The following is a 58,141-nucleotide window of genomic DNA, read 5'->3' on the forward strand; positions in this document are numbered from 1 at the left end:
ATCCAATTGATGGAAATGGATCAACAGGAACCAAGGATTTAGTGCCTTCTCAACTCAATTTACTTGTCAAACTTAACATAATACGGAATGATATGGCATGCTTTCTCTCACACAGAGTAGAGATCAAATAAGCTTTGATGATGCAAATGAAAGGTGCATAAGAGAGACTCCATTAACAGCTCAAGTTTGTCCATGGAAATTCTTGGGATAATTGTTTGGGCCGGGCCAGAAAAAAATAAAATAAATAAACTTTCTTCTTTCACAACTGATAATAAAATCCAACATTATCTATCTTCTTTGGTATAAGGCTCACCATACTCATTATATTTGTAGGCATCCCAAAAATAATATCTTTAAAAATTTAAACAATGACTCGATGGCCACTCTATTAATTATTATATCACTCAACCCATTTTTATTTCTCTATATTTATCATATGTATTATCTCTTTGTTTAGGAAAACCTTACAAAAGTTGTGAAGACAACCTTCCCAACATAATAAACATGTGAGTTCTTCATTCATCATGAGTTTTAAATTACTTGCACTTATAAAAACCTTCGTTCTTTAGAAAACTTAAACAATTATTTAGGATGCTATATATTTTATTTTTTGGAAAAAGTAAATAATATGAGAAGTTGGAGTGAACTAAACTTCCCTTGTGTACTCGTGCATTTGTTTTTTAATGTATTGTGGTTCATCCACTTTTTCAAAAAAAAAATATATATCAATAATGGTAATGTTTCTTTTTGCCATATAATTAAAATTTTGGAAAGGTCTAAATAAATAAAAATAATTTATAGGAATATTTCAGTAAGTACAATTATACAGTATAAGACAAGGGACAACAAGTTGAATTGCAGGCATTGTGTAAGGCAAAAAGTAGAAAACGAAAGTTCAGGAGATGCATTAGTTCCGGTGACTCACATACCATTATCATGTAACCTGGACGAGAGAGAAAAAATGTTCTTCATACAAAAAACCTCGAGAATTGTTGATTTGAAAGGCTCGAACTTAAAATCTTTTAAACTCAATACTAGTGATATTGGTGAAGATGTTATAATTGATTCGATAAATTTGTTTTAATTAACATGAGTGAAAATTAATAATTTAATATAATTAATATTAGTCCTATTAATGTTTGATAAATTTAATAACATGATTATTTTTTAAAATATAAAATAATGCTTAATTTATATCATGCCATTGAAAATGAGGGCCAGAGAGATCCAAGCTGAGATTAGGATTGTCTTTTAAGGGATTTAAAAAATTTTAATTACTTGAAAATATCTATAATTAAAGAGTAAAATTTATTTAATTTATTTAAATTAAAGATAAGTATAATATAATTAAATGGCAAATATAATATAATATAATATAATATAATCACTCATCAGTTTATTTATGCACATCCAAATACAACCATTATATATTATTTTAGACAAACTCTGATGGAGGGGTTAGATGTAATTTTGGAAAGTTGGGGTGGTAAACCATAATTTCAAACTTTTGAAAGGAGTAACAGACAAAATAAACCTAGGTTGCAAAACCAAATAAAGCTCCAACCTTTGGCTTCTCACCGCCTCTCATCTACTCCGGCGCCGGCGAAGCTCTCTGGTCTCCATCCGGCCACCATGTCTTCCCTGAGGAACGCCATCAGTCGAAGGGCTCACAAGGAGCGAGCTCAGCCGTAAGTCCATCTACTAAAACCATGCTTTCTCTTCTAGGGTTAGGTGCTTTGCTCGATTGATGAGTAATATCTTGTTTTTCATGCTTTCCTTGAAACAATCTTTCCAGGCATAATCGCAAAAAGTTTGGTATTCTTGAAAAGCACAAGGACTATGTTGTGAGAGCTAAATCATTCCATCAGAAAGAGGGGACTTTGAAGGTACTTTCTTTTTTGCCTTCTTAGGGTTCAGGAAGAGTCTAATTATGCTCGGAGTATAGAAATTGAGGGAGAAGGCAGCGTTCAAAAACCCAGATGAGTTCTCTTTTGCCATGATCAACACTAGGATGGTTGATGGAGTTCATAGACCCAAGTATGCGTTTGTTTGATTTTGTGCTGTTAATGTGTGTATTTATGTGATAGATTTCTTTACTTTCATAATAGTGTTCTGTTATTGTGTGTATTTATGTGATTGAGTTCTTTTACTTTCATGGTGGTGCATTTGTTTTTAGGAGTGAGACTAAGTATACACAAGAGGAACTTCTGGTGATGAAAACACAAGATATTGGTTATGTTCTTCAAAAGCTTCAAAGTGAGAAGAAGGTCAACAAGTGTTTGTGTCATGATTGGTTTTTTGCGACTTAGATGATGTGTCTATGGTTCTTGATTGAGTATAATGTTAGTTTTAACTTCTTTTTTTTTTTGTTATAGAAAAATTGATCTACTGAGTTCTGCACTTCATCTTTTGGATAATCAACCCCCAAACAAACATGTTCACTTTGCTGAAGACAGGTCTGTTGTAGTCTTCATCTGACGATTAATATAGTTTTTCTTAAACAATTTGATAATGTTTTTTTTTTGTTTTTCTAGTTTAGTTTTATGATTTCATTAAAAAGACATCAACACTTGTTGATATTGACCATAGTTTTTTCCTTAATTACTCTTAAAAAAAAGGTTGGGAAGCAATCAGTTGATTTTCCTTGACAATGCAAATATGATAATGGATTTCTTTTATTTGATTAGGGCATTAATCAAATTACTGGTGATCCTATTTCACCATTATTCTATTCTATGCTGTTGGTTGCAAGTGAACATTTACTTTCCATTGAACATTTTGATATGTCTTCTTTTATTGTTAGCTCCTACATGATGCTATTATTCTGTGCTACATCAGGGAGGAAGCTAGAGAAATTAAGTCGAGGCCATCACAAAATAGCAAGCCTGTTTTTGAAGATGTTCCAAAACGGATTAAAAAGTGAGTTTATTTTTGCTTTGTGATCTTATCTTACATTAAATGGTGAAAAAAAATAAAGGGTGCTTTTAAGGATTACTTTCTATTATATGTGCGAACATTATGTCTTTGTTGATATGTTGTTTCTTCATTTATACTTTGAAGGTTAATAATCATCTATGCTGCTTTTTTTAATGGTTGGTTTAGTTTAACTTAGTGTCAACTAGTCATCTATGAAACCATTTTTCATTTCATCTTTTCCCAATAAAATTTCTGCAATGAGAACTTTTGATTGGTTATTCTCATCCTATTTAACTTACTAAATGAGTCGCACAAACAATTCTTTTATCTTAATAGCTGCTATTTATGGAGTTTGTTTTAGAATAGTGGGCTATTAGCTGGATGTTTGGGAATAGGAGATTACTTATCTGCGATTTGTGATGATGATGAGGTAGTGTGTTTGTTGATGTAAGTATGAGCAATTGTTATATTTTTGGATGTGATGGTTAGATATGGAATTAATCTACATGCACCATTTTTATGTAAGTTTCTTTCTTTTTGGTGGTGGTATTTTCCCTAGCTTCCTGGGAAATGGGAAGATAGTCTCAAATGCAGGAAATGGTGTAGCTATGGCCTGAAAAACCTGATTATGTGATTTGTAGAGAAGGAAATAAACTATATTTCACTTAATGTTGCTTCTTTCAAATTTTCTATTGGGAGTGTATGGTTGAATTATGGTTTTATGTGTTCAAATAGACCAGGTGTTGGAGTTGTATGTGTTCAAATATACCAGGTTTTGGGAATATGATTGATGACCTATACATGACCCCTGGAATATTTGGATACGCAATGTAGGTGAGATGAGGTAAATTTGGGGACCTCAGATAATGAGATTTCCCTCAATCCTGTTTTGAGGAGAGTCATACTCTTCCTACAATGATTGTTTGTTAGAGAATTGCAAGTGTGAGCAATGTTTTTTCCCGAATTATCATGGTACATAATGAAGAAAGATACAAAACCCATGGAGTTTAAAGCATCATTTGTTCGAGAATTAATTTGGTCTAATGTTTGTATTTCTTTATTGTCATCTATAAGGAGCATTTGACCGTGTGTAGAACTTTTATGTGGAACCAAGCCTTACATATTGATATTATGATGATGTGGAATGAACCCAAATGAAGATGTATTTGAAACCAGGCGGATGATTTTATTCCAAATTCAATTTTTCCTTCAAAATCACTAGGCATTCGTGAAGTTATGAAACTTTGGTGTTCATTGCCGCTTTGGGGCCATGCAAGTGTTAATAATGTAATTGCCTATTTGATTGATCCATTGGTGGTTTCGTGGATATTAACCAGTGGGCACTGGTTAATGAACTATTTTCTTTCTAATTTCACTTTAGCTCTTTAGGTTTATTCATGTTATAATGCGAACAAGCCAACCAAATTCCTCCTCAACAATTCCTTAGTGTGTGTGTGTATATATTTTTCATTCTAGGTTTTTGAAATAATTTTGTTGTCCTGAATATTGTAGAATATTTTTTTCTGACACTTTTTCTCTTTGTAGGAAAAATGGCTGCTTCTTACAAAGAGCTTGAAGAAAGGGAAGAAAAGGGTTCAAGAATTGGAAAAAAATTGTATAATGACATGTCTTTGCAGAAGGAATTGCAGGTAATTTATAGGATGGTTTATGCAAGTCAAATAAACTGGCCCACACCCTGTCTTTTGCTTTTATGCTTAAAAAGCTCATAATTTCTTTTGGATCAGAAGTATTGACACCTAGTTACTAATTTGCACGAGTCATGATTTCTTTTCTATCAGAAACCTGGACGGAAACGCAAACTCCGTGAAGATGAGGTACTTGATCCTTCTTCCAGGCCAGTATATAAATGGCGTGCTGAACGTAAACGATAAAAATTATGCAGAGACTTTCACTGCTTGATCTGGTGAGAAATTAACTCACCCCTTTGGAAACATGGACTGGGACCTTAAGTACATTTTTGAATCAAGATGCAATTGAAGATGGAGGAGATCAAGCTCCAATATTCTGCCTGCTTAAAGTAGATTATATTGTTGTGTTTTTTCCCTGGTTACAAATCAAAACATATGGTTGCCAAATCAAACATATGTTGTTATCGACTATCAAAGTATTTAACTCTGTACTAGTTCCATGATTTCACATGCGATATTTATAGACTTAAAAACAATAAACTAAAAAAATAGTCACCAATTTGGTTGCATGTTCATTCCAATCCTACCGGATGACTCTGAAGGGATCCCTCTATGCGACATCCAACAAAATATACTGTGCTTGATTTGCTTCATCATTAATGTGGTCGTTGCGTAATATCTTGTTCAGCAGGAATCAAAAATATAAATTCAAAGCATTATTAAGTAGGTGAAAGTGCAGTTGAAAGAGAAGCGAACCGAAGTTAAGTTGAAGTTAATGCTATTGCTGTATGCAATGTATTTTCCACCTAATTATTAAGAATGTATCATTGTCTGGTTCTCACCCTTTAATTGAAGGTGATGGTGGAGACTAATCTATATGATTAACAGTTATGCAATGTCATCTTCTCCATTTTAGGTGTCTGTGACATTCAAGATTTTTGAAGCACTGCCGTTGTCCCCACTTTCCATTTTAGATTCCCTACAATGCAAGGGAATCTGGATTCATTGAGTCAATAAAGATAAAGCAAGCACCTGATGAATGCTAATGGAGATAATGGATAATATATTATGGGTTGAAATGGAGAGGGGAACACTCTTAAAGACCACCAGTAAAGCTTCATCTTCTTTTATCTTAAGCTATGGCTCTTTGTATTAATGTGGATAAGTTGTCACACCAAAGGCTAATGAATGAAACAATAAGGCTAATGGAGGGGGCAAACAATTCTGATCAGGAATTGTTTTTTATTCAACAGCAGTTCATGCAACTGACATAAATCTAATGCAAGACATTGTTATTTATTCAAACAAATGAAATATCTATATTTTTACTGCGTTAAAAAAAAGGGGAAAAAAGTAAACTCAATCAGATTCAGCAATTTCACGACATGATGAATAGTTGGAGGATCTGAAGTTTTTCAATGAGGAGTTCCATTATAGTGACATAATAAGCCTACAATGGCCAGAACAATTCATTTTGGCAAAGTTACTAGTTTATCAATAACCATGAGAAGCAGCATTTTATGCACACATGGCTAATTGCCACACACATATCAAGGGATGCACATAACAACATTATCCCCGATATTTTAAGCAGAAACAAAACATTATCTCCAATATCACCAAAATGTATACCATACAATTAATTAATATGAAGCCAGTTTTTGATAAGGTCATGAATATGATCAAAACAATTAGAACAAAATATTTCGGAAGAGCACAATAGCTTCAAATTTGTAAAGCTTAGACTTCTCCAGAAAGCGCAAGCAACAATTTATTTCATAATGAATCATACAACATAATTTCAAAAATACACATCACCTCAAACATATCTAAAATAAACCTGAGTTGGAAAGAACATTGTTATATGTTATATGTACAGCATACACACATATATACACATGTACTTATATGAAATATATATATACTATATATATGTATATATATATATATATATATATGGTGTTTATACATATATATATCATATACATATATGTATATATACACACATATATATGCATGATTCTTCCAATTACAGACGGCAAACTTTCAAACAAACACATAAATTTATATAACATGCCAAAGAATTTCACATCTAACCAAACACAAGATCACCCAAGACCGATTAAAACCAAGATTTAATTACATCAGAATTAAATCCATCGCATTTTAATTCCTCACATCCAAACTTAAACTACTTAATCGAAACAAGAAATCAGGATCCAGAAGAAGAAAAAATCTTCTTAAATGCCCAATTTTTCTGATTTCCCAAGACCAAAAATACAAAGTTCTCTGTCAAGCCAGACCAAAGAAAAACATGGATAGAGTTTTTTTAAACAGTCTGATAAAAAAAGAAACGGTACACAAGGTCATGAAATGAAAAATTAAAGTAAAAACAGCAACATCAAACTGTGACTTTGAAGACTTATTTGTGATACTCAGCTTCATGTCAGAACCTTGCAAAGAACCAAGTTCTAGATGTGAAATTTTAGAGTTCCTTAAGAATACATGACCAGCTGAAATTTATAGAACCAGACATTATTCAGAATTTCCAATAACAACAACTACAATTTGACAATAAAAGACATCTTTACTACATATGTAAGGACACAGTTTCTCTCCATTAGTTCAAAGGAAAAATTATAGTACTTGGAATCAACATGTTCTGTGACATATCAATCCTGCCGTTTCATATTGATCTACATACAATACCATAGTCAGTGATCTCTTCATTTAGAAAGGGCCCAGCCTTCAAATCAACTAAACAGCTAAGAAAATGTGAAATTCTACCTCCATGGAACTTTCGCTTTAAAATATAAACCCCTTTATCATTTGATATACCAGGATGAAGTTACTTGGCATAGGCAGTATGCCAACTGCAGTAGATGAAGCAGAATATAAACCCAATATTAACCACATATTTCATGATATTTAATCAATACTCAAAATTAGTACAGTAAAGAGAACAGGGGCAAGCAAATGAAAAGAAGCACATTATCTCACACCACAGCCAACTCCAACAATTATATATATATATATATATAAAAAATCAAACTCCAATAAAAGTTTGAGATTTCTATACAGACAAAAGTGAAAATAAAAGATCAAACATTTTCCATAAATTTGGTGAGAGGTTGAGGGATGCTTTAGTAAATATATATGCATCCTTCCTCTATTCCGTTCTCCTAGTCTATGCGACAGTGCAATCTATATTGATTATCAGCAAACTAAGAAATGGAATCCTTACATGTTTTTCATGGAATAAAGGAACTAGGCAAGAAGAGATGATAACCTGCTATGCTGGTATCAGAAGCTTTGCTCCGACCAATAAGTGCATGCACAATGTAATGCATATGGTCACAATTGTCATAGACCTGGCACAAATATACTTCATCAATTGCAAGACCTCCTCATGAACAACATTGACACCTCTCTTCGCACCATCATACAACTTCCGCATCACAAAATCAAGGAAAGACTTCACCGTCTCGAATGTCACCCTCCCAGTAACATCCAGAACAAATTTCCTATTTCTTGGAACAGCCAGTGTTGATGAAACCTTATCCACCCAACCACCACCAGCCTCACCATTCTCAAACACTGAATTTCTCTTATATGGAACATCATCCTCTGCTTTAAATCCTTCAGGTTTACTGACAGAGGAGCTCGAATTTGAAGTGGTGATGACTTGATGCGAAGTTTTAACTAAGGTTTCCACAGCGCCATTGCAGACCGAGACCAAGAGGTCCTTCAACTTTGGTTCATGCCTGGAATTTGTGAGCCCGGAGAACAGCTCGTCGTAAGTATTTATCTCCATCGTCTTATCAAGATAAACCGTGACGGCAGTGCTCACAAACCTCTGGATGCAATCGGCGATGAGATTTCTAAACTTATCTCCACAAATCAAATGAACCCACTCCGGCACCGCCTCCAGCCTTGAATCTCCGGCTATCTTATTACCTGATTCACTCGAATAGAAACCCAGCACAAGATTCCTCGCAAAGCTCCCGACGACCACCGAAGCGAACCCCTTTCCGGAGTCGGAGAAGAGCTTATCCACCACCCGATCCGAAAAATTCGGCCCGTCTGCCGAACCCGGAGAGGCTTTTCGAGAATCCTCGAACCACCCCGACGGTCACCGCCTCGGAGATGCGGGAAACGGAGGTCGAGACCTCGTCAGAGCAGACTATCTTGGAGAGCTGAACCAACGAAGGGGGAAGGGGAGGTCACCGGAGTCGGAGCGAAGGAAGAGGTTGATCTCAGAGGAGACCAAAGCTAAGGTCTCGGCGGATGATCCAACCGCGTTGACAAGTGCAACGAGGGTGCGAACAAGGGCAATGAACTTGCGCCGGCGGCGAGCCACGGATGGGAGGTGGTAAGCGCGGTATACGGCGTATCCAGCCACGGCGGCGAGGATCCAACGGCGGCGACGGTGAGAGAAATCCATGGCCGCCTCAGCGAGTCGCATGGCCATGAGCGGGCGGCGATCAATCTCTAGGGTTTGGGATCGTGGACTTCGTGGTCGTCGGAAGGGAAGGGCTAGAAGAAGGGATTGGGTGGGGTCCAGGTATTTATAGGAAACGTCTGGGTCCCACCTGGCAACAGATCTGTTACGGAAGTTCCCGGGAAAAGATAGAATGCCTGATATGATGACCTTCGGTTCATTATAAGCGTTACTCGATTCACTATAGACGGAGGGGTGGTATCGATCAAGGTAACCAGTATCTTGGTTCGTTGGATTTGGATCTAAAGGTGTAGATGAGTTGGTATGGGTTAAGATTATTGGGTGTTGGGGAGTGTAGTGTACCGTTCTGGAGCTTTGAAATTCGGAAAATATCCTGATCTTTTTGCTTTTAATTCCGTGTGCGTGTAGGAGTAGGAGTAGGAGTATGGGCATGGGTGGTGATAACTTCGGCCCTTTGTACACGATGATTGGACCATTATAATGTTTTTATGTGAATCTTGAATCCTTTAATGGTACCTCAAATGAATCTAACCTGCCAATAATGTCTAATAAATTTTCTTATTGAAAATTGAAAAATATTACCTTTATTAATAATTTTCAAAAAGAAAATTATATTAAAAAAAAATTAAATGAAAAAAATTAACTGATTATATCATTAAAAGATAATATACTTCGTATTTCATTCCCATGCTTAATAGAACATCGGAAGTTCAGTGTCTTGTGATTCATATTTTCAAAAAAATAATAATAATAAATAAATAAAAATAATTTATTAATATGGTGATAATCATATTTTCAGGAATCAAGACATAACTTGGTGGTTTTCTACTTTACTTGTGTTTGAATTTAAAATCTCTCCAGCATAATATAAAAATAAAATAAAAAGGCGATTAACGCTAATTTGTCAAAATAATAATAATAACCATACTCTCCATTAATCAGTTAGCATTTAAGAAATTCATCATTTTTGGGGTTTTTTTTCAAGCGTATCAATCAATGTTTGATATATATATATATATATATATATATCAAAAGACTATAAGGTAGTGTGACATTAACAGCTTGTTTGGATCAGCTTATAGTTGATCCAAAAACACTTATTTCATAAGTTAAGTGCTTATGATAGTTTATTGGTGTTTGGATCAGCTCTTTAGGATAAGTTGAAACTGTAAAATAAGTCCAAAAAGCAAACTTTATTTTTATAAAGTTTCTGACAAAGACCAAAATTTTTTATAATCGACTTAAACTTTACTCAAAAGATCTTTTTCCCAAAAGTCTTCTACGAAAAGACAAAAACACTTTTTTTATAAAGTTCTCATCCAAATGTGTCCCCAAGAGTGATATCTACTTATACATAAGCAATGCCATTATATTTAAAAAGATGTTGTTTATGTGTTTTTATAACTTTGAATCATTTTTAATCCTGTTTTTTTATTTGGCAAAAATAATTTGTTTTTTAGCAAAAAAATGAAGTACTAACTTTTTTTGGTTGGTTTTTAATACTTTTTATTACATATCATATTAGGCCGAGAAATGGATTCATAAATAGCTCATGCACCTTTATTTATTACCTAGTTGATTTGGCAAAGTTGTAATTCATATTCAAATTAATTCCATTAGGAGGCATTTTTCTCATTTTATTCATTATAAAAAATAAAATCCACAATTGGTATTTTGAGGTTTTAATAAATATCTATTTATTTTTTTAACTATATAAAAATGTGGTCTTTTCTTGGAGCTCGTACGGTGATATTTTATCTAACTAACTAAAATATTATTTTGATTCAATCAAAATACGAAATGAATAAATTTAGATGTGTGTTGTTCTTGTAATTTTGACATATACCATTATATTTTTTTAATATTAAAAATCAAAAACGGATTTTTAGTAATAATTCATAAATAAAATTTCATAGGCATAATGTATATAAGATATATGAAATAAAAATATATATTATAATCATCACCATTTAACCTAATTTAACTCTAAACTATTATATATATATATATATATATGACAATCGGTAATTTGAGACGTCCCAGAAAAATATATTGTGTATATATATATATATATATGAAATATAGAAGAATAAAGGTATAATCACTAAAATAGTCACTGTATTTTTTTCTCTCTTCCCTTTTATCATCTCACTCGGAAATGCTCCCGATTAGTCCCTCTACTTTGAAAAACGTGTCCGACTTGGTTAAAAAAGTCTCCCGATTAGTCCCTCTACTTTTAAAAAGTGTTCACTCTACTTTTAAAAACGTCGTCCCACCCGGAGGACTAGGGTGAGCAGCGTTCAAAAGTAGAGGGACCAGTTGAGGGCATTTTTAACCAGTGGACAGCATTTTCAAAAGTAGAGGGACTAGTCGGGAGCGTTTACGAGTAGAGGGACTCAAAAGGTAGAGAGAGAAAAGTAGAGGGACCAACTAGGGTATTATACTAAGAATAAATAATAATAATAATAATTTTAAATTAACTGAATGTTTTTTATCCAAGCAAAATGCGAGTCATTGCGACAGTGGGAAGCTCCCGCCGCGAGGCTCAATCACAATCACTGAGCTTTGTTCATCGTTGAGGATGCGAACCCTAGCTCTCAGATCCCCTCTTCCGGCCATCTTCCGGGGTCCATGGCGGACATTCTCTACGACCACCGCCGTTCGCGCTCTATCCACTGAAGTCCCTACACAACCAGTCCCGCGGCGGCCTTCCTCGCTTCCATTCCCCGTCTCTTCCTTCTTCCAAGGTACTCATCATTGTCTCTATCCAAATTCGATCTATAGAGCTGAAACTTAGCTTTCTCGACGTCGTGTGCCGAGACAGGGAAGCATTGTCCAGGTGCAGGGCGATGAGTTCTGGCACATGACCAAGGTCCTTCGTCTGCGTGTTGGTGATAGGTCTTCCTCAACTATGTTCACTGATTGTGAATGAATTTTTATCTTTCTGTTTAAAATCTTTGTTGTTTGGTTCACGATTGAAGGAATTTGTGCAGAGTGGAGCTGTTTGATGGAGCAGGAGGTCTTGTTGAAGGTTGCATACACAATGTGCATAGGAGTTGGTTGGATGTTATCTCGGTTGAGGACACAAAAAAATTGTTCCTTTGAAGGGAGTTCAATGGCATGTATATGCAGCTTTTGGTGAGTTTATGGCTTTTTGTGTGGTTCAAAGTATTGCTAGTTTAATTGGCATTACAGGGATTTTAAAGCTGTGAGTGGCTTTGTTTTTTTCACCGATTTAGGTACTTTGAAAGGTGGCCGAGCTGATTGGCTTGTGGAGAAGTGTACTGTATGTTGTGCTCTGTACATCTGGAACATTTATCTTGTTTCGCTGTGTTTTGCTGGTTGGCAATGGCTTACCTTACCCACTTTTGTGATTTAAGGAACTGGGAGCTAGCAGTGTAACGCCTCTGTTGACTGAGCGATCTCCTTCAATTTCAGAAAATAGGGTAGACAGGTTGGAAAGAGTTGTTCTAGCTGCTGTCAAACAATGTAATCTATTAATGCTATTTTCTTTGAAAATTCTCTTCTTTATCTTTAATTTGTGTCTTTTGGGCATATTCTAGTTGCGTAGAAACAGTCCAGATGCATTAGATTTTTAGAATTTAGATACAAAATCGGAACAATTTTATGCAGTTTTGCTTACTTGTATGGTTTCCTCTTTGTACAGGTCAAAGATTACATGAGATGGTGTTGAACCCTCCTATGACATTTAAGAGCTTTTTGCCTATTGTAAGTTCTCCCTCACATATAGGCCACTGGCAGTTGATATTGCTCAACAAAGGCATTTTCAAAGTCACATCCTTCTTTGTTTTGAATTAATGTTTATCATAGGTTAGTTGAAGGTTAGATGCCATAATTTGAATTTAAGGCCATCTTAGGCTATCATATAGCTTGTTTTTAACAACTGATCATGACCCTGAGCGAACATTTAGTATTGTAGTCTATAACATGAACTGTGTTTGCAAGGATAAGAAACTTTTGGTATAGCTCTTCTTCCTCACACATTGTGCTGATGATTCCTATGCTTCCTTTGATTATAGGTTGCTCAATCAGAATTCTCATTTTTGGCGGCAGCAGAAGCTGCTCCTGTTATGAAGGTCCTATCTTTGTCTAATGTGGAGGCTGTTGGACTAATGGTTGTTGGACCTGAAGGAGGTAACATCCTCCACTCGTTATTCCAATTTTCTTCGAGCCTGGGCACATTCAAAAATGGATATACTTCTTGGCACAGTATGGCACCCACACACATGTGAATGTCTGTATTAGCCAAGTATATATTTATCTTGACCATAGCATTATGTGAGTTCAATAGGTGCTCGTGTGCATATGCTGGAACATGGGCAATTGAAATTTTGATAACATAGTAGATAACTTGAATGAAGGAATATTTTGATGATTGATTGTTTAAGACATTGTATAGAACATAGAATTTAGTTTGGATTTTACATTTTGAGTATTTTGAAGACCTAACTGCTATTTCACCGGCTTGCCTAGTTTAAATAGGTTTTGTACTTCTACTCTAAAAACTCAAACTAATGAAGAGTTGAGAAGATCAAATTAGTCATGCTAACCTTGAATCAAATACAATACAGAATCTATGGCTAATCTTTGTAAATTTTGAGAAAGCAAATCATGAAGTGCACTTAATTACTTTTTTTGCCCTTAAAGTGAGATGCTTTTTAGTTGTTGAAGGTACCATGATCAATTCTGTTAAACGCAAAAGTTCAAAATATAGTTGGGATAAAAAAAGCAATTTTTGAGTTCTATTAAATGCATTGAAGCTAGTTTTTAAAACCCTGGTGTGTAGCACTACAAAAATGCACACTGAGGACTATTGTCATTTATGTTATATCTATGAGTAGGGTAGAATTATTAAATTAGAGATATTCTAATTTTTTCTAGATAAGAGTATTTCTCCATAATTTCAATTATAGCCGTAAATTGACTACTATTTTCAGGGAATACAAAAAGGAAACTAAGATTTTTGCTCCAAATTATTTTTTTAAGAAATATGTCACCATAAATGGAACATGTGGGTGAAATGAGACATGTTCCTATTGATGTTATGTCTGATTTATGCTTTTGAATTGCGGGACCTAGAGGGGATAAGCTTAACTCTCAAAGAACTAAAGAATGCCTATAAAGATCAAGCTCGAGAGAGAGTGAAAATGCGGTGCCTCACCATGATGAGTTACAAGCAAACACAAATAAGGGGTGGCTGAGAATTTAAAATTATTCATTTCTTATATGCTACAAATAGTTCTCCACGTAAATGTGAAATTTGGCCACTCCTAAAGAACCAGAATAGACATATTTTACCTGTTCTTCGATGTAGTTTAATGTGCAGCTCAGACCTTCCTGTTTTCATCATCCATCATGTAATCTTCTCAAATCTGCAATGGCACTTCTAGTAAATGGTAGGGTATTATTGCTTGAATCGATTCCTTTTGTTTGCACAACTTTCTTAACTCTCCTACCATTTCAAGTTTGTATGTTTCAAGCCTGGTCAGGCAACTCTCAACCTGAACTTTGATATAACTGGTTAAATACTGTGAGCATCTCTGGTTAATAAATAAAAATCATTACCAAGTTAGAGCAAGTAACTTGCTATGGAAAAGAAAATAGTTTCTCTCATCAAGTCATGGGCTGCGGACTTTTTATATAGATTGACATGGTGTTGTGACTGGTATCAATCTTAGGGTGTGAAACTTACTATCATCATGTTTTTGCTTTCTCTTAGACTTCACTGAGGAGGAGGTGAACCTGATGAAAGGAGCAGGCGCTAAACCTGTTGGGCTTGGCCCTTGCAGACTGCGGGTGGAAACGGCAACTATCGCCCTCCTGTCAACGCTAATGCTCTGGTCTGATGCCCATAATAAACATGCTACTGAAGGAAATTTGGATCTAGGAAAATGCACAAGATGACAAGAAAACAAATTTACTTTCAGGATAAATGCTCAAAATTAAGTCCTCAAGAGAAAGGTACTCATTGGTATTATTCTTTATTGTCCTTGCAAGGGATTCTTTTTTTAAAGAATAAGCTACATTTATTAACATAGAAAAGTATGGCAAAGTGGCGTGTGTAGAAATAAGAATTAAAGAACTATCAAGAGAAATAAATGATTCAATGATCTGATCAAATTAGAATATTAGTATGGTTCGAGAGGAAATAGCAGAATCCACTCGAACACTACAGTGGAAGTGTGTTGAATCACGAATAGACAGTAAGCGTCTTTATTATGGACGTTTCATTCTGTCCCCGCTTATGAAAGGACAGGCTGATACTATAGGTATCTCCATGCGAAGGGCTTTAAATTAAGATATTGTATGGGAGTATAATTCCTTATAAATTATTTTTTTTTGGGAATGTAAGAAAAGATTTTAAATTTGGGAAAGTTAGGAGAAAAATGGATTATTTGACTTTTCTTTTGTTTCACTTCTTAGGAGAAGGAAAATAAGCAAATTAATAGTAGTATTCTCCTCTTCTACAGGGTTGTATGGGATAGGGATTTATCATTTGGGGGTTATGTTACATGGGAAAGAATTATCATTATGGGGTCATGGTTTCTAATATATCATCTTTAGCGCACGTGACATGCATTCATTGACCCGTATGTTAACTCGCCTCACATGGTGCATCTATATGGGGTCGTTAAATCACCTGCAGTGGTGCACCTCCTTACCTATCTATCTCTTTAACAACGTTTGTCATCTATGTCACAAAAAAGCTCATGAGTCCATTATTGATTAGCAACAAATGTAGGTAAGAAAGACAAAAACCCACCAACCATGGAACATATAAAAAAACAACTACACTCCATAACTAAAACAAAAAAACACCCTTCTAGAGTGTGAGGGACCTCCAGGGGGGCTCACCCCAACTACACTCTAAATATGAAGTGAGGAATAGAAACAGGAATGAGTTAATTTCTTGCTAAGAAAACAAACTGAGAAGGTGGGATGTGAATTCTGAGTCAACCTCTAGAAGATGGAATCTGTTATCTTTATCAAAAAATCATCAACGGATTGCAAGTGAATATGTGCTGGAAGGAAAGAAATTCTTCCTGGTAATTATTGAGATTACGAGAAATTGTTATTCATCAAGTCATCTTCATCGACTTGATTGCACTTTCCCAGTTGCATGCATGCTGGATTAACTTTAGTGCTCTTGTGATCTCTCTTTTCGGCTAAGTTGTATATATATATATTCCCTGAGAATTTAAGTTTTATAGAGATTTTAGCCTTGATTATTGGGACATTACGGGTGATGTGAAATCTCCACCTGCCCAATTGGGAAATATATTAGAGACAAGGCAGGAGTGGCTAAAAGTACATGTAGATAAGTGGTTAACTAAATCAAAATGGCTGTTGAAGGTAATGCGTAAGAAAGTTCATATCCAAATGGCACCAAGGACACTAATTAATTAGGATTAGGAGCAGTAATCAGTGATGATGACAACGCACTCACTTCTTTTGTGTTTGAGATGAGGCCTTGAAGGCACCTTGGCTACATTGCGTGGTTCAGTCGCATAGACTGCTTTCCGACATTGCAAGGGCATGACCACGTAGCAGTAACTACCGAACTAATTTGATTTGCTTCTTGCTCTTGTGTGCCACTGTATGAGTGCTAAAGTACACGCACACTCTTGTTCACTACTGTGATTTTTTGGATAGTGGTCATCTAATTCCACTAGCCATATGCCACTTGACTAAAGTGCAGTCTGCTATTGTTGCACTAAGCACTTGGCGGGCTGCTGTTGGGTGACCCCTTACAATTTGTTTGAAATTTTGTGTTATCTTTATAAATTCCATTCACTTTGCGTAGAGCTTTATCTAGTTCTTCATTTTTAGTTTTAATTTTTAAAAACCCTTCGGAGTATTCACATACTTTGTGGGTTAGATATCCATCATCCAGCCAAAATATTAATTGACAATTTTCTTCTACGTTCTTGGCTTTATATTTACAAACTAAATCATCAGATTATTTCTTTAAAGTTCCAGCCTCCCTAATTTTTTGTCGTATTCTGAATGGCATATCTGGCAGATAATTTTCTTATATTGCTTACAATTTAATCTGGCAGGACATTAGCCATGCCTTCCTATTATGCAAAACCAGCCTGCCAGGGAGCCAAAAACACAATCTCTAGTGGATGGTGAGTGCAAACTGCAAAGCAAGCAGTGGTAAACAGTAAGCACATCACATGCGTTGGCCCCCAGTAATAATCAATTGTCCATACCTTCGCCGATGATGGCGCAACCCACTACTATAAATTCCCCATTCCTGACATCCACAAAGGCAGCAAGCAAGATTCCATACTACAAAAAAAGAAAGGTGGAGTATCAGTTATCAAATAGGTATACTGTTTGAAAGAGAGAGGTGAAAACACTAACCATGATGAACACTATCAGCAGCTTTTTGATAGCTGCTCTGTTAGCTGCTGCCATGCTGCCCTACAGCTCTTCTCGGGAGCTGAACAAGAAACTCAGGTACTCCGAAGAATCCACCACCCCTGACAGCCAGGGCTGGCCTGGGTCTGCCTACATTCCGGACCCTCGCTCATTCTACAAACCTGGCAACAACTTGGGGGGCAACTATGGTGGTGGTTATGGTGGTGGATATGGTGGACCGAACGGGGGATACAACAAGGGTGGTGGTGGTGGTGGTGGATACGGTGGTGGATATGGTGGACCGAACGGGGGATACAGCAAGGGTGGTGTTGTTATTCCGAGTGTGGTGTGCTCGGAGCCAGGACCTTGTTACAAGAAAAGGTTGGCCTGCCCAGCAAAATGCTTTAGCTACTACAGTAGGTCTGGGAGGAACTATGGCGGTGGCGGAGGTGGTGGTGGCTGCACTATTGATTGTGAGAAGAACTGTGTGGCCTACTGTTAAGGCATTTATAATTATAAGCATGCACTGATATTGTGCTGATCCCAGATGCTATAATTAACTTATCTACTACTTGTGTGTTTGCTCTTATGACACAGCTGTTTGTTCTCTCCCTCTGTTTCATCTTCTATTATATATATGAATGATCATATGATGTTTTAAGCTATACTTCTGTCTGTAGTTTCTATTAAGCTGCAGACCTTGTGTCTTTCTTTCTTCTCTGCTTGTTTGATGAGTATCTTTATCATTTATTGAACTTTTGGTCATGTTTTTTTCTGGATAATTAATTTGTGGAAACTCTATTTCTCTACTACAGGAAAAGCTGTTTAATATTTATCATGCAAATATATATATATATCAATTGAAGACTGCCACGCCCAACCCAGCTTTTTATTAATCGGACATGCATAAACTACCGTCAGACACCTACAAGTCAAAAACCAAGAGTACAAGGCGCCTCAAACTCGATCCAAAAATGTAATCAAACGAATCAAACTCAGTGGATCAGTAATAAAAATATAAAACTTATTCAAATAAAAACCCTAGCTACACAACAATCTGGGACTTATTATAAGCTAAATAAAACAGGGCTGGCCCAACGATCCTCATGTCTATCCGCCACCCGACCTCTACTCCCCGATCCGAAAAATATCAACAAAAATTTATGAGCTGATACCTAGAAGCACCCACTAAAAATATTGGGATCATTTTACACAAAATCATAATTTATCAAAATGAGAAAATCGTAAACCGTAATTATTTCAAATAAACAAAGATGTCAAAACCCGAGCATATAGGGCCCCCAAACAACTATCGCCAAAACAAAATCACAAAATTCATATATTTACCCGTGAATCCCGAAACAAAAATTTATCAAAACCATATTTTTACCCCTCATTACACGTAGCCAAAAATTATCAAAGCCGATATTCTTCACCGACGGTAAGCAGTGGAAACTATAGTTTCTATAACAAAATACGGTCGACGCCTGGCCGTTGTTTAACCCCCATGCGACAGTGGTTATCATGACTTAATTGGACTAGCTTTCTACGTCAAAATACTGCATATTCACAAAACAATAAACTAACAAAATTTGCATCGCAAGATAATACGTAATAATTTCGCACAAACAAAAATTTTTATCACTGATGATCCCATTCTATCATAGCAAAATAAACTAGCATTATGAATCCAAACATGAACGTATAATTTAAAATAATAATAATAATAATAATTAATCGAAATTAACTAAGACATATCCTAAATTCATAATTGAATAATACATATTTAGATAAACTATATAAAACTCTAGAAATTAAATAATCCGAATTTAAAAATAAATATTTAAACCTTTCGTGACAATCTCTAATCCAAAAATAAAATATCATTAACTCAAAAATTTCAAATAATTTAAGTAATTCCAAAATAATAATAAAATAACTAATTCAAAATATATATGTCAAAAATAATCATTAATTTTCTTTAAAAACCCAAAAGTTCACTAAAAACTTGAATTTTCAAGTATATATATACATATAATAGGATTTATATGTGATACTTACTCGATTAACGCTAAAAATACTCCCAAACCTTACACTTTTGAGATGTCCTATATTTCGTAAGAGATCCTATTAAACTTTTAAATAACAAAATCGAGGCTAACAAATGTCGATAAGATATATATATATATATAAAGATTTTTGGATGGTACAAATGCAAAAATTTCAAACTATTATTCTACACTCCCTAAATATTGATTATCGTGAGTGTACAAATAAAGCACTACCCACTCTAAAAAGTTCATATCAATAATTCCAATACGATCAATGAGTACTAAAACCCTCATAACTTCACTCACACTTTTCCAAATCACAAATTTCAAAAATTCTGGGAATAATAGACACCTAACACTACTGTACATAGCTGAAATTCACATAATTTAGTAGTATTACTCAATTTATAACATTCAATTGAATCTCTAACTATTTCATCAAAATTATAATTCAGACATATACCATTAAAAATATGTATATCTCTTTAACCTACAACTCCAAACTTAATGAAATTTTACTGACAATCAGACAACTCAAAAATGAACGACTTTCTTATTTTTCACCTTATCTAATTCAATCTCCTGATCATCGTAACTCGCTATGATTCTTCAAGTTCTGACAGTAAATATCATGCAGACAATTATACTCAATGACGCTTATATCTCACAACTCATAGATGGATAAAATCTGAAATTTTGCAATTATTTAGATAACATAAAAATCTACAAATTTCATATTTTACTCCCTCCAAATTCTTCCTCTAAGACCTCTAAAAATCGAGAGGATTTCTGCCATCGTCAAAAACGAAAAATCAAACCCTCTCAAATTAAATCAATTCTAACAATTCTTTTCTCACTGACGAAAGATTATACCTCAATCAACTATACTTCACATTACATCAAATATATCATGCAAAATCTCATCCTTGAGACGTGATTAAATCCATAAAAGCCTCATGATCAAGATCCTAAGAGTACGCTTAGGTGCATACATCAAAAAGAGAAACAAAACTCCTTCAAACTACAATCGAACTGCCCTAAAACTCAGGGCCGCCTAAATTTAAAGTTTTAAAGCTGAATCACAAATATGAACAAAATTTTAGGGGTTTCAGAAGAAATAAATCTAGAGCTAACCTAAGATCATATAATAATCATTAATTATGCAATGTGCCTCAAAGATCCTACACTCAAAGGTAAGCAAAACAACACTCGATCAAGACATCCACTGCTCTCATCACTGCATACACCACGTAAGAAAGCGAAAAGAGCGCTAGGGTTTATAAGAGGTCGATGGCGGAACCGCAAATCGCGGATATTTTCGTAGAATCATGAAAAGAGCAAGAGTAAAGTGTTTTAAAAATCTTATAAATCAACTGCATTTCTGATCGAAAAGCTCGTATCGACGGCCAGTGATCTAATTTAAGGTGGGGCTCACAAAGACAATGTGAAAATGCTTTTTTTCTTCTAAAAATTTTTCCGCAAGTGATGGTAAATCAGATTACTGAACAAGTAGGGTAATAGCAAACTGATAGACTTTTTCTTTTACAGTGCACAGGAATCACACGGTAACTGGAAACCTCTCCAATCAATTTGAAAGCGTAGCTGTAAAACATCTCTGTTCTGGACTCTATAAAACTCATTCTGCTAATTAAATTAATTGGGTTTTAAATTAAAATTTTCAAACTGAATAAGTCAAGCAGCAATTATAGTGCTTTTCAGCTCATCTCAGAGAGAGAGAGAGAGAGAGAGAGAGAGAGTGTGTGTGTTTTTTAAACCAAAAAAATCCTAGCCACAATTATGGCACCTTTTGGCTCCACTAGAAGAGACAGCTAGTTCTTGAAGTCAAAAAGTCAAGTCGAAATTATGGCTTTTTTCCTCGTCAATTCTCCCTTGCCGTCCATACTTGATTGTGTCATGTCTCTGCTGCTCCGCATTCTAATTTTTAGTACCCATAATGAAAAAAATCTCTTAATATGATTTTTTTAAATTGTTTATCTCATTTTTATGTATTATCCTTTTCCTTTTTTATCTTATTTTTCTGTATGGAAGTTTTTCTTTTTAATTTATCGACATGTACAACCTTGTTTAATGCAATCATGGTGTTTTTGTCACGTTCCAGTGGCATCAACGGTCTTATTTTTCCATTTTTATTTTAATGCAATCATAACTCAATTAATTATTTAATTAATTGTAATTATTAAAATATAATTGTTTGACAAAAAAAATTATTCAAAAACGGCAGCTGATTTTAAAAAAAAATTATTTAAAAACTAATAATAGATTTCCAAGAAAAAAATTTTCAAATCATTATTATACAAAAACAATAAACGCTCGATACTAGCCCTCAATCGAAGGTAGTGGTTTTGGGTGTGATCCCAAGTCATAATCGACGATCCATTATAATTATCGCTCCACGTAGCTTATGAACTCAAGACATTTTGAATATCTCACCCTTATTTTTTCATAATAAAATTAAATATCACAATAATATATAAACTCTAGTTATTTTTTCATTAAAAAAAAATTAATTAGAAGTTTTTATTCCCAATTTTTCAAAATTTGCCTTTTTGTTTCAACCACTAACCTGTAATTTTCATTTGTTCTCACTTCTTTTAATCGTAATTGTTTTTTTGTTTTTAATAATATATGATAAAGCGCTTTTTATTTATATAAATCAAGATCTAAACAATCATCGAAACCCCGATTATACAATATATATATAGATAAAAATAATATAAAAAAATCCTGATGTAATGACAGATAAACAAGACGTAAAAAACAAGATCGCGAGAGAGATTTGAGTCTCGTAACCTTCTCCTTTATATTTTGGTGATCATATTTAATGTAATTGTGATTTATTTATTTTATAAAAAAATAAATAATTAATTAAAAAAAAAGGTCCTGTTTGTTGAGCAGCAATCGCAGCAGACTGATGTTCATATACTCAAACATCAATAAATCACAGATTCCAAATAGCACCTGACGTGGAATCCATGCCGGTAGCTAGGTTTATCACTTCCAACCTTGTGTTTTTCTCTTATGCTATTTGGTTACTATATCTCTCTCTCTCTCTCTTGATTTTTAGAAAATATATCTGTCCATGTATTTCATGACGCCAAATCATTGTCGCATCAAAAAGCTGTCTCACCTGAGGCTTTATCATAACACAGGAGTTATATTTCAAATCATAGACTTTAGGATCTAGATGCTAAATACTTCTGTTCATCAAAAACTTTTATTTTAGGTTTTTTAAAAATAGTAAAAAGCAAATGAAAAATGTGAAATAAACCGAATAACATGTGTTGTGTGCGGCCATCAACATCCTTTTGGTTTATTAGCATGGAGCTCTTTTATGATGTTTACATGCTATTGAAAAGAGGGCGGGATAAGAGTATATGTTAAGAAAGTTACTCCATATAACATGTTTCATGCCACCTCTATTTTGTAAATTGTGAAGCATTTGTTTTAAAAAAGTGATTTTTTTGGGTGATAGATTTTTATTTTTTTTCAAAATAAGCGGGTAGACTTCTTAAAAAAAGAAAAACAGGGACATGCACTCGAGTTTATCATGAAATAAAATCCCACTCTCTTTCTTTGAGGTTCTTAAGAATGTCATGCTGATGATTTGACACTTGAATCAATAGCAGTCATTGTTTCAACGAAATTTTTCTTACCGATTGTCACCTTATTGAATGCAAACCTGCCAACAACTTAAATATTTGGTTTTTTTTTATATATAAGATTAAGATGAATAGCAAAAATCAACGGAGTAAATAGAGACGGAACCCACACATATGGAAGTTGAGATCACCTCTACACAATCACTCCCACACTCCCAGAAATATACTTCCACTTGTGAAGGGTTTTAATCAAAAGCAGATCTACCATAAAGCACTACACTTGATCATTGGTGATAAAATCTATTTCTAAAATAATAGGTTTTTTAATCATGATTGGTGCACAAACAAACCCTTTGCATATATATATATATATATACATTAAGAGGGAGATATTTTGTAAGAGGGAGATATTTTTCAGAATCTAGTATAATTTGCAAAAGAAATTAATTAAGCTTAATCGGATAACGTTTAAAAAAATTTTTGTGATCAAAATGGTATTTATTTTTCTCAATCTTTAACTAATTAAGAAATTATCTTATTGAAATTTTTTTATCAAAAGTTACTTGTAGTGATTATTAATTATTATTTCACAATGTATTAACATTTTAGAAACGTATTTTTAGATTAACGGAAAATTAAACTCCTTAGAATTATAAAAAGAAAAAAACAAAAAAACAAAAAAACAAAAAGATAGATTTTTAATTCACCATTATCAAAATTGAAATTTTATTTAATTAATAGAAATTTTTAATAAATTAACAAAATTAAGCAGTGGGTTATTTGTTTTTATTAAAAAATATATATATAAAAATTGTCTTTTTAAGAAAAATTTAAAACTACACTTGAAAACAATTGTTTTGTTGTTTTTTATAAAATAGACAAAAACAATCATCTCAATCAATAATGCTAGGAGAAGAAGTTTGATCTCTCAACCTCTTTTGTTTGACAAATGAAAGTAATTTCACGGTGAAATGGAGCTATGGTTGAAATATCATCTTCATTTTTAAATCACTTCAAGAACATGTGGCTTGAAGCCAATGTTTGAAATGTTGTCTTTATTTGCACATCAATTTCATAACATGTGGCATGCACCTATGTAAACCTTAAACCAAAAAAATCAAAGTTTTTAAACCATAACTCTGTTAAAATACCCAAAACAAAGGCTTTTACTGCAAAGTAGATAACATATAGAAGTAAAAAAAAACACAAAATAGGCAATTGAATGAGGAAGGAGAAAAAAATTACTTTGAAACATATCAATCACAATCACATGCATATCAAAGGTAACTTTGCAAATTTTATTTTTCTTAGTTTTTTTCTAAATTACCTAGTTTACTTCAATATTTTTTTTAAGAATAAATACTGTTAATTCATAAAAATTGAACTCTCAATAAACCATCAATTCTTAATATGAGAAGAGGATGAAATATCTAACTCTTCTTGTTAGGAAGGTGACAATTATAGTTGAAGATCAAGTCACTTGAATTGCTCTTCTAATTATTCACTTTTCTCTTTCATAAGTGAGTTTTCATTGAGTCCCTGCGTGCTAGAATGAAGTTCCTTACCAGATAGAGCCCCACAAAAGGTGATAAAGAGAGATAGAAAAGTAATTTTAGTGGATTGAATGATGTCATGCTTATGAACATCTTTTGCTTCCCTTCAACTGTAAAATTTGGTTTCTTTAGCTTGATGCTTTTGCTTACATATCATCACCTCAAACATCAGACACATATTGTTGTAGTATGGTCACTATCCACTTTTCTCATTGAAAGTCATCACACTGTTGTCGGTCTTCCCCTTTATTTGTTACTTACTTTAAGTTTTTAATCATTTAAAAAGCAGTTGGGGTTGTCTAAGTTTTCATTGTTTTTGTTTTCAATCTGCTTCAGTAAATTTATATGCATGTTTTTTTCAGTAAATCACTTAATTATTTTCCAGATATATACCTATCTGCTTTGTTGGGATTACATAAAGAACTTTACACACATTGAATTCAGTGCTTCATCTTTGCTTAGTTAATTGAAATTCAACACTATCACTAAAAGCCAATGTGCTCTTTAAACTTCTCACTTTATTGATTTATTTTTTCATCTCTTTCTGTGCTTTGACATGTTACAATGCCATAAAGTATCTCTTTTGTGTCTTATAGTTCCTTGGGAATGTATATTTGATTATTTTCAGCAACTATGCTATTTTTTTACTCACTTCAAATGTTTAATATTATCTATATGTCAATTCCGACTTATTATTTATTTTCACCTCTTATCTAATTAAAAATACTATTGTTTGTCAGTAATGTCTGCCATCAACATAAACAAAAACAATTGACATGATCATATATGCCCCACTGAAAAAATAAAATAGAATCATGGGACCAATTGATACTATGTATCAATGTTACTTCCACTAAATAAAGAATTGTGTTGAAAAGTTAATCCAAAAACCATCAGTAAAAGTGCAAATTGAATGCATCTATCATTTTGATTTTTTTTTTTACTAAATAAATAAACCTATTTATTCGAAAACAAAGCAGTTACATATTAAGGTGATAACACAACGCCAACAATAACGCAAGCCAGCAAAAACTAAAATAACCAAACAAAAGCAAAATAAGGAGCAGAGTCTACTAGAAGTGGAACAACAGAGAGAACAACAAAACATAAAAAGAAAAAAAAGTTTTTTTAAAAAAAAAAATGGGAGATTTAGGAGACTTAAAGGGAAGCACTCTTTGCGAATCTAGCCCGCGCTAAGCTTAATCATATGGGACTATTTGGCTCATCCTATTTGAGTCTGCAAGTTCCAGACTTCTCTTGGACTTTTTCGTGTTATAACTGATGATCTGTATTTTTGTTGTCCAATTTTTCCCACAATGTCATGATTAGAGATCAAGGCAGTAAGCATGCTTGCTCCACAATGTAGGTACCGCAATCTCTTCTTTGAATCAATTCAGTAACCTGTGGTTGCTGTCTTATTAAATTATAATAAATTGAAGAGATGGTTACAAGTCAATCATGCATCTAATCCTGAAAAAAAGGTAAGGTTTTCCACACACTCAATCCCTCATCAGGTATTGATAGTCATGGATAATCTTATTACAAATATTAAAGATGGTCAAGGATAGGTTTTTTGTTTACATTTGCAAGCTGCTCTGCCCTGCCAACGGATATGAATGCCAACAACTACTACTAATAATAATATCCAATATATAATAAATTGACTAATAATGGATAATTAAAATAAAAAGTGAATATTGCAAATAAAGAAAAGTGAGACGTTAGAAAAACCTGACAAGTTCATTGCAGTTAATTAATTTGCATTTGCATTTGCAATTGCAATTGCTTGGTTAGTGCTAAATAATTTAATTAGACTTTTAAGGTGCAATGTTCTTTAATTTAGAGATAAAATAATCTGTTTAACTTTGTGTCATTAGAGATTAGATTTATCCTTGAGGAAATTGATCTTGTACTATGACACCAAAGTATAAGGGGGAGGTTATGGCTTCAAATCCCTCCCCCGGCAGTACTATTCATCGTACTGTTTATATACTATTCATCCGGGATTCTTATACTATTTTCATACTGTATATACTGTACATCCAGGTTCCAGTACTGTTTAGTACTGTTTATATTTATATAACGCTCGTCGTCTATTATTCAAAAAAAAAAAATTGATCTTGTACTTTCGTTCTTTCTTCTCTCTTAAGAATATCAAGATATGAGAAAAATAAATAAATAAATAAGTAAACATGGCTAAATTTTTAAAGGAATTATTACAAAATACAATATTAAGTTAAATAAATAAAAATAATAATTACAAATAGTGGTCTTCTAATTGAGATTTATTGCTTACTTTGATTTCAAGAGAAAAAAAAAGAGCACATTCAATGATCATTTAAATAAACATGTCAATGTCAATGTCAATATCAATGTCAATGCTAATCTTAAAATAAAAACCAAAACAACATGTTTTAATTTAAAGAACTGAATTTAATACCCATTTCAAAACCGAATAATGGTCTTGAACATTTAAAATTTAAAACAAAAGCATGAAAAATTAATAAATAAATTTCAAACACATTATATAAAACGACAAGAAAAGATTTTGAGAAGTACCAAATGCCGACATATGCGATGTACCTTATTTATAATGAAACATATTGAAAACTCATGTGATAAAATAAAAAAAATAAATAACAAATGAAAATAATAAGATGAAATTGACACTTTGCATTATATTTGATGATTTATATGTACTTTATATAATTTACGTTCTACCCTTTCCACATAAGATATCTTCTCTTCTCTTCAATCCAATGATTAACTTGGATGACTACCAAATTGAACGGTGGAGATTGCTTCTTGAATACCCTAACTGGGGGAGAAAATTAGCACCCCGTCAACGCACACGTGTCCGGGTCTCTAGGCACCGAGCCGCCGCACTTAGTGGGCCCATGGCACGTGTCGTGCTACCATGCCTACGTGGCGCTTGTTGCCATGTATGACACCTTCCTTCTCTGTCTCTCAATCAATGGTTATTATAAGTAGCGCTACCTCATTGCCTTTGTGTATTCACGGACCTCATCTTCATCTTCATCTTCTTCTTCATCTCTTTACAAGGTCAGTGTTTCAAGGTTTTTCTTTTTTTTTTCTTGCATTTATGGTGTAGATATTCCTTGATTTGCTGTTTAATATCACACAAGATTTGTTTTTAAAGAAGGGGAAAATTTTTTATGTTTGTTTCTAAAGAAAGGAAGTTTGGTTATTTATAATATTTTGGTAATGTTAACAGGGATGAGGATGACGCTGGGGGATGGATTTGGTGGTGCTGGTGCTGGTGGAGCATACTTTGACCCGGATTTTGATTCTCTTATTGAACGCATTCAATCACCCAGGTTTTTATTTTCAGAACCAACTCTGTCTTTTTGTGCTGCTTAATTTCATGATGTATATGACTATGTCAGGGTGTGTATAGACAACGAGACTCGCCATGATTGCACTCTTGTCAAGGTTTTTTTCTTTTTCTCTATTTCTCTCTTTTTGTACAAATATATATATATATATATATATATATATATGATTGATGGGGGTTTGTGAATGTATGAATGAAGGTGGACAGTGCAAATAGGCCTGGGATACTTCTGGAGATGGTGCAGGTGCTCACTGACCTGGATCTTGTGATTTCAAAGTCCTACATCTCCTCTGATGGTGGATGGCTCATGGATGGCAAGTCCTTTTTCTTATTATTATTTTTAATTTGTTTTTGAATGCGCATAAATAAATAAACACTTGTTATATTTGATGGTGATGTTGATGGTGATGGGCATGGTTGATAATACAGTGTTCCACGTGACGGACCACCAAGGGAAAAAGCTGACCGACCAATCACTCATCCTTTATATCCAACAGGTCAGTCCATTTCCAATTTTTATTTTTATTTTATTTTTTTATAATATATACAAGTATCATCATTGTTATTTGTTATTTGAAACTGAAAAAAGGTTTAGATGTAATGCAGTCGCTGGTTGTTGGGAGGAAAGAGAGTGCCAGAGAGGTCAGGACTTGTTTAGGGGAGGCTGGTGGGCCCAGGACACCTGGCGGCAGAACACACTGTCTTGGAGTTCACGGCGGCGGACCGGCCAGGGCTCTTGTCGGAGGTCTCCGCCGTGCTCGTCGAGCTAGATTGTCACGTGCTGTCCACCCAGGCATGGACACACAACTCACGTGCCGCTTGCATCATGACTCTTGTGGACACCCCTTCCGCCCGGCCCATTGTAAGCCGTGAACGTTTGGGCTATGTGGAGGAACAGGTTGGGAGTGTAGTGGGGGCCCATCGTGGGCCTGGTGAGAAAATGCATGTTAGTTTAAGTGGGCCCACTCCCTGGTCGAGTCCATAGTGAGCGAAGGTTGCACCAGTTGATGCTGGAGGATGGGGACTATGAGGAAAGTCCTTTGCCGTTGCCGGTTGAAGGGGACCAGTTTGCAAAGGTGAACATTGAGGAGAGAAAGAAGGAGTCAATGGGGTTTGGATCAGGTGCGGCGAGGATGGTGACACAAGTGTCAGTGGATAGTTGGAAGGAGAGGGGGTATTCGGTTGTTAATGTTAGGAGTAGAGACAGACCCAAGTTGTTGTTTGATACTGTGTGTGCATTGACGGACATGCAGTATGCTGTGTTTCATGCTGCTGTTAGCTCTCATGGACCGGTTGCTTTGCAGGAGTATTACATCCGGCGAGTAGATGGGTGTACATTGGATGCGGAGGTGGAGAGACGACGAGTTACTCGGTGTTTGGTTGCAGCGATTGAACGCAGGGTATCTCATGTGAGTTTAAGTTTTGTCATTGGATTATTTATGTATTGATTGTTTTCTTTTTTTTTTTTGGTAGTTTGATTATTGATGTGTTAATGTGTATGTAGGGAATGAGGTTGGATGTTTGCATGAGAGATAGGGTAGGATTGATAGCAGAGATCACAAGAGCAGTACGAGAGAATGGGTTGTCTTTGGCAAGGGTAGAGTGTAGATTGCAGAGGCAGATGATGGTAGGGTCATTTTTATGTGACCGATGCGTCGGGAGGGGAGTGGTCGATGAAAGGAGGGTGGAGGCGTTGCGAGAGCAGATTGGTGCCGGTGTTGATCTGGAGGTGAAGGGCTTATCGCCAATGCAGTCTCGTCGTATCAGCACTAACAACAACCTAGCCTCGTCGAACCATGGTGATGGTAGCAGTGCTAGCAGTGAAGAGAAGCCGAGACTATCTTTAGGGAGTCTGCTCTGGTATCACATTGAGCGTCTCTCCAACTTTGGGTCCATTAGATAATGAGACAAGAGCATGGTTGTGCAGGCTCGGAAGGCTTACAAAGAGAACAACTTTTCTTTTATTTGGCAATAGTATGTAAACAGTTATGTGAATATTAAAGGCAGGCTAGCGAAATAGACCTTTCTTATGCTCCTTTATATTGTAAATACCATCTGTTATGTAAATCCTGTGGCAATCTCATTCATCGATCCACCTGGAGCATGCCATAGATTGTTTTGCCTAAATTTTGGGCCACTGATCACTGCCTCCAAGCAACCAGGGAGCGTTTCAGAAGCACAAGTATTTCAACTAAGAGAAGAACACTGTCAGCCCTTTGCACCCATGTCCTGCACACTGGTCAGGATGTGCTTGCTTTGCTAGAATATAAGAGTAGCCCATGGGGGAAACTGTACATAGATATCTTCACTAAATGTCACTAAGTATCATCCTCATCCTCAAGATCACTGAAGGAGACATCTTCAATTCCTAAGGTAATAGTCCTAGAACGTGAGTTGTTCCATTCCCCAGTCTCCTCTTCTAGCCACTCATCATCATCATCATCATCATCATCATGGATAGAGTTTTCGGAAGCACTCCAAGGAAGGCATTTATTTCCAGTTCGGACTTGTGACTGTTTCATAATCACCGACTTATCAATACTATTATTTATCCCCATGATCTCGGTTGGGTGTTTTTCAGACACAAAGTCAGTGATAGGTAAACTGGAGGCTTTTCCAAATTCAGGCAACAAGGGTCTTTGTGCATAAAGAGTGCTTGATGATCCTTGTGTTGACAATTTTTCTTCAGGTGAAAATGAACCGAAACCCTCATTTTTGAAAGCTAAACCTTTACTGGTTCTCAATAATTCTGGCCTTGCCTGATTTTGCAATTCTTGCAACCATCTTGCTCGGGCTTCCACAACCTGTGCAAGTTACAGGAGACTTTAAACACTAAATGACATGTAAAACAAAAACTATGAAATGTCTTTCATTTGAGCAGAAGTAGATTGCCTGGATTCTTAATTCAAACGGCAGTTAAATTAATACAGTCAATCTCTAACCAGATGACTGGATTACACAACGAGCATGTCACAAATATAACCTACATGGCATAATGTTGAATGCACTTTGCTTGACTAGTAAAGTGGTCAGCTAGGTAATATTAATAAATTCTCATCCCTTCCGCTCAAGAGCCCAGGTGGACGAAAAAGAAAATGTTTGACAAGATCAAATTTCGATGTTTGATATTTACAATCAAGATATATGTTTCAGGATATGTAGAGAAATAAAAAGCTTGACCAAAAATGTTTTACAACTTCACCGAGGTCTAACATCTACAAACATTTACAAGGAGCAACAAAATGACACAAGTTCACCATAGTTATCAAATCATCAGATAAGCTGCTAATATCTGAACAACCGAATAACATGGGATTGGTTTTGGTTAGAATTTATATTGTATGGATTATGGATATGAACGAGTAACAAGCCCACATACCTGACGTGTTGATAGAAGTTCAGCATCATGCTTACTAAGTCTGGAATGCAAAAGCAGAAAATAGATTTTCCAAAAGCATCCCTCGCTCATATGGGTTGGGCAAAGCTCAATTTTCAGAGCGGCCAGCCTTGGTTCATGATGCTGAACAACCAAGGCATGCTCTTCTTGGGCATCAGACATGTCAAAAATCTGCAAGAACAAGGAATACTAAGTAAATTTCATAACCAACACCAAAAACAAAGCTGTAATGATGCTCTAAGCATTTGTCTGCTTCTTTCTAGTATAATACTAGTTGATCATTCATCTCAATCTCAAACCACTCCCAATAGATGTTGCAAGGGATAGTTATTCCTTCAAAACTTACCAAACTATAGCCAAGGAACTTGGGTTTACTTAAATTTGAACAAATCCTAACTTAATTCATACTTTAGATTTTGCAATGAATATATAAAGGGGAGAATGTGACATGTAAATAGGAACCATCGAAGCTATGCCAATCGCTAAGCTAAGGTTGGGGGTGTCAAAATCAAGTATTACTAAACCTATTTCAAGAAACATTCAGTGCATGCCAAATCAGAATATAAGGCCTTAAAGCAAGCATCAGAATAAAACACAAAGTACCAATTCATATTGTAAAAATTAACTCCGATTTAGATGCATCCCCTTACTAAATTCTCTAAAGCATATGGCTTAAGGCCAGTTAAAGGTTTAAAATAAAACTAACCCAAATTATCTCTATTTTGAATTCCATCTTTCACCTTCTTTCAAGACTGTGCAGTCTTAAAGTGGTCTCAACCCATCAAACTAAAGAACTAATATAATTTCCCACTCAATACTTTTGAAGGACTATGTAATACTTCAAAGTTAAACTTCACATCTAATTGTAAAAATCAATTACTCAGTACAAATAATCAGGGTAAAGTGACTGTGTGCAAGGCCAATAGAACCTCGAATAAACTAGAATCTCCCATATCCACCATTTACCATTTTACTTTTACCATGAAATCCAAAACACGACTTAATACTTTAACATGGAATCTCATTATCAATAATACCACAAATTCTAGTTCTGGGACATCCAACCAACACTTAAATTTCAATGATATACAATAATAATTATAAACAAATCATTTAAATAAATTATTAACCACGCTATCCTCAAATAACTAAGGAAATACAATAAACCAAAATAAAGACAAAAAGATCAAAACACAACCTTTTCAAAAAATAAACCAGAGCAGTGTATAACACTGGAGAAATTCCCAGCAATCCAAACACCACTAATTAACTCAAACTAATGCCAGTACTTTAATGCAATGAATGCAATTGAATCAGAAATTTACTAAAAACTATCACCATTCAAAAGAAAAAGCTAATAAATTTGATTCACTGGTATGAACAAAAGCCAACAAATAAATAAATAAATACTAAAAAGGAGGAAAACAAGAGCAAACCATCGGGTTCTTCTTCATCCTCGTACAAAGGGAAATCCAGCCATGTCTCCGGATGCATCGCAATGTTCCTGGCGAACGCAAGCACCTCAGCAGTAACCCCAATCGCCCAGCCTCCCTCACTCGTTCCAAGCTCGTCCTCTGAATCATCGGAGCCAAAGGGCAGAAAACTAGATGCGATCTTCGATATCTCAGTGACTGCCTTGTTACTGGAGATCCTAGAGATCCCGCTCCTAAACCTCCCGCTGATCTCCGCGAAATCGCTCCGGATCCCGGCGATTCGCTGTGACTCTGAGACCTCAGCTGGGTCCGAATGGCAGGAGGGCATTGAAACGGCGGAGGTATAGGAAGGCGGCGGTGCGAGGAAGGAGGCGACGCCCCAGAACTGGTGCGATAGGGCTTTGGTGAGCTCCGAGAGGTCCTCTTTGACTCCACGGGTGGAGCACTCCGATCCTTCTTCTCCTCCTCGTTTCTCAAGGTTTGTGTCGTAGCTCTCATGGTGGCCGGCCATGGCTTCAGGATCGTCGTCGGCGGCGGCCATGGTGGCGGCGGAAAGGGACCTCGCCAACCACGCCATCATGCGATTTCCGGCGAAGGGGACGTGCTTCTATAAATCCGAAACCAAGCTGGGCCCCACTTTAGATTGAAAATGTTGTACACGTGTCATTTAGTGAATGGTTAAATATTCTGGCCTGTGATCTAAAATGAGCCCATGGTGTGCATGAACGCTGCCAAAGCCCAAACGCTGGAAGCTAGCCGCCTAAAATACAATCCACTCTTTTTAATTTTATATGTACACGTGTCTCTTGCTGAATGGATGTCATTTGTGGGGAGTTTTTTAGATGGGTCCTCAACTGTGCTCCTGGCCTGCTGAGTTAATAAAAAAAAAAATTAATAATATTTCATAATTTAGCTCCCATGGCCATGAGGTTGTGTTTGGATGAGGGGATTGAGCACTGTTGGCATGGGATTGATTGCTAATAGAAATATATATAGGTGCCGTTTGTTTGCAAGGAATGGAATTGAGTAGGAATGAGATAGAAATGAGAATAAGGGGGAATAGATTAGGAATGGAAGAAAAAGCCCATGTTTGGTTGGAGGGAGTATAGGAGAGTAATTCATTGGGAATGGAAAAAGTAAAAAGAAGAAATATGTGAGAAATGTCTCTTGTGCCCTTATTAAATAAATAATAAATAAATAAATAAATATATTAGTTAATAATATTGTTTTATTTATAATATGTTATTATTATTATTTAAATCTTTTTTATTTTTTATAATTAATTTTTACAATTAATCTTCATTATTATTATTGTTATTTTTTTACAATGTTATCATTTTATTTTTTTGTTATTTTTATAATTAATTAATTTTTGTTATTATTATTATTTTTTTATAGTATTATTTTATTTATAATATGGTATTTTTATTATGTTTTTTACAATGTTCTTAACATTTTTTCTAAATATAATATATATATAAAAGAAAAGGACAAAAACATGATGGAAAAACAATTGAAATTAAGGGTAAAAATGGACATTTTTCAAATCCGGATCGGGCAATCCTCAAGAAAAATGAGAGGAATCCTAATAAGGGTTCTCCCTCATCTCATTCCTCAAAGACTCCTCCCTCATTCCTATGCCTTCCAACCAAACAAGGGATTGGACTCATTCCCAATCCAATCCCACTCCACTCCTTGCAAACAAACAACACCATACTTATGTTTGGATAATTTACTATTAGTTTAGTAATGAGTACTATAGATAATTGTATGGTGCATAGTAAAAGAATTGAATATCTCAAATTTGGGGGGCATGGAGGGAATAAACACTATTGATAGTAAAATGACATTTTTACCCATACTTAAGACTTAATTAAATAATAACAATTAATTTAAATAACTAATTATAATAATTAAATTAAATTATAATAAACATAAACTGAGTCATTTAAATATTATAATAATCAAAGTGAAATGACAGTTTCTCAATTACATAGATTTAATTAAATAAAATAATTAATAAAAGTATTTAATAATTATAAGTAAAGTGAAATGACATTTTTGCTCCTACTTAAGACTTAATTAAATAATAACAATTAATTTAAATAACTAATTATAATAATTAAATTAAATTATAATAAACATAAACTGAGTCATTTAAATATTATAATAATTAAAGTGAAATGACAGTTTTGCCATTACATAGATTTAATTAAATAAAATAATTAACAAAAGTATATAATAATTATAACTAAAGTGAAATGACATTTTTGCCCATACTTAAGACTTAATTAAATAATAATAATTAATTTAAATAAATAATTATAATAATTAAATTAAATTATAATAAACATAAATTGAGTCATTTAAATATTATAATTAAATTAAATTGGTTAATGATAAAAAATTATTTATTCTAAATATTTAATTATAATAATTATAGAGACTAAATATTTATTTATATGTAATTATTTTATATATTAATTTATCGTTACTTATATTAAGGGCATTAAAGTAATTTACATACAAACTCTATGTCACTTTTTCCATTCCCAATATTTATTCCTTTCAACCAAACATCTTTTTCATTACCATTAACAGTACTTTTCTCATTCTCATTACCATTACCATTCCTATTCCGTGATCCAAACGGACTCAAGTGTTCAGAGAATTCAAAGAGTATCCTGTTTTACTATATTATACTTGTGTGTTTTTCGTTATATTTATGTTTATTAAATTTGCTCCAAGGGTTGGTTTGGTTCGTGGTAATGACATATTACCACATAACGAGATTATAATAATAATATGGGTGTAAATGTTATATAATTAAAAATATTGTGATAATTTGAAATAACTATATTTGGTTGGAACTCTTACTACTATGAATAGTTCATTACTGTGTTATGCGATTACCACATATTTGACTATCCAATATAGATACCAAATTTAGTGGTAATAGAATTATCAACTATCTTGGTAATATTCTCATATTGATAATGTGATATTATCATCCAAATTACCACTAGTGTAATATTAAGCGTGGTAATATTTCTACATTATCGCGAACCAAATGACTTTTAATAGTGAAGTCTTTGTAGTCATTTTTTAGCCCATGTTTAAGCATGCATTGAAAGCAGGGCTGTAAACGAGCCGAGCGGAGCCGAGCTGAGCCGAGCTTTGCCTTGTTCAAGCTTGGCTCGGTACTATTCAATCAAGCTTGAACTTGAGCCGAGCTTTCTTCGAGCTTCATTTTTTATGTTCAAGCTTGGCTCGTTACTATTTAAACCGAGCTCGAGCTCTAATCGAGCTTCTTTCGAGCTTCATGCTCAAGCTCAACTTGTTAAGAAAAAAATTCGAAGCTTAGACTTAGCTAGCTAACTTGATTAAGGCTTGACTATTTTTTTTTATATTTTATTTTTTTATTTAGTAAACTTATTTAATGAATCATTATCAAGTGTGACTCAACTCGATTTGAGTTTGATTATATTAATGATTGTTACAAATAAAATTGTAAATGATACTATAAACGAGCTTTTAATTATACAATAAACAAGTTCTTCACAAGATTTAATGAGCCGAGTTTGGTGGTGTTCAAGCTTGGCTCGTTTATTTTATGAGCACATTTAACTTAATGAACTAGTTGACCTGAGCTTTAAATGAGCTTAGCCTTCGAATAGTAGTTTATAGCCCTATATGTGTAACTCAAATTGACAACAATGAGATAGTCACATATACATCTTAATATATATATATATATATATAAAACGAGCTCACAATCGAGCTTATAAACGAGTTTGTTCATGAGCTTGGTCACGAGCCAAAACGAGCCGAGCTTTTGGCTGCTCAAGCTTGGCTCGTTTATTAATCGAGCTTGAAAATGATGTTCAAGCTTGGCTCGTTTACAATATGAGCTAAACACGAACGAGCCTTTATCGAGCCGAACACCGAGCTACTCACGAACGGCTTGGCTCAAATACACCCCTAATTGAAAGGCATGATAATGGATTGAGGGGCACAGTGTATGCCCCTCAAACCCTTTATTGTCATACTCATCTCCCCTCATTTTGGGGGATTTAGTATGCCTTGATATGTTATTTACCTTTATACCCCTTACAAATAAAGAAATGACATTCGGGGAAAATTTAGCATTTTTATGTGATTTTTTTAATTTTTGAATAATGTTTTGAATAAAAATTAAAAATCTCATTGTTGTTTGTATTCATTTTTAAAATATTAGATTTATTAAAATTTTAGAGATTTAAAAATAATTAATTTTGAACATTTGTTTATTTTTAAATTAAAAATAATTAAATTTTATTCATCAATTAAAATATATAAATTAAAAATTTTATTTAGAAAATAAATACATCAACAACTTATTTAAACAAATTATAGAAATTAGAATTATTTAATAATTGTTACCTTTATAATTAATATATATTATTTAATTAAAATATTAGAGGGTACAAAAGCAATTTTACTAAAATTTTCCTCTATACTCTCTTTTATTTCTATCTATATTCCCTCCAACCAAACATTACTTTTGCTGCCAACCCCTAATCGCCCTTCTCTATTTCTATCTCCATTCCCATATTCCCATCACATCCAACCAAACGAACCCTTAATGTTTACTTCTATAGGATTGTGTTCAATTAATTTCTTTTATTATAGTTGCTTCGTTATGCTGTATTTTTGTTTTCCTTTAACGAAAGGGTGTGGTTTATCCCTTTTGTTAATAAAATCTCCGACTATAATTATTTTATATATTTATTTATTATTATTGTTTGTAGTTCATTGTTTTTCTTTTGTGGTTTATAATTGTATAACCTGGTTAAATTTGAATGTTAGTCGTTATCAATTATGACCAAAATTTTTGACTGATTTGGATGTAATTAATTGTGACTTTATTTCTTCTATGATTTTACAACTGATTTTCTGCTTTTAAGTTGGCCCTGATCCCATTTGATTTGCTGTGAAGCATTTAATCTTTTTGAAGTTTGTTTGGTCTTTTACTCATCTATTCATCAATATTTAATATTTTTTACGCAGATTTGAAGTTTGAATATATCTTGGTAAAAATAAAATAAACATGCAACATAACTGTAAGATAGATTAATTATACATTAAAAATAAAAACAATCTTGACGTCCTTGACAATAAACATTAAAACAACACGGTAAAATAGAAGAAATTCAAATCTATTAATTAAAAATTAAGAATTGGAGTATAATTAAGAGTTATATAACAATTATGTGGGCAAGAAATAATGACATTCTAGACAAAGATTGTGACATAAAAAATTAAAAACTTAAACCTAATAAGAAAAACTTTTAAATGTATGTCTTGTAGTAGATTATAATATATAAAAATCCCTTTTGACTTGATCTTCAACACTAAAATCATCTTGGAATGGAGACAGCTGTTACAAGAGAAAATTCTCCTAATTATTCTCCATCTTCTCTGGTTTTCAAACTAAATATATATATATTTTTATGTGCGTCAACGAGGTAACATGTGCACACTAGCACATACTTCACAGTTCACACTTGCAACCAAACAAAACTCAAATGGGTAACTGAATCATTATGACTTTTCTTACATGAAAACTTTGACAATGCATCATTCTCTTTATCCTTTTTCATTGCGACAAGTGGTTAGTTAGAGTGCACGATTTGAATTCTCATCAAGCCCATACAATTAGAATCACGTACGTACAATATATAATTAATCCTTTATTACCTCTGAGACATTTCATTAATTACATGCACGTACGTAGTTTAGCAATATTACAATTTTATTTATAATAAAACAACATTAGCAATGTAATAATACATGTAATCCTAACTTCCTATCTAAACAGGAAGCTGGTCATTAATTAGCAGAATACAATAAATAAACACCGGTGAATGCTAATTAAGTATATATATATATATCCTCAAAGCACAGGGCTGCTGCCATGGTCCAAAGCAGACAAAGTTCCAGGGCTGAGTAATGGAGACAAACACCAGCCAGAATAAAACGGCTGAGAGATATTGAACCCCATGAAGCCATTGTTATCTAGCAAAGGACCAGGACCAAGCTCAACTTGGCTCTGAACAGGCTGTGGCAAAGGTCTGGGTGCCAACTCAAGTGGAGCCGGCATCGGTGCAGTGTCTCTAAGAGGCCGTGACCCAGCCTGTTTTGGTGGTGCGCCGGTGAGTCGTTGCACTAGTTTACGGAATCCACGTGGCTCAACACGGTAAACTCTTGGAGGTGGCTGCTCCGACCGGCGCCAAGACTTCACCGGCGGCTTCTTAATGGAATGAAGTGTTGAACTGAAGTGTGGCTGTGGTTGTGCTGGTGGTGGTGGTGGTTGTGAGTGTGTTTCCGGTGTGTAAAGGTGAAGAGAGAGTGGAGGGAAAGAAGAGTCCATTTGGGTTTTGGGTTTGGGTTCAGAGCTTGGAGTTAGTTTGGTGAGACAGTTGGGAAGGATATGTGAGGGTGTTTGTTAGTTTATATAGGGTTGTGATTTGACGTCAGCGTGGCGGCTAGGGCGTCGCCCACGTGGCTAAATGGTCAAAATAAGTGGGCTATTTATATGGCCCCGCCGCCCGTCGTCATTTCTCAACTGTGTCTGTAGCTTGTACTTTAACATCAAAGATTGGACTCTGATTAAGGAGATAATTAGATTAGGGGATGATTAATGCTTTTGGTTAGTGGTCTAATGATTTAATTATGGGTTTTGAATTATTGAGTTGAAATTTGTTCATTTGTGTGGGGTAATGTCACTGAAAGCTATGTTTCTCTCAATGAAAAGGATCGATGTTGGACATTGTTGTTTTGATTATGTATATAAAGTTTATGAGCTTTAGCCATACACTGTCAAGCGCAATGGAACAAGTGAGTTTAGAGGTGGAAATTGATTTTATCACATCAATACTGTAGCATTAATACTATGTAATTTTTGTAGAAATATTGTATATTTACCATTTATTGGTTTGTTGTGTGAGTAGGGGAAAAATCATGAGAGATCATCCATCAGCTCCGTCAAAACTATCCTCCGATCCGAAAGAGGGTATTTGAATAATATGGGGTTTTTTTTTTTATTTAGACTGATGTGATAATGATTAATGTAGGTGTTCTGAATATAAAATATGGGTGTATTTGAATGGTTAGTGGGTATGGTTTAAAATCTTGCTATATGTTAGTGTGGATGTTCAAAACTTGCTTATGACCTTTGTTTTTAAATTCCATTTTTTTATGTTAAAAATTATAGAAATTTTAATAAAAATTAAAAATTACATGTTAATTTAAAGAATTAGTAATTAAAAAAAAAATTAATACCGCTAAACAATATTCCTATCTCACGGTACATGATATTTGACGGGCGGACTGTTACATTATATTTTAGCTTTTTAGCTGTTCATGAGATGCCATGTCAAATATACAACAGTATTTTATAAATAAATTATAGTTTGGTTGCCTAAGATGGATCAATTTTAGTTTTTTCAGAAAATTCAAAACCAGGAGATGCAAGTTTTTTTTTTTTACTTATAAATCTCATACATTTAGCACCAACAATGGCAATAGTTCAAATTATGGTTTTTATATAAATATAATATTTTATATTATTTTTATTGGAAATAATTGTTTTGTTTGATAGTTTTTTTTATGTTTTGTTTTTTAGCCCCTACCAAATAGTTCTGGTTCCGCCACTCTGTGTGAGGAATTTTATTCTCCATCTTTTCAACATTATTAGATTGGGAAAATTTTCTATTATAGGGTTATAGTGCCTCATATATTATTTTTGGCACACATGCAAATCATTGCTATAACACATTAACACCAATTAGTCCACCTCATAAGGTAATCTCTAAGATGTTGTTAAGATGCTATAACTTGAAGACAATTGTATATATTTGTCTCCTGAACGACTCTTGTATAAAATGGAGTCTGACACCATTGTAAAAAAAAATTATGGGCTTTTAGGTGTTATGATGTAAATATAATTATTGAATATTAGTAGTTATTATATATATAATATGATAAAAAGTAAAATGAAGCACCGGTAATTTAAGAGAATAGATGCATGATTTTAATTTTATTATTAATGATTTACAGAACCCATATGAATCTGTAATAAGCAAAAAAATTTAATGAAAACTTTTTGAAAAATAGGTGATGCACTGGAGGACGTCATGGATAAATTTTGATTCGGCCTCCATTGGATTAGTACTCAAATAAAAGATTTTTTATTTTTTTTTTATAAAGAGAAAAGGACTTTTTTAAATGTTTCATGGGACCTAAGTTCAACTAAAACATTATCAGATGGTGGATGAACACGTCCTTTTTTTTGGCCAGGTTGTAATTTAATTATATATATATATATAAATGTATAATTATGAATATAAAACCAACGTAAAAGTCTAATAAGACTGATATCTTGAACGGTGACCAGAACAATACTGAAGGTTTGACCATTTAGGAACAATCAACATCATCAACAAAGGCTGGTCTGAAAAATAATAATAATAATGCCGCCTTGTTTGTTTTAAAGATCCATATGTTGGGACTCTCCCAGTGATCAAAATTGGCTGAAAATTTTACTAACCAATTTCGTGAATTGTCTTTTTTATTAATTTGAAGTTATGGTTTAGTAGCTTGTGGTCTAATTTGTAATATCAAAATGCTTTCATACGTACGTGGTATAAAAATAGACATGAAATTTTTTTATACTCTTTTTTACATTAGTAAAATATATATTGGTAAAAACCAATTATATTTTTTTGTATATTAATTTAAAACCATTAAAGTTATAATTAGGGGTAGATTTGAATGGTTCTTAATGGTTCTTAATTTATACATATTTTTAATAAATTGAATAACAGTAAAAAAATAAATTTAATTTTAAATTAAAGAAATTAAACGTTTTGGCACTATTTTTAAAAATAAATGGTACTAAAATGTTATAACTCAAATTGCTCAAATTAATAAAAAGACAAATTCAAATATATGTATATATATATGGACTCTAATTGCTCTTCGACATCTTTATTTTGTATTTGTCTCCCCGTTTGACACATCTCCTTTGCTCTATATTTGTCCCATTAAGGAAGTCATTAGTTATCTTTATAATGCTATTGCAAATAGCATTAGGTTTTTTTAGAAATCATTAATTTTCTCTTCCATATATTAAAAGTGTGTATGTGTATATAAATTTTTTTTATCTAGACAAATCGCATAGCATGATAAAGATCTAATTTTATTATTTTGGAAGCACGGAGAATTACAAAGGAAAAATTACAATGAAAATCCTAATTTATAAAAGATTTTATAGAAAAAAATTCAAATGAAATAATAGTAAAATTTTTTGTTATCACACATGCATACAATTAGAAATTATATTGCTCCACATGTTTTTACAATAATTAGATCAACTACATTATAAAAAATATATAATAAATTATTTAAATGACATCTGATTAGTGAATGTATAGAGTCCAAATCTTAGACCTTTCATATAAATTTATCACATTTTTAAACTTTCGCTACCATTCACCTATTGTTGTGGTGGTACTGGTTGAGTGTTTTTTTAAAAAAAAAATAGATAAATCTTATACATTAAAATAAAAAAAACAGTACAAAGTAGGTAAACAATAGGGGACAAAGACACCGGAAGAAATACAAAGAAATAAAAAAAAAATCCACTAACAGTTTATGGTTAAGTTTTTTTGAAAAAAATATTTAATAAATAAAATATTTTTTTTGGCCACAAGGCCCATGACTTGTTGACATTCTCAAAAACAAAAAAACATTGATTGCTATTTCACATGTATGTTAGGTCTCTTCTTCAAAGCAATTCATGGAGTACATTGGAAAGCAAGATGGCTGTTTACATGAGTTCATGTTGCCGTGTTATAACTGAGAAAAATCTTAAACTTAAGGTCATAGACAATGGAGCTTTAATCAAGTTTTGAAATTGGAAAGGCAAGAGTTTGGAAACAATATATACACATATACATACACAAATATATTTCAGCGGAAACATTAATGTTCTTGCATCAAATATTTCTCACCAAATTGAATGTCAAGAGAGAAAGATATGGGTCTAAATTTTGCTGATTGTATCCTGTTAGATTTATGCATTGAGACAAGAATACTTGTTCACTGTGCTGCTTGCTGTTGCAGAAGTTGTCTTGTCAGTTGCCAAAATGTTGTCAGTTTTGTTGTTTGACATCGCACACACGCTAATGTTGGTCTGGGAATAGATTGAATAAGTTTTCTATAAACACAATAAATAGATGATTACTTATTTTAAAAGTTCAGGAAAGAGAAGAAGTGCGTGTAGTAGTGAAGGGAGCCTCTAATTATTAGAAAAAAAAAATACACCGCATGTATTAATTAGTGGTGGAAAAATCATCTCACCCTAATTTAACTCCCATGCATATATGCATAATATTAAAAAGTTTGACTCTTTTCTAATACAGAAAAACATAAAAATAAAAAAATTGTGGCAATGTGGGAATTCTAAAGCTTAGATAGAACTTCATCATTTATTAAGCCACAACTAAATTAACAAACCAAATACCGAATAGGTTGTAAATAACTTATCTCCATTGATCATCTGACTGGCATTTACAATGTACTTGTCGATATATCATATTTCTTCACTTAATTAATTACTTACCTCCCTTGCTTTACCTGTAACATATATTACTAATGCTATCGTTTAGTGAAATGCAATCTCTCAGGTGATGGGAAACTTTGGATTCTTGCCATTAGTGTTTCTCATATGATATGTTCTTGTTAATAATTTTCTCATGATAGAGACATTAGATCTCCCTTCTCAAAAATTAAGATCTCCAATTTATTCACCATCCATGCATGATGTGATGCTTACTTTTGAAGATTTTAGGAAATGACATTCATTGATTAAAATCACATCATTATTTTGTTGATTTTGGATGCATCACTTACTCACATCTACTCATTACTTATCCATATACATTAATTTCATTCTCAGCCACTCAGAAGGGCGGATCACCTCCTCGTTACATGCCCGGTTTTTGCACGTATATGGGCAAATTATGGGGCAATTTTCAATATTGCAATGCCTTTCAACACCCTTCTTATGATTTGGTCCAACTGGGTACTCAAGGGAAATCTTAGCCCTAAGTCATTGGCAAACCTCTTTATCCGTGCTGTATGTTGGGTCGTTTGGCATGAACGCAACAATCACGTTTTTAATTTCATTGCCTTAGATTTTCCCCCTTTAATTTGCAAAATTAACCAACTACTTCTTTCTTGGATTCATGCAACCCTGGACCCGATCAAAATCTCTTTGGAAGAGGCTATTCGAAAAATCAAAAGGAGCCTCACTTTCGCAGGCATCTAACCCTTTCTGGATAGTAGCCCGACGAATCACTCATTTAATGGCGAGATGTTGTGATATTTATCATGCTAGAAATCTTTTGAGCTCCAACAACCCCAACTCTATTCCCTTTATCAGCTTTTTTTGTCCTTCGTTTCCCGTCTGGTGGTAGGACATATTTACTTTTGGTGATTGTCCCATTTCTTCTCCTCCCCCTCGGTCTTTATATTGTAATCCTCCCAGTTTGCCCTATAATCTTTCTTTAATAAAACGTGGTTTATCCACTAAAAAAAAAACTTTGGTGTCTATGATGATATTTGGCTTCTAATTCATGAGAACATTTGGTTTGAAGGATCATAGATTTCTTAATTACTAAACTCAAACACATCTTAACTTAATATTTTAGACATTAAATTTCAATCACCCAAATGTCAAAACAAGAAGAATTTAAGTATTTTATTCAAATATATGTATATATATGTATACTCTTTTATGATCATATCCAGTAGGAATCGGAGAGGATCAGGTATTTCGTATACTTGTCCAAAATTGTGATGGCTCAAGTCATTTATATGCTGCAACATGTCTCACGCCCCCCTTCTGATTCTATTCAAAACATCTCCTTTCAACATTCAGTGTATTTCGTCGTCATATACATGTACCAGGTCTGTCACATTTTTTTTTTTAGACATATGATAAGTGCATATATAACTAAACATGTATATATGTAAGTCAAACACATATATATGTAAGGTCTGGAATTGAATATCTGGCTATGTGCTCTTATTGACGATATGGGTTTTGGTTACAATTCCGCATCCACAACTTTAGATCGGTTATCACCACTGTATTCAATAGATTTTGAATTTAGACAATAAAATTTTCACACTGGTGATTGTCACTAAATTAAAGACCCATTAATTTGCTTTAATCAAGCTTTTATAAAATTAAATAAACATGTAATTAACTATAAGTCCCTCTATAGTTTGCAGATGCATTAAAAATCAATTGAAGTTTGCTTATTCGTTAGAGGTTCCTTCTTTTCAAAATAATTCTCATCAAATCCGGAAGGCGCTAATGAGTGTTAAGGTCTAATTAACTGGCCATAGAAATGTCATTTTTGTCCTTTGTTAAAATTCCAAAATCCAAAGGCAAGGAAATGACGAAAATACCTTGAACTGGCATTAGAAACAGCTCAATGGTTGGAAACCCACCACCCGTAACTGCCTAGGCGGCTCTTGGTCTTATACTTATATGCGTTGTCGCAGTGAAAACCATTCTTCTTCTTCGTTCGCCTATGACTTTCTTCTTTTTGTTCATTCGCCGATGACCTTGTTCTTCTCTTCGCACTCTCGTCTTTCGACCGAAGTTCTCACAAACTCATGAGCCTTCTTGCAAACCAAAACACTAGCAAAAAGGTAAAGAGAAGTTGGCCGACTTGCTGCATATTGGTATTGTGTGCTTTTCTTGTGTATTTTTTTAGGTTTCCTGTGTAGAATCCGACTTTCGGCTGTGTGGGTTTCAGGCATTCGTGTGTATTATTTTGGGTTTTTGAGTTTTTGTGTAATATACATTTCTTCCTGTGTAAAATATCCTCATGCTATTTAAAATCTGATGATTTTGTGTAATTTCAATTGAATACAAAAATGGCTTGCACTCTAGTCAATGCTAAGTGTTACCTGGCCCTTGTCGTGGAGACAACAGAGACCGTGAATTGTAGTAGCCATCCTTCGCCTTTGAAATGAGCCATAGCACAAAATGCCTCTATAATGACTAATAACTGCATAAACATTGGAGAAATCCATAGGTTAAAAAAAACATAAGAAGGATGTAACCGAAACTAAACTGCACCACCGACAAAACTGAATGATCTGAATGGAGATGTTGCTTACTTGAATGACAGAAAGAATGAGGCAATGAAGAAGAACAACGACAATGAGAAAAAGAACAAGAAACAGAGGATGAAGATGAAGATGAAGTAAGTAAAAAAGGATGAAGATGAAGTCTTCTGCCATTACCTACCAAAAGATTGATGTGATTGGGAGGGAGGCAAAAAAAATCGGCATTTCTGTTATTAGAGTGAGAAGCCTCTAATGGGTGTCATAGAAAGTAGTAAAAAAGAAGCTACAGAAAAGTATGAATTATATGTTATTTTGAAATATGAGAGGGACTGCAGAGAAAAAATGAAATTCATAAGGATTTTGAAATAATTTTTCCTTAATAAACCATGTTGCATAGAAATTAAAAAAAGAAAAATCATATCTAGTGTATATGTATAAAAATAAAAAAGATAATAGGAGAAATGTAGAAAAGTTAAGGGTTAATTTTTCAGTTAGTCACCTAACTATAACTAATTATCACTTCGGTCACCCAACTTCAAAACGTATCAAAATGGTCACTCAACTAATAATGTCTTTCACCAGTCAGTCACCAAAGAGATTCTGGCAAATAAAATCCTACGTAGTAGCCGGAATAGCTGAGTTAGTATTATTTAACCATGTCAACAGTCTAATTTGGCTTGTCCACGTCAGAGAAACTTGCTAACTCGGCTTAAGACCCTCCACATCATCATCTTTCTTCTTCGTTCTTCGTCCTCAATTCAGAAGGAGCGAGGGGACGATGTCTTGTGCGGAATATACCGTAGTTTTCGGTGATGGCGAAGTCGTGGAGGAAGGATGGCTCACGAACGGAGAAGATGGGAACGTCAGCGAGCTTGTTGCCATCCTTGTCGAACCGAAAGTAGGTGACGAATGGAGGGATGGGGCCGTAAAGGAAGGCGAAGAGCTCGCCGGTGGTAGGATCTTTCTTGGGATGAGCGGTCATGCCCATGAAGAGTTTGCCGGAGAAGTCTTCACGGCCGAGAATGGAGATGTCGCCATCGGTGGTGGAAAGGTGGAGGGAGTAAGGTGTTGGAGAATGATTTGATCTGGAAATTAGCAACAGTTTCAGAGACATAAAGCTGAATACAGTGAAGCATGGGAAATGCAAAAGTTTGATCAGTCTTTATTTTGCCTGTCTTTGGAACTAGTTAATTGATGTTTTTGTTGTTTATGTTTGATGTTTAAGTATGTCTAAATGATGTTGTATGAACTCTATATATTCTAAATTATGTTATGGTATGAAGCATCAAGTAATTAATATCAATGTGTTCTTCATTCACTGAAACATCTGAGTTCTTGTGCCTTGTTCTTCTTCTGATATTTATCTTGAGTGTGTTTTAGATCCTATCATAAGGGAGGTCTGACTCACTGAGAGCGTAGAGACAGCCGGTGAAGAAGCTTAGATTGGTGTTAGCTAAGCCCGGGCTCCCTCGAGTCACGCTCATTTGACCCAGATGAGGAAGTCAGGGCAGTAGTGACGAGCACTGCGCAGCAACTCGGCATAGCTGTGGAAGCTGGAGAAGACGTTGGGAAGGACAGAAGCGTAGGTGCGGACAAAGCGGGAGAAGAGAAGAGATGGCGAAGAGGAGGAGGAGGGAGTGGAGCATGCCGTCACCGTCAAGAAATGGTGAGGACTGCAAGGGAGATATTAAGGGTTGGGGCCATTGCGGATGTAGACGTCGTCGGCGAGACAAGTTGGTATATGGCCGTGAATGATGGGGCATGGGGTCGGGGGGAGCTCGGAGACCGGGGCGAAGTTGTCGGAAAGGATGTTGCGGGGATCGACGGAGGGCCGGAGGAGAGGTGGGTCAATGAAGTTGTTTATGATATCATCCAAAGCGTTGCAAAAGGTGGCGGCCAGTGAAGGGGATGTGGACGTTCTTAACCCTAGTCAGCAAGTTTCTCTAACGTGGACAAGCTAAGTTAGACTGCTGACATGGTTAAATAATGCTGACTCAGCTATTCCGGCTGCCACACAGGATTTTATTTGCCGGAATCTCTTTCGTGATTGACCGGTGAAAGACATTATTAATTGGATGACCATTTTGATATGTTTTGAAGTTGGGTGACCGAAGTGATAATTAGTTATAGTTGGGTGACTAAGTGAAAAATAAACCCAAAAGTTAATGTGGCCTTCTGATAAGATCCTAAGGCTATCTCTTGCTCTGTTGGGCTGTACCGCCAATGAGTGGATGTGACTGCTCTTTTTTTGAAAGAAAGTCAGGCTTCTCTTACCAAGGGAGTCAGTTCACGCGAGTGTGTATCAAACTGGGAATGTATTAAGATAACCAATATGTGAGGAATGAATTTTAAGTAAACAGTCCGCTTATTTTGAAAAATATTAATTTCTATTTGTTTTAAGCTGGGTGCTTTTTGAAAAATATATTAAAACAATGAATTAACTTAGGTACTTTCCTGTAGTAACTTAGTTTAGGTTTTGTTAACAAAAATAAAACTTACAAATTTTGATCTAATCTTTAATGATATTGTATTGACTGCTCATGCTTGTATTTTAAAGCTTGATCGATTGTTTTTGTTTTGGTTCGCAGTCATCCCAGTGGGTTTGAAAGAGAAGTTGCAAGACTCCATAGTCACTGTTAGGTGTAGTTTGGAGTTCATTAGGTCTCGTGCTGGGGAAACTATTGTAGTTCTCACGATCGAAGAAGATCTATATAGGGTGACAGGATAATTGTTTTTAGCGTCCTTTGGGCTTTGAGGAGGCCCGTTGTTTCTTTTTTTTGGGTATATTTTATTATTGCTCCACAGCTAGTGAACTATGTTCTTTGTTTTGTAACTCTAAGTTTGTTTTAATTTAAAGTGACTTATTTATTTTTTTCAAAAACAAAAAATTTCAAAAAGAGATTATATACCGATAGGAAGTCAAATTATGTGCTCAATTTACTATAAAATCAAATATACAAACTCCATTACACTGCAGTAACTTACTTTTCTTCTAATTAAATATGGAACGCATCCTACAATCACCTCTAAACTAGAAGAATTAGTAATTTATTTTTTTAAAGTAAAAGTTTAAACTAACAAGTGGCTGTGCAAGTGAACTCTACCTAATTTACTAGTTATTATTAATAATATGGAAGAATGAGAGCAAAACTATAAGGGGAGAAATGTGTGGAATGGATCCAATAAAAGGCAGAATGGGAGCACTATGCAGCGTTGTTGGTTGCGGGAACAAGCACAGGTGGAATGGAGGACCCATGTCCTGCAAAACCAAGTCCTTGTATGTATATAAGAAGATGGTGGAACCCAGTACAGGTCCATTCACAAACAAAAACAGCGCCAAGACAAGACCATTAAAATGGCCTACGACATGAATTTTCCAGTCACCATCAAAATAAAAATAAAATGAAATAAAATTAAAATGTTTTCAACTTTTGAATTGCTCACAAACAATTGCTTCAAATTTGTTGGTTATAAATGCACACCAAGGATAAAAATGATGAACCATGCATTATCCTCTGTTGGTCTTACCAGTTACCACAGTGTTTCTTTCCATCTCAGAAAAGAGTTAAATAATTAGTGATGATCAATCATTCATTGAATAGAGATTGAGATTGAGATTGAGATAGAGAGCTGGAGACTGTCAGAAGCGATGGGATGAGTCACAGCCACCAAATGTACTGGAGGTCCACCAATACAAAGACCCATTTGATCATTTGATCAGCACCACCAGTGCACCTAGCACAAGCACCCATCTTTTCTCTTTTGTATATATCTTCTCAGATGGCAATATCTAGTCAAGCAAACCAGCCAGCCAGCCAGCCCACCTTTTTCTCTTTTTCTTTCTTTTTAGCCATCTCATTATCTTACCCACATGAATGGTTTTGGTCTTGTCAACAGATCTCCTCTAAAATAAAGCCTCAATGGGAGTATTCATGACTGACTTTAGTCAATGGTGACCACTGACCACCCCAAAAGTAGCAATTACTATACATCACCACAATCTCACTTTTCATATAAGCAAAAGATTTAGTAGCAAAACAATACAAGCACAAGCAACTTCCACTCCCCACTCACTCTGGATTCTGGATGTTAAGGGATTTGGGAAATCAATTAAATTTGGAAAAACCAAAAGAGCAATTGTAATTCTCTGATTCTCCCTCCTGTTCAAACAAAAATTCACTATGGAAATTTATGAAATACATGGAAAAAAAGAAAAGATGTACATGCCCCCAAATTCAGAAGATGAAACCCCACTGGAAATTTTTGTTTTGACACAACCAAAAATGGCTACCAAATCCTCTGTTTTCCTTTCCTCACAATGCTTATTGAAACAGCAGCTTAAGCAGCAGCAGCAGCAGCATTCCCACATTTCCTGGGTATCTATCACCCACAACCAATTCACCATATAATCATCATCTTCTTCTTCATTGCTTCTTCTTCTTCTTCATTGAATGGTGAAATAGTGAAATAGTGAAATAGTGAAATGGTGAGGTGAGTATTCATTCAGTAATCAGTATACACAACAAGAAGAGCCCAAAACACTCAAGCCAGCAACACAATGTTATGTAGTTTTTATGTACCCAGTTGATCACTGAATGGTTCTGGTGAGCTTGCATTTGGAGATGAAAAGAGTGGCAGTGTAATTGAGACTACAAAGCTTCAACAACTCAGCGGCGCGCTGCTTTCAGCGCCGGATTACAACCACTCTGTAAAACTAGCAAGAGTTTGGCAGCCAACCCGGCTTCGACGGCGAGAGACGCGCACTCGTCCGGGGCAAGCTTGCACACCGCCCACAATATCGACAACGAGGACTGCGTACAAGCTTCAGAAACTCTCATCAAAAGCCTCACCAAGTTGGGAATGGTGTGCGGGCATTCCTTCAATGCAGACCGGCCTTCCGGGATGGCGGCAAGGTCATCGAGGATCTGAAGAGCTTGTTCGAGTGGATCGGGGGTTAATTCAGGGAGTAGCTCGACGAGCTGCGGCACCGCGCCGACGCTGACGACGAGACTGCGCACTTGCTTGTGCGCGCATATGGTTTTCAAGAGGCCGAGGCCGGAGGATGAACCATTGGGAAAGCGTCGATCTTTGATTAATCTTACAAGGCCGACGAGAAGGCTAAGACTAGAGACGATCTCAGAACGGAAGTCCGGCTCCTCCATTAACATCTCGATAAACCTCGTGCAGTTGATCTTGGTCTCGATGGTGCCCTCGTTGAGCATATCGACGACGAGGGAGACCTTGGCTGGCTGCATAAGGTTGGATTTGGAATCAGAGTCGAGGGAGAGGTTTACCAGAATGGCGATCGCCTCCGAGCCGACGGCATGGGAAGTTAGCGGGCCGAGAAGAGAGGAAAGCAACTGGACACCACCAGAGTCGACGATGGTTTTCTTAGTGGAAGAGTGAGCAACGACGAGACGCTGGAGCTCCTTCAGCGCCTGCACGCGAGCCTGACCTTTAACCTTCTTAAGCGACTGAAGAAGCTCAGCAGCGCGGCCCTGGACATCCTCCGACCGCTTCTTGATCCGGAGGTACCGCTGTGAAAACCAAGCATGGATGAGCTGCTGAAGAGTACGATTCGGAGTGAGCGCATCGTCCCAGAGCTCCTGCATCGTTGTAGGACAAGTCCGGTGACCCATCGACAGCCATCGGAGGATATTCGACCGCTCATAGGTCTGACCAGTGCACAGCGTCACCGGATCCAGCATCGGCTCGAGCGAGATCGGGCAAATGAAGACAGTAGGGATATCCTCCGCCGCCGCCGCATCCACCTCCTCAATCATCTTCTTCAGATCCACCTTCTCCACAGCACCCACAGCGATCCCTCCTCCACCACCAAGGATCCCATCTTTCACCGCAGTCTCCAGATCTAAGATCTGGCCACCACTTCCCTCCAACCTCCATGAATGCGCTGGTTGCTGATACTGCGGCATTCTCCACCAACAACACTCACAATGTGGAAGACTAGAGATATGGTAAAGTTAGTAGTAGCAGTAAGCAGTCAAAAATGAAGTGGAAATGGAAATAGAAATGGAAATGGAGGTGAAGGAGCTCCGTTGCCAAACTCTATCGTCATCATCAACATCATCATCATCATCACCATCATCATCATTCACTCATAATCTCCTCCACTTCTCTAAAATCCAGTTATCACCATTATTGATCTCCATCTACAACTTCATCTCCTTCCTTTTTATCTTTCTCTCTCTCTCTCTATGTACAAGAGAACAATAAGCAAAAAAAAGTTGAAATCATAGACCAAGAAAGCCCCAGCTCAGACTTGCACAAAAGAAAGGCCTGGGAAAATCTGCTCCCTTAACCCAGCATTCAGGATGAGGTTTTTTTTTTTTAGAGAGAGAGAGAGATGTGAGATGTGCGTGTGTCTTTGTATAATTTTTATTTATTTATTTTGAATTATTTAATTATAAAATTACCATTTATTGAGGTGGGGACCTGAGTGGGTGGTGACCGGATGTAACCGGTCAGCTCCTTCTCGTCACTCTCAGCACATCATCGCACGTGCAAGTTGAGTTAAGAAGGGTGTGGGGGTTAACTTTGACTGATATTTAGTTTTTGCTCGGTTATGTTGTCTTTTAGTGAATGAGATTATATATAATGAAGAATCAGGTGAGATTGAATTGAAGTTTTATTATTAAGTGACTACGTAGTTATTAAACTAGTTAATTTAATTATTAAGCCAAACATAAGAAAACTATTAATGTTTGATTTATCCATAGAAGAAGCTAGATATTGCTTGCATCATGCATGGGCTTACTTGAACTTCACTATCTATTAATTGTACCTACATCACTAAAAAAATTTATTATTATTATTATTATTATTATTATTATTATTTGTTTTGAGTACTGATTCCCATCAAGAAACTCCGAAAGCAAAGTCGTGGCACAAGTAAAACAAATGCAGTTAGTTAAAGCAATGTGCCCAACTTTGATTCCAAACTTGTTTGAGAAATTTCAGAGCATGGAAGCAGTTTTTGGGCTAGTGTTGTTAGTTCTAATCAAGGTATTATACCTACAAATTTCATAGGTCTATCTTCTTCTGCTGATGGACCCAATATGAGATTACAGTGTATTTGATGTGACTTGAGTGGTGAACCTAACCCTGGCTTTCCACTTCTTCACTACTCTTATCTTTCAATTGTTGCTCAATAGTTGTTCCATCCCTTCACTACCAAAATTAAGTATACAAACATTATGTGACTCTGTTGGTAACTAAAGTTCACATTTGTTTGTATTATTATTGGTTAAATCTTCAAATTTACATGCAATTTTATTGGGAATGGAGTGGTCTGCCAACATAATACCAAAAAAAAATACTGAACATGTTGAGGCAAAGCACTGAACATGTCCAGAAGAAGGGTAATAAAAAGAGGTTCAAAAAGATTTAGAGCAGTAATGAGTGTATTATAGTGTTCATAATTAAAGCAGGTTTAACACTTAACCAGGTTTGGGTCCGTGTGTGAGTGTGGTCCCACTAGTCTACGCCCTTCCCGAAACCACACGGCGTACGAGAGTGCACACATCTCGGAGCACCCTACCAGTAAAAATAAATAATTAAATGACAATTTTAAAAGGAAAATAAAAAAAGAGAAAAGCTGGTTTTTTTTTTTTTAATTTCAGGCTTTTTTAATGTTCAAAATCAAATAATTGGAAAAATAATGAATAAGATAAGGGGCATAGAGTGCATAGGGCCCCACGCCACTCGGGTTTGAACCTTTTGAAAAGTGCCACGTCATCATTTGACTGGAAAACTCCAATGCTCTTACCGGTCCTTTCCCTTTGACTCGCCTTCGCCTTCATGCCTGGCCCTCTACCACTTGATTTAACAATTCTTTGATTTTATTTTTTCTAGTGTTTATTAGTCCGTATTTTTTTTCTTTATTGAGATTTTTTCCTTTTCTTTTAGATTTTTTTATTTTAACTTAAAAAATAGAATGAAATTGTGTTTTTTTATATGCCAGTAATCCAATATTTATTTATTTTTACTTACAGGTTTATATACATTGTATTCAAATAATAGCTATATAATTTATTTTATATTTTTATGTATTTATTTATTATTTATAATATGAATAAGTCATCATCACTAAAAAAAAACCCATTAAATAGTAAATCAAGTTTTTAAGAGAGAGGTAAAACGTCAATTTACTGACATTTCTAAATAGTAGATGTAGACAGTTAAATATTTTTTTTCCTTCTTTATAAAAAAAATTAAATATTCAAATAATTTTGGTAAATTTATTATAAAGTGATCAAGAGAAAAAACTGTGTGTAATTTAGGACACAAGATATGACTAGTGATGGTAGATTTTCAAGTTCCCACGTGTAAACAAAGTTCCCTTTTTTTTTCTTTATATGTTTTACTACAAATTTAAAGAAATAAACAACAAATAAAATGAAATGAAAGTATTACAAATGAGATACAAAGAGAAGACTTGCAGCCATGTATGTACAATTAATAGACATTCTCTGTCTAGTCTGAATAGTAACCGGGCTATCTCAACAGGTAGCTCTGCTCTTTGAATGAGAGGGGACCAAGTTAACAAGCATAGAAAACCAGACTACACCAGACCAGGGGTCTTGATGAGGGGGCTGGCCCAGACTTTGGGTCAACATGGTTATCACTCATCACAATCATGTCATACATTTCCATGACACACCTTACACTCTCATATTGTCCGCTTGAGACCACGTCCACATCCACAGCAGCTCACCCACACCTCTTGAGTCTTCTATAAATGTGTTTCTTTACTTTGAGATTATTACTGATCTCTTCTATACCACCTAGAAGTTGGAGATCATTTATAAAAAAAAAAAAAAAATACATACATGATGCACTCCACTAACAATGTATCATCATGACTATTCAAAGTATATATATATATATATATATGTATAGATTTAAGGGAGAGAGAGACAGAGAGATCACAAGATTTGGCAGGGAAATTGTGGGTGACTAGTCAGAGAAGCATTTCTTGATGTTGCCAACTAGTTTTTGGTTGGTTCCTTTGACCATGACCTCAGTGATCAACACACACAAACACATAACGCACTCTTTATTCTATGTATCTCATAAAAGGTGGCTAGTTATATAAAACAAAAGTGCAATGAATAAAGAAAAGCAAAGGCCTCACTGAAAAGAGAACTCTCTTGACTTGCATGTTATGTTGTTAGGAAACCCCCTGCGTGACATGGGTTCCCACTTCCCACTTGGTTTTTTTCTTTCTTTCTTACTTAGTGGACCTCACAGCCCAGCCAAGCCCAGCCCAACATAGTCAAACACATCATTATTTCAAAGGAGTCAGTGGTTGATTATATTTAGAAACCTTTGGTTGTATTTCAATATCTGAATTCACAGATACCATATAATTGAAAATGTAATATAATGTTTGGCCAAATGCCTCTTTGTTGGTTCAGAGTCATGTCGTGAGTTTTAACTCTCCGCTCTCGTGAAAAGTGAGAATGAGTGATGATTGAATCTATTTCTTTTTATAGATAGATAGAATTAAAATTTTTCAAAAATTTTATTTTTAATATGAATGATTAAATTATTAAAAAAATAAGAGCCTGTATAAGCTTGGATGAAGTAAGTGGGGGTGAAACATGTGTACATGTGGGCACTGAAATCACCCATATAACAACTATTACTCATACTCTCAGGAATCTACCCTCACTTGTAATTTAAATTTCACTACTTGTGAAGTGTTTTAACAGGACTCAGTTATCACTAGATTACTTGGTCATTGGTCCCAAAAAAAAACTCTTTGTCTGCACATTAGCGACTGCAAGCCAAATCTTTAGGAAAAAAAGAGAGATATATATATATATATATATAATGTTTGTTGGAAAGTAGTATTTTCACTCTGGGTCATCTTCCTTATTTTATTCACTGAACCTCCAAATACTTGCAATCATACATAAATGAGGCGTTACTTAGTCATTATCCAAACACAAGCTAAGCAAAGGAGGTCAAAAGGAGGGAATTGATGCTCTGAACTTGAGCTAATATCTCATTCACAGCAACCTTTTCCTTAACAAGTGACATATGAGAAACTCCAGAAACATTAATCACCTTCAACATGTGCTGCCCTTCTAAGCCTGACCATAGAGACTCAAGTGCCAACAAGCTCTCTATATTCACACTCCCATCTCCATCTCCATAAAAAATTCTAGGCTGCACATCAAACCCTTCATTCCCATAAACAAACATCTCCGGTGTCTCAACTCCAGTACCAACAATGCATGTCACCGGAACTCCAGGAGCTTTCAAACTATAATACAATGGCACAATCCTTGTCTTATAAGGACACACACCCTCCCCAAATCCAATGTCCATCAGAAACTCAGGTATATCTGATGCCATGTAACTCTTTTTCTCAGTGATCACAAGAGGTTTTCTGTCAAACACTTTGGGTGAAGGCATGAGCCATAAGTTGCTCTCAGAGCTCCTTTGTTCTCCTCTAACTAACAAAGGGTCCACAATGGGGACACCCAGAGTGTAACCAGAAGCGAAGGTGAGCATTTGTAGGACAGTCCCACCCCATGGGACTGACACTGCAATGAAGTGTTTGATGTATTTGTGGCGCCAAGACAAAGGACTCCTGTTGAGGAGTTGGAGCACAAAGAGACCTCCAAGACTATGAGAGATGATGATCACTGGCTTCTTGTCATTGGAAACGAAATGCTGATTCTATTAGTTTTTTAAGGTCCTGCAAATATTGGTTGCCAACATGACAAGGGTGCCCTTCAGCCGCAAGACCATACCGGAAGTCATATGGTGCACCAAATAAGTTCTTCCCACTTTCATATCCCATTTCTTCCAAAGAGTTCACTAGTGTGGCCATGTAGTCTGTTATGTGCCTACAAAACAGAGTATATAATATAATTAAGATTGCTCTATGAAATATCATCCATATTCAGAATTTTCAACTAAAAATACTAAAGAAGAAGATTACAAAGAAGAAGAAGATAACAATCTATGTGAGGAATTAGTTGTTTTGATCTATGTCATACCGAGGTTTATATTTTTGTCACCTGAAAAGCATCTAATGCATATAAATACAGAGTTTCCCAACTTCAATTTAATATAGGATTGATTTAATTCATCTCTCATATAAAATACTAAGCCGTTATCATATTATCTGTTATTCTAATAAGCTTACTTGAGATGAGGGTCAAGATGCATAAGTCCTTCAGTGGAGCCAAAATGGGGAGCCCTTGTCTCTACTCCAGGAGCATTATGGTAGTCATCAAGTTCAGGATCATAGTAGAGCATCATCCTCTCAACGAAGCACTGTGTAAAAGGAGAAATGATAACACTTGGGCTAAACCAGAGCCTGAGCCATGAGCCCTTGGTAAACAGTGCTGATAACTTGCAAATAAGAGTTGATGATTTGTATTTTGGTGTCAGACGAGCTTCTAACTGGTTGCCTCCCCTCCCTGGCACTAGTACTACTGGGTGAAGATCAACAGCAACTGAGTTGCGGCAAAGACACAGTAAAGCAAGCATGAGGAACAGAGTCTTCATTCTTGTGATGTTCCTCTTTGTTTTCTGTTTCTCTTTTTGCCACTGTTAATGCTCCAATGATGGATATCATATGATTGACTACTACTATTCAGCTCTCTCTCTCTCTCTCTCTCTCTCTCTCTCGCGCTTTGTGTCTCTGTCTTTCTCTATCTATCTGATTGTAAGTGTTGTTGTTTACTTTTTTTAATAGATGGCATGATAGTAAATGGATTAGTTGTAGATTGATGGAACTTTTGTGGTTGAGGTTGCTTTCAAATTTTTGGCATGTATCTTGGCTTTATGTTCATGTAACCTTTCAAACTCTTTGTTTCTTATTCCTTATTTATTATTTTTTTATTTATATGTCGGCTTAAATTTGGTTGGACCTCCTATGACTGCAATCGAGTCGACCCGAGTTTTATTATGTTCAAGTTTGGCTCAATACTATTTGAATCAAACTCTAATTCGAACTCGAACCAAGCCTATTCCGAGCATTCTTTGTGAAGCTTAAGCTTGAGCTTTCAGCTTGAGTTGCCACAATATAATAGCTATAGTACAAGTACAATAATTTACTGTATTAATATAAGCACATTATATATG

At 35.0% G+C, this 58,141-nt stretch overlaps 9 protein-coding genes and 1 long non-coding RNA gene across 10 annotated transcripts; 5 read left to right on the forward strand and 5 right to left on the reverse strand.

Annotated features, from left to right (window-relative positions):
* Window positions 1–1,529: 1,529 nt before the first annotated feature.
* On the forward strand, window positions 1,530–2,324 carry LOC120274534 (probable U3 small nucleolar RNA-associated protein 11). Its single transcript, XM_039281076.1, has 4 exons — window positions 1,530–1,688; window positions 1,796–1,886; window positions 1,946–2,037; window positions 2,177–2,324. The coding sequence occupies exons 1-4, from the start codon at window positions 1,633–1,635 to the stop codon at window positions 2,307–2,309; spliced, it is 372 nt and encodes a 123-aa protein (XP_039137010.1). The 5' UTR covers window positions 1,530–1,632; the 3' UTR covers window positions 2,310–2,324.
* Window positions 2,325–2,375: 51 nt separating this feature from the next.
* LOC120274535 lies at window positions 2,376–2,912 on the forward strand. Its single transcript, XR_005540943.1, has 2 exons — window positions 2,376–2,456; window positions 2,839–2,912. It is a non-coding gene; the product is annotated as an uncharacterized LOC120274535 (long non-coding RNA).
* A 4,099-nt stretch (window positions 2,913–7,011) lies between these two features.
* Window positions 7,012–9,103, reverse strand: LOC120274982 (protein PHLOEM PROTEIN 2-LIKE A10-like). The gene is given in 4 exon segments (XM_039281509.1): window positions 7,012–7,438; window positions 7,855–8,655; window positions 8,657–8,782; window positions 8,785–9,103. Coding segments are annotated over 3 exon segments (1,176 nt in total). The 5' UTR covers window positions 9,037–9,103; the 3' UTR covers window positions 7,012–7,438; window positions 7,855–7,857.
* Window positions 9,104–11,531: 2,428 nt separating this feature from the next.
* LOC120274911 (ribosomal RNA small subunit methyltransferase E-like) lies at window positions 11,532–17,413 on the forward strand. Its single transcript, XM_039281451.1, is given in 11 exon segments — window positions 11,532–11,549; window positions 11,622–11,774; window positions 11,852–11,925; window positions 12,021–12,114; window positions 12,117–12,165; window positions 12,267–12,313; window positions 12,408–12,516; window positions 12,695–12,756; window positions 13,068–13,182; window positions 14,768–15,009; window positions 17,109–17,413. Coding segments are annotated over 10 exon segments (906 nt in total). The 3' UTR covers window positions 14,953–15,009; window positions 17,109–17,413.
* A 57-nt stretch (window positions 17,414–17,470) lies between these two features.
* On the forward strand, window positions 17,471–17,917 carry LOC120274912 (cold shock protein 2-like). Its single transcript, XM_039281452.1, has one exon. It carries the CDS (start codon window positions 17,471–17,473, stop codon window positions 17,915–17,917), a length of 447 nt encoding a protein of 148 aa, XP_039137386.1.
* Window positions 17,918–27,672: 9,755 nt separating this feature from the next.
* Window positions 27,673–29,913, forward strand: LOC120274949 (ACT domain-containing protein ACR3-like). Its single transcript, XM_039281487.1, is given in 9 exon segments — window positions 27,673–27,702; window positions 27,875–27,977; window positions 28,047–28,092; window positions 28,194–28,308; window positions 28,424–28,491; window positions 28,601–28,697; window positions 28,699–28,961; window positions 28,963–29,403; window positions 29,499–29,913. Coding segments are annotated over 8 exon segments (1,530 nt in total). The 5' UTR covers window positions 27,673–27,702; window positions 27,875–27,876; the 3' UTR covers window positions 29,898–29,913.
* Window positions 29,914–30,295: 382 nt separating this feature from the next.
* Window positions 30,296–33,409, reverse strand: LOC120274913. Its single transcript, XM_039281454.1, has 4 exons — window positions 32,828–33,409; window positions 32,372–32,442; window positions 31,374–31,562; window positions 30,296–30,798 (listed from the first exon to the last, which is right to left on the reverse strand). Exons 1-4 carry the CDS (start codon window positions 33,402–33,404, stop codon window positions 30,313–30,315), a joined length of 1,323 nt encoding a protein of 440 aa, XP_039137388.1. The 5' UTR covers window positions 33,405–33,409; the 3' UTR covers window positions 30,296–30,312.
* Window positions 33,410–38,577: 5,168 nt separating this feature from the next.
* On the reverse strand, window positions 38,578–39,269 carry LOC120274971 (pollen-specific leucine-rich repeat extensin-like protein 3). Its single transcript, XM_039281499.1, has one exon. The coding sequence runs from the start codon at window positions 39,234–39,236 to the stop codon at window positions 38,760–38,762; it is 477 nt and encodes a 158-aa protein (XP_039137433.1). The 5' UTR covers window positions 39,237–39,269; the 3' UTR covers window positions 38,578–38,759.
* Window positions 39,270–50,125: 10,856 nt separating this feature from the next.
* LOC120274827 (U-box domain-containing protein 30-like) lies at window positions 50,126–52,376 on the reverse strand. Its single transcript, XM_039281360.1, is given in 2 exon segments — window positions 50,126–50,699; window positions 50,701–52,376. Coding segments are annotated over 2 exon segments (1,344 nt in total). The 5' UTR covers window positions 51,949–52,376; the 3' UTR covers window positions 50,126–50,603.
* Window positions 52,377–55,878: 3,502 nt separating this feature from the next.
* On the reverse strand, window positions 55,879–57,684 carry LOC120274449 (lecithin-cholesterol acyltransferase-like 1). Its single transcript, XM_039280981.1, is given in 3 exon segments — window positions 55,879–56,707; window positions 56,709–56,895; window positions 57,198–57,684. Coding segments are annotated over 3 exon segments (1,269 nt in total). The 5' UTR covers window positions 57,563–57,684; the 3' UTR covers window positions 55,879–55,990.
* Window positions 57,685–58,141: the final 457 nt, after the last annotated feature.

The sequence above is a fragment of the Dioscorea cayenensis genome, chromosome 13 (genome assembly GCF_009730915.1).
Source record: "Dioscorea cayenensis subsp. rotundata cultivar TDr96_F1 chromosome 13, TDr96_F1_v2_PseudoChromosome.rev07_lg8_w22 25.fasta, whole genome shotgun sequence".
Lineage (NCBI taxonomy): Eukaryota > Viridiplantae > Streptophyta > Magnoliopsida > Dioscoreales > Dioscoreaceae > Dioscorea > Dioscorea cayenensis.

What these genes read in the sequence shown, in the direction of transcription:
- LOC120274913 (XM_039281454.1), bottom strand. Translation starts at nt 33,404, where the DNA reads ATGATGGCGTGGTTGGCGAGGTCCCTTTCCGCCGCCACCATGGCCGCC. An exon ending in GTCGTGTTTTGGATTTCATG is followed by an intron (nt 31,563 to 32,371) that starts GTAAAAGTAAAA and finishes TTGTTCTTGCAG; the next exon opens with ATTTTTGACATGTCTGATGC. An exon ending in AACTTCTATCAACACGTCAG is followed by an intron (nt 30,799 to 31,373) that starts GTATGTGGGCTT and finishes TAACTTGCACAG; the next exon opens with GTTGTGGAAGCCCGAGCAAG.
- LOC120274912 (XM_039281452.1), top strand. Translation starts at nt 17,471, where the DNA reads ATGCTGCCCTACAGCTCTTCTCGGGAGCTGAACAAGAAACTCAGGTAC.
- LOC120274534 (XM_039281076.1), top strand. Translation starts at nt 1,633, where the DNA reads ATGTCTTCCCTGAGGAACGCCATCAGTCGAAGGGCTCACAAGGAGCGA. An exon ending in CACAAGGAGCGAGCTCAGCC is followed by an intron (nt 1,689 to 1,795) that starts GTAAGTCCATCT and finishes CAATCTTTCCAG; the next exon opens with GCATAATCGCAAAAAGTTTG. An exon ending in GATGGAGTTCATAGACCCAA is followed by an intron (nt 2,038 to 2,176) that starts GTATGCGTTTGT and finishes ATTTGTTTTTAG; the next exon opens with GAGTGAGACTAAGTATACAC.
- LOC120274971 (XM_039281499.1), bottom strand. Translation starts at nt 39,236, where the DNA reads ATGGACTCTTCTTTCCCTCCACTCTCTCTTCACCTTTACACACCGGAA.